Here is a 72089-nt window from a genome sequence, read left to right on the forward strand (position 1 = left end):
CATTGGCTTGAAACTCGGAAGTTGGCACTCTCTGATCCTTCTTACTGCGGACCGCACTAAATCGAGTGCGGCCGCATTGATCCTAGTGCGGACCATACAAAACCTAGTACGGCCGCATTGCCCTTTTTGCCTGAATGCCACCTCTTTGAATCCCCTTGTGCGGACCGTACAGAATGATGTGCGGCCGCATTGGGCCTATTTTGCCTAAGCTTTATCTTGTCTTGGTACTTGTGCAAATTTCACTCCTTTTGAGCTGATCTTTGACAATCTTGTCACTTTGTTGATCAAACCTGCAATCAAGCACAACTTGTGAGCCTTTTGGGACTATTTTGTACAAATTTCTAATCAAAACATAATCAAGAAGGAGTATAAAATGCATCAAAATCCCTAGTTATCATTTCCGTTATTGTATTCTTATTATCCTGTGCATATTCTTACTGTAGATTTTTAATTGTACTACTTATATTATCCTGTCGTTTTTATATTTATTTAATCTCAGTAGGGCCCTGACCTTCCTCGTCACTACCCAACCGAGGTTAGGCTTGACACTTACTGAGTACCGCTGTGGTGTACTCATGCCTCTTCTGCGCATGTTTTTCATGTGCAGATCCAAGTACTTCTACTCAGGCCTACCACCCTTGAGGGAGGCGACTACTTAGAGACTTCGAGGTACATCTTCTGCATCCGTAGACTAAGGAGTCCCTTTCTATTCCTGCCTTTTAGTATTTTGCCTTTCTGTACTTTCTGTTCTTATTAGACAAATTCCGGAGTTAGAGCTGTGTAGTATTTTCTTTTCTTAACTTGTGATTCATGGGTTTTCGGGTCTTGGATTTGGATATTGGTTTTGAGATTTATATATGGTGTATGCCGAGCGGCACATTTAAACACTGTTATTACCTTATTTCTGTTTTTAAATTATTTACTTCCGCAAGTTTTGGTTATCTTCCGCAATTTAGGCTTACCTAGTCGTAGAGACTAGGTGCCGTCATGATGGTTCACGGAGGGCGAACCGGGGTCGTGACATATACCATTATGGTTATGGTCAAAATTATATGCAAGATCTGTTTCTTGTATTATCGTTGTCTTTTAATAATCACAATGCCAAAATATTTTGGTGACAATAAATACGTGACCAATGACCATTTATTCCATAATAATGACATTATTTTCTTATTTTCCCTCAAACCTCATTGTAGAGGTGAGTGTGGTATATTCACTACCACATTCATATTCTTCCAAGAATGAATATGTATTCATAAATCACATGTTGTCACATTCACATCATGAATGAACCATAATCATCTATATGTGATTTACAAAATTTTATGTCAAATCGATGATAAACATTACTTTCATAGAGTGAAGGATTATTTTGAGAATTCTTATTATTCTCATTACTGCAATGACGATGATTATAATTTCGTCTATTGCCATGTCCACATACATTGATACATTCATAGTAATAATTTTGTCTTCTTTCGGACTTATCACATACTGCTATCACATTCTCTTAAGGGAATGAGAATGAAGCAAATTCAATGGGACGAGTTTTTAATTCTTTGCCCATAATCATACATGAATTTGATCATGGAAAGGCATATAAATTTTACCACTTTGGGTGGTTATAATTTCTTTCAAACTCCATTAGAGTTCAAAATTTATCGTCTTTGGTTGTATTTAAAATCAAATTATAGAATGTCAAGAATTTAAAAGAGAAAAATAAAGTAAAGTACTTACCTTAAATCCAGAATTTAATCATGAAGGAAGTTCATGGAACAATTGACAATCCTTATGCTCAATCCCAAAGCTTCTACTCAGTTGGTTAGAGTCTCGTGCTAATAACGTGTTATAAAATTATAAAAGAAGAAGAAAAGAATTACAGAGAAAAGTAGAGAGAGAATTCTTATTGATTTGGGATGATTTAAATGGAATATGACCCCTCTATTTATAGGGAGAGAATGACTTAACCACCAAGTAAAATCCCTACAATCTCTCTAAAATATAGACATTCACCTTAAATAAAACTCTATTTATAACAAAATACAAATTTTGTGTGTTATAATTGAGTTTGTTGAGGAGTCTATTATGTTAATTGATTCACTTTCCGTTTAAAAAAAGCTGAATAGAGCATGAATTGCGCTATTTACGTTACTGTATTCACAAATACATATCGTGAATACAGTCGAATACAATAATCTGTCTAGCTGTAATCCCCTGTTTCATGCCGTGAATATAGTTGAATACAAAAATATGTCTAGCTGTAATCCCCTATTTCACGCCTAGAAATGCTACAATATTCATAAATACAGTAGCTTAAATACATCGAATACACTCTAAAAAACCTGAAAACATAGCTATAGGAAGTAATATAATAAATGGTAGCTACAACTAGCTAATAACCACTAAAACATAGTGGTTTCTGAAAGTTTCTCTAAATTGAAACGAAGGGAGTAACATTTTTGGTGTTTGGTTTAACTGTATCATATAATATTATAACAAATAAGTTCACTAAAATACCCACAACTATTTTAAATAAAATTTATCAAGAATTATACATAAAAATAATTTAAGAAAACCTCTTTCTACTAATTTATCATTAGTTAAGTAGCTTGGAAACAAGAGCAAAAACCTAAACAAAAGGTTATCTAATATTAGCAACAAAAAAAAATTAGAACGATGAAAAGAGACAAAGAATCAAACGGAGACTTGAATAATAAAGAACGGGGCAAATCAACTCTAGAAAAAATGGAAGAAGACAAAGTAGGTCAATATGTTAGAAATTTGGAGTTAAAATAAAAAAATTAAATGATAAAATAGAATTATGGAGTAAGTAAGGGCATAATTAAAAAAAGAAAATAGGAAACGATCACACCACACCAAATCGGTTGTTTCATAAAATGAGGTTTTTGGTTGTTCCAGAACAATAAATTTAACAATACGATATATTCAATTTTAAACAAATAATCAAAACAAACATTATTTTGGGATAAGAATACAATACGACACAATGAGTAACAACCATCCAAACAAGCCGTAAGAGTAGGATATTCTGAATCTCTACTCAGCTTACGAGGAGAATAGGAAAAAAGATACTCCTTTCGTCTCAAATTATTATTTGATTCGGCACAGAGTTTATGAAAGACTTTTAGCATTTAGACATAAATTTGGTTAAATCTTAAAAAAGAGTTTTTGAAATTGTGTTAAAAAATAATTTTTAAAAGTTGAAGTTATATTTGAATATGAATTTTTTTTGAAGTTTTGTGAGTGGAACAAAAAATTTTACCAAAAAACTGTACTAAACCAGTTTTGGGAACTTAAAATTTTCAAAAACTGATCATATTCTATGAACAAACAATATTTTTCAAAATTTTTGTTGAAAAAAAAAACAGCCAAAATCTATGGCTAAATGAGAGCATAAAGCTGGTGGTCTAAAATAAATCATAAAAATTTATGTGACCATAAATTATCGATAAAGTAGAAAGTTTAATGGTGAATTATTTCTATGACATTCTTTTTGAGACAACTAAAAAAGAAAACATAAGACATAAACTGGGATGGAAGGGCAAAATGGTAAATATTTAGGCGGTTCCAACCCCATGTTAGATATTTGCACCAGAGACAGATTAATTTAGATTTGCATCGAAGTGTCTGACTCTTAGATTTGCATGGAAGAGTCCCCCTCTTAAGATAAAATGTTTCATACAAAAGGCAACTCCAAATGCAAAGCAATACATTAGGGTGGTTTAATCGAGTGTATTGGCATTAGGGGTGGCAAATGGGCGGGTTAGGCTGAATTTCGGCGGGTCAAAATGGGTTAGATCAATAAATGGATCATTGCCCAACCCAACCCAAAGTGTACTTGGGCTAAGATGAGCTGGGTAAAGATGGGTTAAACAATGGGTCATAACCCAACCCGTCCAACTTGACCCATGTTTTAGAACCATGCTCATCTTGCATAAAAAAAAAACTTTTTACCTTAAAATGTGTAAGTTGAAAAATATTTTGCGGGTGGGAATTGGGGTGGGTGGGTGGTGCAGAAAAACAAAAAAAAACAGAAAATTGAAAATACAAAAAAAAAAAAAAATTTTGAGGGGGTTTGAGGGGGGGGGGGGGAGGGTATTGCAGAAAAATAAAAAAAATAGAAAATTGAAAATATAAAAAAATAAGTAATTTTTTTAGGGGGTTTGAGCCCCCCCGGGGGGGGGGGGTGTGGTGGTGGATGGTGCAGGAAAACAAAAAAAAATAGAAAATTGAAAATACAAAAAAAAAACTAATTTTTTCTGAGGGGGTTTTGTGCGCGGGGTTAGGGGGTGGTGCAGAAAAACAAAAAAAAACTGAAAATTGAAAATGCAAAAAAAATAAATTGCGGGGGGTAGGGGGTAGGGTGAGTGGGTGGTGTAGAAAAATAAAAGAACAGAAACTTGAAAATATAAATAAAAAAAAGTAAAATTGGAGCAACTAAGTAAATTTCTAGATAAGTTGGGTTGAGATCCCTTTGTTTTGGGTGAATTTTATAGGTTGTATTTGGGCTGCTTAATGGATCAGAATGGGTTATAAAAAATAATGGGTTAACTTGGGAGGTGGGGGTAGGGGGTAGGGTAGTTAGGTGGTGCAGAAAAACAAAAAAACTGAAAATTGAAAATACAAAAAAAAAATTGCGGGGGTAGGGGGTAGGGTGAGTGGGTGGTGCAGAAAAACAAAAGAACAGAAAATTGAAAATATAAATTAAAAAAAAAAGTAAAATTGGAGCAACTAAGTAAATTTCTAGATAAGTTGGGTTGAGATGCCTTTGTTTTGGGTGAATTTTATAGGTTGTATTTGGGCTGCTTAATGGATCAGAATGGGTTATAAAAAGTAATGGGTTAACTTGGGGGTGGGGGTGGAGGGTAGGGTAGTTGGGTGGTGCAGAAAAACAAAAAAACTGAAAATTGAAAATACAAAAAAAAATTTGCGGGGGTAGGGGGTAGGGTGAGTGGGTGGTGCAGAAAAACAAAAGAACAGAAAATTGAAAATATAAATAAAAAAAAGTAAAATTGGAGCAACTAAGTAAATTTCTAGATAAGTTGGGTTGAGATCCCTTTGTTTTGGGTGAATTTTATAGATTGTATTTGGGCTGCTTAACGGATCAGAATGGATTATAAAAAATAATGGGTTAACTTGGGCTCAGCCCAAATTGACCCATGAGCTAAAATATTTATAGCCCAACCCATTAATTTCTGGGCGGATAAGGTAGGTTGGATGGATTTGAGCTCAAATTGCCACCTCTAATTGGCATAAAACATAAACTTTAGCATAAAATAATATATTAGTGTATTGGCCATATAAGAAAAAATACTGCATAGATAATGTAATATTTGAGTTATTCGCATAACTGTCGCATTTTCCTCATTAAATAATACTACTACCATCATTAAAAGCGGGTGAAATCGTGTTATTCTGGCATTTTCAGTGCTGAAATTGGGCTATAATATTTACGTATGTACTCTCTTCTCCATCACAGCTAAGAACTGGTTAAAAAAGATTGACATCCAATATTTTTATTAATGCAGATGTAACAGTATTAGTGCACCTGTTGCTCAAGAAGAAATGAAACGAATTTTCTCAAGCAACAGGAGAGTACTTTTCATACAACAACAACAAACCCAATAGAATAGAGTAGTCTGTACGTAGACCTTACCTATATCTTATGAAGGTAGAGAGACTGTTTTCGATAGACCCAGACCTTACCTCTATCTTATGAAGGTAGAGAGACTATTTTCGATAGACCCTCGACTCATGAACAATGAAAATACAAGAAGTTCCAGACTTTTGTACCAGTTGGAACACACTTTAACCGAAAACCAAATTTCCAACCAAGAATTAGCACTTTTCCACTATTTCCAACTATACTCGAGAAGATAACTAGAAGCAATCACAAAAGAGAGGCTTCTTAGACCAATATTTTCTGGCACGTTATTCAAAGGAAAATGTTTTCAGTATATTGACCAAAGTTTGCCATTTCCAATCACGTAAAAAAGAAACTATCACAACACAATGGAGTACACTACTATGGAATTTTGCACAGCACACTTTCAGCCAGCATAAGCTAGACATCCGGTAAGAGAGGCAACTCTACTTCACTTTTGCTAATAAAGGATGGCATGTCAAGATGGACATCTGAGATTGAAGAGATTTTCTGCTACAAAGAAGCAGCTCCGGTTGAAATAGGATACTAATATTATTACTTCAAAGCTAGTTAGATCCTCGTTTAGCACATTCTTCAGCTCGTGTTAGTGCATCATTTATAACATCTATCGTCCAATCCTTGACATCTTCCTGCATATAAGCGATCAAACAAACAGCATAGTCATTCAAAATTTTGTCATGCAACTGAATCAGCATGAATATTGGGGAAATAATTAAAGGTATCAGAAGAGATAACAAAAAGATCGGAAAATGAGTACAATCATGTCGAAGTCACCATCGCATAATTATTTAAACAGATGGTCCTGTGCGATCTTGCGACCAAGTTTCCAAATAAGACATACCAAAAGAATTGCGCTAATCCTAACCCAACAGAATCTTGACGCCTAACCAAACTAGAGAAGTTCAGTTGGAAAATGAAGGTCTCATTGGTTATTTAATATATATTTCCAGACTTCCGGTTTTTGTTTAACTTTTATTTTCCAAACTACATTTGTAATGTTTTACCAGGCATTTAAACTTCCAAGTTTAAAATATATAGCTGAGAGTTCTCCAATTGACCCCCCATAAAGGCCTTAATAGCTGTCTGCCTTTAGATGTTCACTACTTCCAAATATAGATATATATATTATCATTTTCAATATTTTTGGCCAAAATTTAAGAAGAGCTAGACATTTAACATTCCAATCAAATTGTATTCGAGGATTGCGGATATTAAGAATGTCAACATTAGGAAATTGTGATTACGATAAAAGGAAGATCTGATCAGTGAGGACTGAGGATAAAGCAGTTAGAAAGGAAAGAAACAAGGCTAGCTCAGCAACAGAAATATTTGGACTAGTATGGGTATACAGAAAGAAAAGGGAATTAGGAAAGAAAGTCGAAGGCAATAGAAAGTGAGAAGAGAAGATGAAGCTACGGACTTGGTCGACCTTGATACACTGGCAGTTGGAAGGTCACTGGAAAGCGACCCACGCGCCGGCACGTGAAATTCTGGTGAAAGTGATGGATGGCAAGTGAGATACATGCATGTGGCTTCTAGCGCTGGGCTGTTGAGGTTGGGGTCACTAGCGACTGGGTAGCCTTTCTAGGAGGGAGTTGAGACTCAATACTTGTCTGATTGAGATTTCCTTTCTTTCTCTTTTCTTTTTTCCTTTCTGGAAACAGAAAATGGGAGAAGAATTTTTCAAGAGTGAACTCAAATCCTTGGCTCCAATACCATGTAAAGAATAGGAGAATGAAGTGCTTGATTATTTCACTCAAGCATGTTGAGCTTTAAATAACATTTACAAGTGATATAAAAAAGGGGAAACATATTCCTAATTAGACAATTACAGGCAGTCCAAGCTTTTCCCATATTTACGAGGTACCAATTCTTGTCATATTTATAATTTTTTTATATTGACATTCTTAACTGGAGAAAGAAAAAGAGAAGAAATATTAGCATCCAAATGAACAAGGAAAGTCCAATTTGAAAAGCAAACTCAGAACAAAGTTAATCCTGTTGGTCCATGAGAATGAAAACACCAAAATCCACAATGAAAGCAGTTTCTCTTATTCCGTTTTCTAAGGACATGGGGATGTTGAACACCTAGAACTCCCCTTTATTTTCATTCCCAAGCTTATCAAAACCTCTACTGATGACTACATTCTCTGTCCATAAAAAGATGAAAAGTGAACCTAATCAGGCACAAGGTAGACATGCATAGTTCTAGGCCAACAGGCAACCGATGTGACCATAATGATAGATCTCTAAATACTATGACGCCATTAATAGTCATTGTGACTATGATATTCTGCTAGAAACTGCATTCCCACTTATCGAATGAAAGTCTCACAACTGTAGGAAGCTTTCTGACCCACTTAGTTTGTTCCCTAGAATGTTAGCAGGAAAAGTACCCACCACCAGATGAATGAAAGACTAAAGAGGTAATGCACTTACCATCTTCAAAGCTTCCCCTGTCCTTAGCCTTGCATTTGGACGAGCCAGTTTAGATTCAAATGGAGTTCTTGGTCGCACGTCTTGAACTGATTCCCATTCTTCACGTGTAAGCATCCTAACTGACCCTTGACCATCAGGCGCATTCTTTATTTTTCGCTCTATCATTTCTTGAGACTTCGAGTCATCATACTGCATGCAAACACAACTGTAGCTTATAAGCTGCCTGCTACCCAGCTGATATAGATTGTAAAAATGTACAAGCAAGTTTATTATGCCAAGGAATTGAAAAATCTAAGTGTTTAGTGCAAGTCCCCCGTGTTCCTACCTTTAGAGTAAAATTACAAAAGCACCATTTGAGGTTTGTGGATTCAGTCAGCTCAATTCCATCAAACTCCTCAATCAATATCAACAAGATTCCGTTTAAGCTCACTTTACATTCCAACAAATGTAATAAAAATAAACAGCATCTATTCAAACCAACCCCAACGTTATAACCGACCCCAACTTGTTTAGGACTGTGGTGTAGTTGTTGTTGTATTCAAAGCCAAAGATATTTTACAGTATTAAAGTAGTTCTACTATTAAGTTCGGTTTCTTTGGTAAGGTACAGTACTAAAGTAGTTCTCCTGTTAAGAATATGATCATCAACGAAACAACGTCAATTTATTTACATCACTCCAAGTATGAAGCAACATTGAACTATTTCAACTATCACTATCCCCAAGCTTCCCTTCTACTCACTATTGCATTCACCAGAATCATAACCAACAAATGAATAAGTTAATGCTTCGTCCATTTTCAAGGTCATTCATATTTCAGCCAAATACTAAAAGGCTATAAGTTATACACTGACAACGTAAAGAATATTTAAACTATCAGTTCAATTTAACTGGTTATAATAGGTTCTTACTTCTAATTTTATTTTCTAGGTTACTATATCAGCTTTTCTATAAAGAGTACCTATTAATGCAGGTCAAACTAACATGATCGTGTATAAAATCTATACACTATCAGTGCACGAACCATTTTTATGATGGTGGTGTCCATACCAGCTGACACGCACCTCGACTATTCCAACGTACCTGCTACCTCCCACCAACACAGGTATCGAATAACTCTGCCCATCAAAGCTTGGAGATGAGAATAAATCACCTAGTGTTTTTTGCCTCCGGTAGGTTACTATATCAGGCTTGCTATGAAGTGTTACCTATCATAGTGGGTCAAATTAACCCGATCGTGTAAAAATATTATACACCGTCAGTGCGCAAAAATGAAATTCATACTAAAATAGGATCTAAACTGCAATAGAACCATCCCATTTTCGACTTGAGACAGTACAGTAACAAAGTGCAACACACCCTAAATATAATACATACCATCATGAGGAGTTTAGCAAAAAGTGCGGTACCAACGACAGTGAGTATCATTGGCATAGTAGCAGTGTCAAGCCATGCTCTTGATTCTGGAACTTGAACGAATAATTGGTTCTTACGAGGATCTTTTTGTTTCTTCTTCTCCTTCAATCTAGCAAGATTCATCTTTAAGGTTTCACTAGGGCGATCACGAGATAACGTGTGAACTTGTCTACTAAATTGGCACAATTTTCTACGAACACCCAGCATAATCGGACGAAATGAGGGGTTTAGGGTTTTTGATGAGTAGAGTGTCGATCAAAGCTGTTAATTCAACTTACCAAATGACTTTTGGTAAACTTTCTTCTACAGTAATGCAATCGGAATGGCTGATTTTTCCGTAGGATTTTCTAGGTGAAGCTCCTCTGTTTACTTTCTCTTTCTCTCACCCAATTCTCTCCCACTTCTGTTACCCAAAAAAAAATAAAAAATGAGGGGAAAGTGTGTTTGAATTACCAAAGGCAAAAGCCAAAATGGCTAAATATAACTTTACTTTCAAATATTGTTTATCTGTTATACGCTATCTATACCCCTACTGTGTCATTATTGCCCCTACCGTCATACTTTATAGCATTATTGCCCTTAATTTGGACGAAGTGGCACGTGGCAGCTCCGAAATAAAACTTCCCATCTTATTTTATACCTGATCCGCTACCCACTTAAACCCCTAACCCGACCCAATTAAAACCCAACCCACCTTAAATTATACGGAAGAAACACACACGAAATACACCTTCTAATTACCCTTCTCCCCTCGTTAAAACAGATCCCCAAATCCTAAAACTAGGGTTCCTCAATGTCATCTGCTTCATAGTTCTGCTGTACAACCAAGGTACAAATTTTCTTTGATTAAATATTTGTTTAAGTTTATTTAGAAGGTAAATATGTTTCTAAATTATTTAAGATTTTTTTAGGGTTTACAACTAAGTCATCTATGAATTTCAGAAACTTTTTTTTAGTCTAGGGTTTTAAGTGTTGGTTCAAATTGACAATATACATGTATATATTTATGGTGTTATTGTTTAGGTTTAATGTTAAATTTTATTTGCATGTGTGCTTCTAAGTGGTGGTCCTTTTGGATTTTTTTGGGTTCTGGATAATTTTGGGGTTTAGAAATTTGGTGATGTTGAATTTCAGAGATGTATGGTTTAGTTTAATAGGGCATCGTGTATTTTATTCTTCATCTGTCGTTTTGTGTTTTTCGTCTATAACAGTGCTGTCCCTTTTCTGTTTTTAATTATTTAACAGTGTTTTTAATTATTTTAGTCCTCATGTATGCTCTCATTTTTTATTTTTTAAGTAGGACAATGTGGTCCCTTTTCATGTTTTATATTCTGTTGTCCCTTTTAAGTAGGACCGACTAGTTGTATTTTTTATTCTTTACTGCAACTTGAAAATTATTTTGATAAGTGGTCCCCTCAAATGTTTGCAGGGTATAAAATAGTTAAAGTTGATTTACTCTTCAATCATGGTGGTGATTGGATAAGAGAACCACATCTACTATACTCTAAGAAATTGGTTCACACTTGGCCGGGGTATGATTCTGATCTTTTATCTTTTATTGACATAGTAAATGAGTACACTACAGAGTTAGGATTTGTAGGTATTCAGCAGCTTATTGTAGCTGCTCCTTCTGGAAAATATTATGAAATAGAGGGGGATGATGGGATTAGGAAGTTATTGTCCCTTGTTTATGAAGAGTATCGTATCAACACTCATAATTGCTATATATAAATCTCAGATCCTAGCCATATACCAATTCGGAAAAACTCATAATTGCTATATATAAATCTTGAATCCATTAGAACTTTCTCGAGAGTCACCCATTCTGCCTAAATCTCAATTGCACTGCCCAAATGGGCCAAATGACCTATGCCTCATTAGCACAACAACACCTGAAGAAGTAACCCACACCTCTAAATAACCGAGTGAACCCCTACTCTATGCACACTACATTTGTCATGAATAGCAAAGTCAAATCATTCCACGATTTCCATATACCTATAAAGTGTAATACATCACACATCCCAAAATTCCTTACTTAAGCCATCCTCAAAATCGACCTCTACAAGTCATATCTAATTCATAAGTATGCCTCGAACCAAAACCAGTACAACACATAATCATGCAATACAATTATCGATAATAGTCTCCCCCACTTAGATCAAAGACATAGCTAAAGACAGTCGATAACTTAGTATACCCATTCTCTATTCCTGCCATAATACTGTAGTGATATTCAACTAAGTCCTTCATAAGCTCGTGCAACGCCAACCATTTAATACTTTAAATTATCTACAAATATCGCATTCATCCTTGTCACAGTCAAGCCAACTTCCTCAAGCGATCCAAACTCAAATTGCAACACATATAATCCACTGGTAAGAGAGAACTCTCCACAAAAACAACATAAGGAATCACACAACTTTTGGACACCCCGTAAGAGATAACCCACCCGCTCAACCCCAAACTGGCAGCCCTTACGTCCTACCATGACCATAACCACTAAGCATTCAGTACATCTTCCCGAGTCTAATCTCGTCAACCGAACATATGAATCTGCTTCAACCCACGAAAGAACAACGTGAAAAAACTTTCAACACACTCATAACTCGAGACTATACGTCACATCAAGACAACAATCAAATACCCAATAGTCCTTTTTACATCTCAAGCAACCTATTCTTGTCACAATCAAACCATGTGAACACATCTCGCAGTCACATCATACTCATCATAGAGCCATCCAACCACTCATCGAGAAATATAAGTCCAAAAGCACGTGCTCGCATAATCGAAATCCCTGTGCTCCAGCTACTGTCAAAACCCGGCCTTAAGTCCTCCAGACTGGCCCATCATCAGCACACAAAAATCACATCTCGCACCCCATCCATGGAATCACTAGCCGTTGATACACAGTTGATATCGAGCGCTCACAATTGCGTGGAAGAGATTTCAAAGAGTTATACTTCAGGCTAAATCATTGTCGCATGATAAAGAAAGAATGATGGGAAATTTATCCTAAATGCCATGTAGCCTCTCAAAGATAGGTATGGACGTCATCATTCCGATCCTTAAGTCTCCACTAGACACTTGCTCATGACTCGTAGAACTTATAAACCTAGGGCACTGATACCAACTTTTCACGATCCAATATCCAACTAGTCGTGATGGCATCTATCCAACCCGCTCGGTAAGAAATAACCAACTATCCAATTTAATAAGATTTATTAAGAGAAGAAAAGGTAATACAACCGCTTTTATACAAAGAATTTCTCAAGGACTGGTAGTACAAATCATGAGCTTCTAAGATTTTTGAATTTTTCAAAGCAGGTATAAAATAAAGTACATCATCTGTTTGAAATATACATGAACAGATGAAAATTCTGAAGCTACCAAGATCAAGAGGTAGCTATGACCGAAACACAGATACATCTTCAAATCCAACTCCCTACGTGTGCAACAACATCAACATCCAACATCTACACGCAAGGTGCATGAGTGTAGTATGAGTACAATTGACTACATGTACTCAACAAGTAACAAACCTAACCGTAGTTTGAAAGTTGTGATGAGCCGGTACAAGGGTCAAAGTCCAACTCCACTAACCAGCCACAATTCATAGTAATATTATAAAAGTGGTACAGGAAATAACTCATAGATAAGATGCTCAACTTGCTCACACTTACGGAAAAATAGGCATGCCTTTCAAGTATAGCAGTCAATTCCAAATCTTTCACCGATAACACGAAAAATGTATGAGTAAGTTTGAAAAGTGTGATTTTTCCCAAAAATCATACAACAATAAACAAGATGTTTCATTTTCGGGTAGCAAAAGGAATATACATCTCTATGCTTATGTGTCAATATACAAGTGAAATCATGAATGTCACCAAAATCAAGTAGCAGAAGGAAATGCATCTCTATGCATGTATCTCAAGTACGCATGTCAAATGCATTGTATCTTAGTGATGAACTTATGTACTCACACTCTCAGAGTACTCAATTTCACTGTCTCACACTTTCTACTCATTATGCTCAATCACTCGACACACTCAATTACTCATTATTGTACATGGAAAATCCAGTCCAAACATATAACTGCTAGCAACTGCGCTTACTCGGGTGTACAGACTCCGTAGGGGCTCCTTCAGCTCAAGCGCTATAATCTGCACGAACAACTCACGTGATATAGTGTCAATATCTGGATCCGCACAGATAACTCACGTGCTGCACGAACAACTCACATGCTATAGCATCAATATTTGGATCTGCACGGACAACTCATATGCTGCACAGACAACTCACGTGCTATAGTATCGATATCCTCAAAATCAGGCCCTCAACCTCACTCAGACATCAATCTCTCCAGTCTCTCGAGCTCACCACACTCATGCTAAGCAGCCAAATCAATTATATGAGATGTGAAAATATACAATAACAAAGACTAAGATATGATATGTAATGATGAATGCGACTGAATACATAACTGTAATTAAGCAAATAACTCAATATCAAAGTGTTACATCCCGTACTTTAATATTAGGATGAGTCGTAGTAATCTATATGAGCTTGAAGGGATTAAGACCATTCATAAGGTTATAAAGAATTTGTGATTATGTTATTGTAAGACCCCGTAAGTTTAACAACCTTGATACCGTTATATACATTTGATATGATATTTTGAGTGGAACATTTTTGTAAAAAAAGTTTGAAAAATATGATTTTATATAGTTATTAATATTACTAATTTTGAATATGCTTTAAATTATACACATAATATGAGAAAGTTTATGATATTTTCTTTATTGTAAAGATAGAAATTATTTCCTCACAAAAAAAAGAAGGTTATATTTTTACCATTTTAAGAATTAAGCATACAAAAATCTGTACTCTTTATATGAGATTAGGAAAATTAGAAGTTGAGAAAATATATGTATTTTTACATGTATTGATTTTAATATAATAATAGTATATGTATTAATTTTATATGATACCATGATTTATTAATACTTTAATAGTAGTATTTTAGGTTGAGGACAAGACTGTTTTCGAGGTTATAAGTACGCCATTTTAAATAAGTTATAAGTAAATTCGTGAAGGTGAGAGGGTAAGTGAATCGAAGAAAATGAGTTTCGTCGAAGTTTGACAATTTGGGATAAAATACGGTCCAAGCTATAATACCCAGTATTTATAATATAGTGCCATACAAGGTACCACATAACTATGATATTAAGGTGTATAATGTAGGTTAAAAGTGAGTAGTATTTTAAGTAATTTGAGATAATTATTAATTATGTGAATAATTAATTAAATATGGGGATAATTATGGTATTAAACAGGATTAAGTGGATAAAGATTTTGTTATGGGCTTCCACATGGCATTAATCTAGGCCAAGATGGCACCAATGTGCATGATGAGTCATAACACATAAGATACCTTGTTTACACGTGAAAGTATTTGGATAATTACCTGTGTTTCGGTTTCTTTATTAGTGATATAAGTTGGAGAATTGGAAGACATGACAAGAAGAAGGCTGAAAGAATTGTTTGATGATGTAGAGTATGGAGTGAATATTAGTTGGATAAGAAATAACGTGCTATGATATCAAGAATATCAAGTACGAATTTTTCCCTACTTTGACCTGGCGTTACGTGTTTTTTGCAAAGACATGTGTTAAAGGGATTGTTAAGAGAATCGGATCAAGTATGTTAAGGCTATCCCTTCTTCCTTTTGGCATGATCAAAGTAATGATACATAAACGTAATGCTATTCCATAAGTAGTTCTACTCTTAGCAGTTAAGGATGTCTATGCTATTCATTCCTGTAAAGTGATATTCAAGCATGTCTAAGTGATAGAATATATGAGTCCACCAAACTATATAGAGACCAGGTCCTACATAGGTTTCCACAGAGAATGCTAAGGTGACAGTAAGTAAATAGAACATGGAACTTTTACATGAAAAAATTCCTACTCAAGGGGATGAAAAAACCACGACCTACACTGGTAGGATTTGAACTTCACTATGAGCAAACTTCAGATTACAATCTATGCAATCTAGGAATTAAACTCTTAATCCCTCACTAACTTGTAATACACCTATTACAAGCCACTTTGCAATACACCTATTACAAAGACTTCAACTCATGACTAGCTCTAGTCACGACACAAACACTGAAGGTTTAGGGTTTACAAGAGGTTCCTAATTAAAACTTCTAGATAAGTGATCGGCTCCAACCCTATACCACTATAGAATGGCAAGAGTGGTTGATGCAGCTTTTACCCAAAAAGTCGGGATCGAATCCACAGAGAGCTAATATTGGTTTGGAATTGGGTTTCTATCTAATCTAGCTATGTGCGATGTTCTTAATTACACTTCTAATCATGCTTTATTTTGGTTACTATTCTACTTTTAATCACTAATGAAGAATGAAAATAAGCTAAGTATGATATATTTGTAAAGTTTTCTCAATTGGTATAAAGGCACTAGGGAACTGACATACACCTAGGTAGGTATCTAACAAAGTCTAAAACTTAGGGCAAACTTGTTGTGATTGAGATCATGATATAATCATTGCACATAGTTCTCACTCTATATCTCTCGGTAGTTTGAGTGACTTTTCCCTAATTGGCTTTCTCAAGCCCAATTGGGTGTTTAAAAAATGCAAGCAAAATTGACTGAAGTTGGGTATTATTATCTCTAGGATTAACCCTTTAATTGGGGCTATCAATCTCTTGAATGCAGCACTCCAATTCCTTGTTAGCCTGAATTTCCTAGACTTAACCTCTCTTTATCAAGAAGAGCCTAAGTAAAAAAGGCACAAATAAGTGTTTGCAACCACTAATTCAACAATTAAAGCATAAATCAAGCTAAATATCATTAACCCATAAATATTTAAGCCCTAAAATTGAAGACTCATTAAATACCCACACTGGGGTTGGATCACAACCCTAGCTAACGGGTTTAGCTACTCATAATCAAAGAAGAAATCAAATATGAAGATAAAATATAAGCCATAAAAAGTAATTACAAGATTAAAATCTAAGATTAATTGCTAAAGATGTTCTAAAATTACTCAAAAAGGCTAAAAATGGCTGTTCACGTGGTCTCTAAAACAACATATGACCTTAAAATTTGCAAAAGAACTATTTATACACAGCTAAATTTTTTGGACAAAATTGCCCCTACGGAGATTCCGCTGACAGCGGAAAATGGGCTGCCTCAGCGCTTGGACTACCGCGGCCGCGCAAAAGCAAGTGCGGACCCGCAGTTCTTCTCTTGTTGGCTGGTTCTGAACTTGAGTCCGCTGGGAGTAGAAAAACTACCGCCTCAGCACTTCTCCAACTGCGGCCGTGAAATATGAGCGTGGACCGCGGTCTTCAATTTGAGCTCCAGACTTAGTTCTTTGATTCTCACTTCCCATGAGGGCGAGAACTTGACCGCGGCCGTGTTAAAGACACCAATGCCGCGCAATTTCACCGCGGGCAGTGGTAACTTGTTAAGCCTAAAATACAACTCTCTGAACCTTGCCACCATTGTGAGCGTAATCAAGACCGCCTCAGTGGTGGACCCTCCACGTCCACGTCTGTTGCTTTGCTGTCAGTGCCCTTTTGACTCAGCTTTGAACTTGTGCAGGTTTCACTCCTTTATGAGCTGGTTTTGACTTTCTTATCTCTTTTTGACCAAATACTGCAATCAAGCACAATAAGTTAGCTTTCAGTTATACTTGTACACACTTTTAATCTAAAACCTAAGCAAAAATGAGCATAAAATAGGCTAGAATCCCTAGTTATCAACTCCCCCAAACTTAAGCTTTTGCTTTTCCTCAAGCAAACATAGTAATTCCCACCTCCTCAAGATAAAAGAAAGAAAAATTTCAGCTGTCCTAAAGTGACCTCATCTAGCATCAATTGGGACTAATAATTATCCTCAACTCAAATGCATTATTAACAATACACAACCTTTTTAGCACCATGACTTTAGTGCGGCACAAAAGCATCAAGAGTTGACTCAACTCATCAAGAAAACACTTTCTGCTACTTTGGTCATTGTGGGACCCAAACTCATACTCCTCGACTCTCCATATGAAAACCTCACTTTTAGATTGTAGCACTCAGCACGAGATTGGAGGAAAACACACTCATCTCTCTCAAAGGAAGGTTACAAGTCCGGCTCTAAGTACCATAAGCTTGCCCTTTATGTGAGTCACCACTAATGTAAGCTCACTCAACTCAAGATCATATAGGGCTTTTGCGGGAATGTAATGAAGGCTTTTTGTCATGGGGTAGGATATATTGGTCTATGAAGGTTTCATCTTTCCTTAAGCACTTCATTTGCTTCATTTTGGCTCGCATTTTCTTGACTCTTTGAGTCATTAACTTCTTCCTTAGGGGATAGAGAGACACACTGCCACTCTTTCTTATTCATTTAAATCCTTTTTCTCCTTTCTAATCTTTTCAAGCCTTTTATCTTTTGCTTTTGTTGAATACCTTCTTTTCTTCTACATTGTTAATTTTCTTTTTGACTTTTTGGCTTTTCTTTCTTTTTCTTTTTACCTTTCCTTTTCTTCATTTTGTACCTTTTATCACTTTTGCATTCCTCATCTCTCCCCCTAAACTTATGTTTTTGCCTTGTGCTAAGGAAAGATCGGGTGCCAAGAGAGGATCATTTTAGAACGGATAAAGGCTTGTATCACGGTTTTTGAAAGAATAAGGGCTATGGCTAAACGGTGTTGACTAGGGATATCATCATTGGTGGGCTATGGATATTTTCAAGTCTCAATTAGGATCAATGAGAGCCTATAATCACTTCTCAAGCCGAGCTACACATTTCGCCTAGACAAACATTCCAGGCAAGTTCTAGATTTTTGGCACGGGACTTGGACTTGCAAATCAATACCTCACCACACAAGCTATAGGATTGCTAAACAGACAGAGTCGAGGGCCCACAACAACCTTGGCTAAGATTTGAGCAACACAAATGGTTCCGAGAAATCACTCGATGATTGTTTAGTCAACACAAGAGTCTCAAGGTCACAACTTTCACCATCCTATACATATCAATTTGTTTTTAACTATAAGGTCAAAGGTAAATGTGTTAGGTCTAAGTGAAGCTTTGGCTGAGGCACTATTGTTCACTAGCTACTATTTACACTATTAGTAACTTAGCGTCCACCAGACTGTATAGAGAACCGGGTTCTCTATGAGTTTCCTCTAAAAATACTAATGAACCAAACTGTATAGCAATCTGGTCCTATATCAGTTTGGTAGAGTGCTAACTACTGAACAAGTATATAAATGATACACATGATAAGTTCCCACTGTTTAGAGAACCAGATTCTCTATAAGTTCCCACTGTAAGCAACAGACTGTAAAACCAGCCAGTATAGAGAATCAGGTTCTCTAATTGTTCCCATAGTAGCTCGGTAGAAAGTAAAGAACATAGAGGATTTTTACGTGGAAAATCCCAAATTAATGGGACAAAAACCACGACCTACACTTATAGGCTTTCAACTTCACTTACTTGTAAACCCCAATTACAAGCCACTTTGTAATAACTCTATTACAAAGGATTCAACTCAAATAACTTGTGGTACTCTCACCATAAGCCACTTTGTGACTCTCTAGTTACAAAGACTTTGACTAACTTGTGATACTCTCACCACAAGCTACTTTTTCACTCTCTAGTGACAAAGACTTTAATCACTCTAACTTGTAATAATACTATTACAAGCCACTTTGTAACTCTCTAGTTAAATTTTTTTTACAACTCGACTAACTCTAGCCAAGACACAAACTTAGAGGTGGGTTTCCTAAAAACAGCTTCTAAGAAAGCAAGATAGGAGTTACAATAAAGAACAATTAACAAAGACTCAACAAACCTAAGGACTTAAGATATATTCAATCTTGTATCCAGTCCTTGAGGTTGAAACAACTTTGTTCTTGAGAGAGGTTGTTCTTGCACTTGAGGGAGGATTTTCGTTTCTGATTTTGCAAGCCTTGAATCTGAATATTGTGCCTTGCGTAAGGTTTATACTACAAAAGGCATCACCTTAGTAATGTCAAATCTTGGTTAGTACATGCCTCTTCCCAATGGGAGGTGACTGCTGCACTGTCTGTTGCACTATTGCAGGGAGTCACTTTCTGCAGTTGCTTTCCAGATGTACTATTGACTTATACTTCTATCAGGGGAACACCAAGGTATCAGGTCCCTAATCTGGTTCTTGTGAGTCTAAAGGCACACTGCCCAAATTATTTTGAGTCGATTAACTTGAATGATTGTACCAGGCATGCTTCAGGTCCTTTATCTGGTTCTCTCATGAAGTAAGTTATTTTACCTTCCTTGATTGTATTTATACTTGTGTGACATTACTTACAACGATGTAAGCAAGGTAGGTAAAAGCCTTCCATAGAAAAGTTGACTGCTGCACTATTCCTGTGTAGTAGCGTGTGCAGGCAGCAACTTTCCTGCTGGAGAGTTGACTTCATACAGTCTCCTCGGGAACTGGTAGGGACCTGTTTCCTCAGCTGTTCCTTCCTCTCTAAAGAGTTGAGTTATATCCCACGCTGGATCCCAACCTGGAACTTTGTGATCTCAAGGTCTTGTAGATGTGTAATAGGTTCCGTATCTGGTTCTGGATGGTAAGTTTGTTAGATCATCAAAACATAAAGTAAAGTACTTATGCCCAAGGTACTTGTAACCTATCAATTTCCCCTTTTAGATGACGACAAACTTAGAATTGATATCCCCCCTGAGAACCAGATCTCCACATTGTTCCCCTATACGAAACAACAATATTCCCCATGAGAACCGAACCTAAGGAGCTGATCACAATTGGTTCCTCAAGACTATTTGGCAAATCATCAAAACTCAAAGTACCATAACTTATAAGTTTCCCCCCTTTTGATGAATGACAAACCCAGAATCTCCCTGAGAATCAGGTTCCTTATCTACACTGATCACATCTGGTCCGTACCTAGTATGTTGAGAACATTTGTCATTATCAAAACATGACATAGAGTAACTTAGATCAATTTCCCCCTTTTGATGATGATAAACCCAAAATTATTGTTCCTCTTGAGAACCAGATTCCTCACATGTTTCCCTGCGGATCAGACCTATCATCAGCACATTTCCCCTATGAAGCAGAGCCATCAGCAACATTCCCCCTACGAAGCAGATCCATCTTTCATGCACAACACAACATATTAATTCGATTCTATTCCTCCCCCATATTGACACTTCTGTTCCTCCCCCATGTTGACACCTATATAACTTCCCCCTTTTAGCATCATCGAAAAGAATAATAGAAGAAGTACCACCAAAAAGAAGTTCAACAACATTACCTCAGGCCACTTGGGCAACACAACATAAACAATAACAAAAACAACAAGTGAATGTCAGTGCACAAAATAGAGTGATTGCCCATAGTGAAGTGATTATGATAAAATTACAGTAGTTTCAACAATACATAATATGACAATTTAAGCAACTGAAGTACCAATGTCATCAAATATAGGGATAAAAAGAAGATAAGAATTCAATGGAATTTGGATGGAGTGAAAGACATGGATCATTGGGAAGGAGAAAAAGTAAGGGGCTAAGGCCTTGATGAGCTTGTCCATTTGTTCATTTACTCTCCTTTGATCAATGGTCATCTGCTCGCTCAGTTCCTCCACCTGTTTCCTCAATCTTTTATTCTCATCCTTTAACTTAGCATTCTATTCTGCTGAGGGTCTATGAGAACCTGGTGCTCAACCTATCTGAGTAGGTTGAACCATCAATCAGATCACCAAGAATCTCCCAAGCTTCTTCTCAGCAAGAACAAACTCAGTCCCATACACATATAGCATTAGAGTGTCACATAAAACATAGAACTTTTTACTTGTTCTTCATAAATGTTGGGTCTTGGAGGAACAAAGAGGTGATTCTATTTTTCGAACTCAACAATGTCAAGAAGTTCCTCCATTTTTCAGCAATATTAGAGTCAACACTCTGCCTAACAACACTTTTTGAGACTTCAGAGTCTTCTACCTCTCCAAACCTGATAACTCAACATTTGCTTCTTTAAGGAACCAGGTTCCTCAATTACACTATCCTTTCTATCCCTGAGTTGCCATTTCTCCCTCTTTCTCTTCTCAATCCGTTCACCCTTATCAATTGTTGCATCTTTCTCAGCCAACTTTCTTTTCTCCATTTATTTATTTATTTATTTTTTTATCTTTTATTTTTCACAAATGGAGATTCTTCCACTTTATCCTCTCTTCCACAATCACCACATCAACAAGTTACACCACTTCATCATCAATCAGCCTATTTTTCTCAATCCTTTTTACTAGATCAGAGGTTCATTTAAGCACAAAACCCAAGAGAAAAAGATCATCATTAGAATTAACATCCTAAGAAGGATTTTAGGGACCAGGTCCCTTATTCAGTTCCCCTCTTTTTCAGCACATTCACCAATTCCTCCATCCTTCAAGGCTTCTACAAACCCATCAATAATTTTAGCCTCACGATTTAGAATATTAGATCTACCCTGTTCCTTTTCAGTTGAGCATCCATCAAAATCTACCAAAGAATTCTTAGGGTTTTGATTCTGATGGAGTTAGGTTTTTTGAAAAGTGAGAGATTTAGGTTCACTTCTGGCATATTTGGGAAGAAGGATTATTTCGAGACAAGTTTGATTTTGGTTTTGAAGAAAAGAATTAGTTTTATTTGGGTGTAAGATAGAGAGGTGCCTTTTTGGGGCAACGAGTCAGTTCAGAAAAGGTTTTAACATTTTGGACTTCAAGAGTTAGGAGGAGAGGCAGGAGAAAGGTAGAAAAAAATTAATGACATGACACTTCAGCAGCTTAAAAAGGCATATAAGTATTTAAGAGACTACTAACCTGAGTCATAGGAACCAGATTCCGTGACGGTTTTTGAAAATTTTGAGCAAAGACTCCTAGAAGTGCAATGTCACTCTTACTTGTTTTTATCCTGAAACTGCCATATGTTTATACTTGTAACAGTATAGATTTGAGTTAGATGTCACCGAAAAATACCTTTTAGCATTGTACCTTTCCTTCTTAACATAGCCAATCATCGAGGGACCAGGTCCTTAGTTGAGCTTGATCAACCCCAACTCTAGACCATTTCTTTCAAAATGTTCCCTGCTCAGTGACTTGGTGAAGATGTTTGCTACCCAATCCTTCGTCTTTTATAACTTCACACAAATCAGAACCTTTTCAACATTATCCCTCAAAAGTGATGTACACGTCACTGCACTTTGTCCTCTTGTGTTGTACCGGGTTCAAGCTATAAATTCACCAAAGTTTTCAAGATGATGCTTGATCTGTAACAGTTGAGCACAACACGGAGCAACAACCACATATTCAGCTTCAGCAATAAAAAGAGTCACATTGTTTGTTTCTTTGTACCCCATGAGATCAAGCATGAACCCAGAAAGTGTGCCGTTCCAGAAACGCTCTTTCTTAGAACTAGGTTGGATACCAGAGTCTAAGAATGTGATTACATTTTGAAGGGATGTGAACTCTTTTGCTTCTAGTTGGATACTTGAACTTCAGAATTTGAAGGACTAGGTTCCTCTGTGCCTTTTGGAGATTCTACTGCATCTCCTTCATCCTTCTACTTGACTTGACTCATCAAATCATTCTTTCCATTTGCAATATCTATAGCTTCACCAGGAGCATTTCTGAATTCTCCATATTTATCTTCTTTGTTTTGTGCCCCTTTTGCCACCATTGTTGATAGCAACACATTTTCCATTTAAAGGCTCTCGGGTAAGTCAACTTGGCTTTTCTCCCATTAAGCAGATCATAGAGAGACTTCTTGAGAAGGGACCTGATCATGCACATGTTAATCAAGTAGCAAGCAGTGTTGACTGCTTCAACCCATGAACCAGGTCCTCCATAACCAATTTGTTCAACAAGTAGAACTCACATGCCCAGTCATCTCCACCATAACTCAGCATCATCGTCAACGACACTTAGGCATGTTAGATCACCACCGTGCAGAGACTTAAAATCAGCAATGTAAGCATTCTTTTATCTTTTGATACCAATTCCACTTTATTTCCCTTGTCACATATATGAAAAACACTCAAGAGACTGTACTTCAGGCCATTGACATAGTACACATTCTCAATTGAGTGAGTGACTTCCCAATCCTTCTTACTCCTAGAGTGTACCCCTTATAGCTATTTCCAAAGGGTACACTCTCTCCTTGCAAGGCCTTAAGTGAAAGGAAACTCATTTGTACTTCCAGTCATATACTTTGAGCAGCCGCTATCCATGTACCATTGTAGGCTACTCCCTTTCACTTTTCCATGCACAAGAAAATTAGGAGTTAGACTTAGGAATCCAAACGAGTTTGGGTCCCTTGTAATGATAGAACGGGTGGATCAAACTTCCTTTTGCCCATGCAGGCATCGCATATTTTCTTTTCTGGGAACCAGGTTCCTCATCAATATGCCTCTTTTTAACAAAAACTTTATTGTTCTGCAACGACTGAATTTTAACTTTACAGGAGTCCTTGCAATGAGAAAAGGGGTGAATGAGGGCTCTTTTGGTCCAAGCAAGCATTATACGTTTTTTATGTGAAGGACCAGGTTCCGTAGCAGTAATTATCTTTTCAGCAAAAATTTTATTTTTCTGTTGAGACTAAATTCTGACCTTACAATTTTCTTTAAAGTGCCTCGTGTTGCCACAGTGAGTGCAAAACCACTTGTCAGGTACATTAACATACTTGTTATAAGGGTTGTAGGGAGTCTTTTCCCTTTGGAACCCGATTCCCTCCCTATTTCCCCTATTGTTAGTGTACAAGGCAGTGATAGCATTAGAGGATGAGGTCCATCAAGTGATTTTTCAAGATCACTTTTTACTCTTCCTAGTTCTTCCTGAAGTTGTTTGTTTCTCTCAAGCTCAGCACACAAACTAGACTTCACTGAATTTAACTCACTTTCAAGCTTAATATGTGCCTCACTTGCAACTTCCTTTCCCTTTTGAGAATTCTCAGGCCTACTTTTCATTTTAAGTTCCCCAATTGTTTCCTTTAAGTTTACAACTACCACCAATAGGTCATCTCTCTCATGCTCAATGTTAGCATTACTCTCAGTTAAAACCTCTTTTTCTTTCTTCATACTCTCAATGGTTTCCTCTAAGTCTACAATGGAAACTTCCATATAATCCTTCTCTTGTTCAATGCCACCAATTTATTCTATTGAAGAATTCTTCTCATTAATGAGCATGTGATAGGCATCAATCAACACATTTGCTAAAGACATCAATTTTTTCTTAGAGTAAGTTTTCAAATTTCTTTGAACATCAAGAAAACTTACCTTATCTTCCTCCTTGTCCTCATCATCATCAGATTTGGCCATGAGTGCAAAGATTGACTCATATTCTGAAGATCCATTGTCAGCAACCATCATATTTTCACCTTCAAATTCACTAGAGGAATTTTCGCAATCAACCAAGGCTTGCTTCAACATGATTGTTAGCAGCATCTCTTCTTTTGAACTTTCTGTCAGGGACCTGGTTCCTTTTAGTGACCTTTTCAGTGTTGGTTTTGTAATGATCCTGCATATGAAGATGACAATCTTTAATGAAGTGTCCAAACTGTCCACACTTATGACAGCAATCATTTTCTTCGAAACTCCTGCTGGAACTCCTTTACTTTGGAATCCCAGGATTTTTTCGAATCATCTTTTAGAATCTTCGAGTGAGATACTTCATGTCGGATTCATCACTACTTGAGTCTCTGTTGGCAGCCTTGAGAACCAGGTTCTTCTCCTTCTTGGGCTATCTTCTTTCAAGATCTTTCTTTCTCTTCATCTCATAAGTTTTGAGATTTCCAATGAGTTCATCAATGGTCAGCTTCTGCAAATCCTTAGCTTTAGTGATAACATTTACTTTACTTTCCCAAGAACTGGGTAAAACACTGAGTATTTTCTGTACTAGCTTGTTTCTTGGGATGACTTCACCAAGGGAGTGAAGCTCATTGATAATGGAGGTGAAACGTGTGTGCATATCTTTAATATACTCATCCTCTTTCATCTCAAAAAGCTCATACTTAGTAGTAAGAATATCAATTTTGGATTGCTTAACCTAAGTAGTTCCCTCATGGGCAGTTTGAAGAGCTTCCCAAATCTCCTTAGCAGACTGACAAGTTGCGATGTTTTTGTACTCATGTGGTCCGATGCCACAAACAAGAATCTTATTTGCCCTAAAATTCTTCTCAATAGCCTTTCTATCAGCATTGTTGTACTATTTTCTTGTTTTTGGGACTGTAACTGTTCCCTCACCACCAGTTTTATGGGAACAAAAGGTCCATCATAGATTACATCCCACAGCTCTGAGTCCTCAGCCATAATGAAGTCATGCATTCTTGTTTTCCACCAACCATAGTATTGGCCGTTGAATCTTGGTGGTCTGTACATTGATTGTCCTTCCTCGAAATATGATGGAGCAGCCATGTAGATCCTTTCTAGGTGTTAAATTTTTAGAAAAAACCTGTTCTGATACCAATTGTTAGAAACTTAGCTTTCACCAGATTATATAGAGAACCTAGTTCTCTATGAGTTTCCTTTGAAAATACTAATGGACCAAACTGTATAGCAATCTAGTCCTATATCAGTTTGGTACAGTGCTAACTACTAAACAAGTATGTAAATGATACACATGATAAGTTCCCACTGTATAGAGAACCATATTCTCTATAAGTTTCAACTGTAAGCAACAGACTGTAAAACCAGTCAGTATAGGGAATTAAGTTCTCTAATTGTTCCCACAATAGCTCGGCAGAGTCAACCTAGGGTTTCAAATTTTTCATGTATTTAGCAATATCATCTACATGTTAACCCCAACTAGCTATTAATTAATAAACCCTAACTATTTGAGCCTAATTTAATTAACACTAAGGAACCCTAAGTTAAAATTAAAAGAAAAAGTGGGAGAAGAGATAAAAACTAATAGATAAAAGAATAATAAGTACAAATCAAAGAACAATTAGGAAATGAGATTACCAGATGTGTAATGAGTGATGATAATAAACTTTAATCTTGTGTTTGTGCAGATTAGGGCTCAGATGAACGACGAAAATTTTTGCTTTGAGAGAGAAAAGATCGAAAAGGGTAAAAAGCTTCATGATCTTATATTTATAGAAAACACCCTGGGCCCTATGAAACTCACCTGGCGCGGCCGCGAAAAATCACCATGGTCTATGCTGTCGACAAACAGAAGGGCTACATGTTTAAAACCTCCGCTGAGAGTGGAAAATGGCATGCGTCCACGGACAGGCACCGCTGACCGCGAAAAATGCATCGCGGATGCGGATGAAACTTCAGATAAGTCTCTTTTCAAATTTTTCAATCCCGCATCTACCATCAAATCACGCCTCCGCAATACGGCCACCGCTGACCGCAGAAAATGGAGCATTGTCAGCGGTCCAACTTCAGACTATTGCAAAAATTTTCCAGCTTAGTCATGCACTGCATCAAACATTACTTCACACATCTCACAACCAGTTAGTTCAAAACAAATCCTACACTAAGAAGAAAATCAATAAAAAGAAAAACACATGGGTTGCCTCCCAAACACATGGGTTGCCTCCCAAGAAGCGTCTGATTTAACATCGCGGCACGACGCAGGTTACCATCAATTATTTGAGATGGTTTATTGCCATCACGTGGGTGTCATCAAACTTTCCAAGATAGTGCTTCACTCTGTGCCCATTAACTCTAAAGATTTCACTATTTTTGTTTTTCAAATCAAGAGCACCAAACAGAGTTGCAAGCACCACCTCAAAAGGTCCACTCCATTTTGACTTGAGCTTTCTCGGGAACAGTAGTAACCGGGAGTTGAATAAGAGAACCAAGTTACCTTCCTTGAATTCCTTGCTACGAGCATAATTGTCATGTAAGTACTTCATCTTGTCCTTATATAAGGACGAGCTGGAATAGGCATGAAACCGGAACTCATCAAGCTCATTGAGTTGCTCTACCCGGAGATCTGCTGCAATATCCCATTCAAGATTTAACTTTCTAAAAGCCCACATGGCTTTGTGCTCTAACTCAACTGGGAGATGGCATGCTTTCCCAAATACCAAGCGGTACGGAGACATACAATCAGAGTCTTGTAAGCAGTCCTGTAAGCCCACAAAACATCATCCAATTTCTTTGACCAATCAGTCCTATTTGCATTGACAATCTTTGACAATATGCTCTTAATCTCCGTGTTGGAAACCTCAACTTGCCCACTAGCCTGAGGATGGTAAGGGGTTGAAACCTTGTGATTGACACCATACTTTGTAAGCAAAGTGTCAAATGCCTTATTGCAGAAATAAGAACCCCCATCACTGATGGTTGCTCTAGGATTCCAAATCGAGTAAAAATATTCTTCTTGAGAAAACCCACCACACTACGGGCCTCGTTGTTGGGTAAAGTCACGACCTCAACCCATTTGGAAATATAATCAACAACCACCAGAATGTATGTGTTGCCACGTGAAATCACAAAAGGTCCCATGAAGTCAATGCCCCACACATCAAATATGTCAACCTCAAGAATAGTGGTGAGAGGCATTTCATCCTTCTTTGAAATTCCACCTGCTCCCTAACACTCATCACAAGCTCACCCGCATCTCTGTACAATGTAGGACAATAAAAACCACAGCTAAGCACCTTTGAAGCTATCCTCGCCCCACCATGATGACCACCGTAGGGAGAGGAATGACAAGCATCCAGAATACTCATTTGCTCCTCTTCCAGAACACATCTCCGAATCACACCATCATTACAGATTTTGAACAAGTAAGGCTCATCCCAGTAGTAGTCCAAGCTATCATGTTTAAGCTTATTCCTTTGGTTAGAAGAGAGCTCACGCGGAACAATACCAGTCATAAGAAAGTTGGAAACATCCGTGAACCATGGCATGCTATTCACAGATACAGAGAGGAGTTGCTTATCAGGGAATGATTCATTAATTTCGAGGCCATACGGGGCCTCCCCTCCTCCTCCAAGTGGGACAAGTGGTCCGCCACTTGGTTTTTCACTCCATTTTCTATCAACAATCTGAAGGTCAAACTCTTGAAGCAACATAACCCATCTCATCAACCGAGCCTTAGAATCCTTCTTTGTCATCAAGTAGCAGAGTGTTGCATGCTCAGTATGAACTATCACCTTGACACCCATGAGATAAGGCCTAAACTTCTCCATTGCAAACACAATTGCTAGCAACTCTTTTTCCGTCACCATGTAATTAACCTGAGCATCATTCATTGTTTTGCTTGCATAACACACCGGATGAAACATCTTGTTTACTCTTTGACCCAGGATCGCTCCTACCACAACATCACTTGTATCACACATGAGCTCAAAAGGTAAGCTACAATTGGGTGCGGTATTAATGGGACTGTTGTCAATTTGTACTTGAGAAGTTCAAACGCTTTCATGCATTACTCATTAAACATGAACTTGGCATCCTTTTCCAATAATTTGCACAAAGGATTCACTACTTTAGAAAAGTCTTTGATGTTTCTTCGGTAGAATCCCGCATGCCCAAGAAAACTCCTTACCTCCTTGATTGAAGTAGGAGGAGGAAGCTTTGAAATCACTTCAATTTTCACCTTATCCACCTCTATTCCGTTCTTTGAGATCTTATGGTCGAGGAGAATGCCCTCCTCGACCATAAAGTGACATTTTTTCCAGTTAAGCACAAGATTTGTCTCTTCACACTAGGCTAGCACTTTGTCAAGATTCTTAAAACACTCATCAAAGGAGTCACCTACAACATTGAAATCATCCATGAACACTTCCAAGAAGTCCTCCACCATGTCAGTAAATATAGCCATCATACACCTCTGGAAGGTAGCCGATGCGTTACATAAACCAAATGGCATCCTAGGAAATGCAAATGTGCCATATGAACACGTGAATGTGGTTTTCTTCTAATCTTCCGGAGCAATGAAAATCTAGTTGTAACCTGAGTACCCATCCAGAAAATAGTAGAAGGCATGCCCATCAAGTCTATCTAGCATCTGGTCAAGAAAGGGCAATGGAAAATGATCTTTGCGGGTCACTTTATTTAGCTTGCGGTAGTCCATGCACACCCTCCATCCGGTGACAGTCCTAGTAGGAATCAACTTATTTTGCTCATTGGTGACCACAGTCATACCACCCTTCTTCGACACACATTGCACTGGAGAAGTCCAAGAACTATCCGAGATGGGGTATACAAACCCTACATTTAACCACTTGATCATCTCTTTTTTGACAACCTCTTACATAGCCTCGTTCAACCTCCTTTGATGTTCCACGGAGGGCTTGGCATCATCTTCAAGTATAATCTTGTGCATGCAAAAGGCGGGGCTTATTCCCCGAATATCAGCTAGAGAGACCATCCAATTGCTTTCTTTCTTCTTTAGAGCACCTCCAGTGTTACATCTACCTGCACATTAGTAAGACAAGACAAAAGAATAATAGGTATAGTTAAACTAGGGCCTAAGAATTCATACCTGAGGTGTAAGGGCAAAGGCTTCAATTCCAAAACGGGAGGTTTCTCAATTAAGGGCTTTGTTGGGGGAGTCTTTTTGTTCTCAAAGTCCAAAGAGAGCTTACGAGGCTCATAAGAGTTAGAGCTTCCATGCAAAGCATTGACACATTCCACCCGACCTTCATCTTCATTTACATCAAGGTTCAAAAATACTATTTCTAAAGGATCCTCCACATTTTCCATGGCACTAGTATTATCAACTATCACCTCCGTGACAAGATCCAACAAAAGAGCAAACTTCAGTACTATTCGGCTGCCTCATTGATTTGCACACATGAAATATAACTTTTTCGTCACCTACCCGGAAGGTGAGCTCCCCTGCTTCCATGTCAACCAATGCCTTCCCTATTGCTAGGAAAGGTCTTCCCAATATTATCAGCACCTCATAGTCTACTTCGCAGTCCAAAATCACAAAGTCAACATGCAAAATAAACTTGTCCACCGGACAAGAACATCATCAATAATACCAAGCAGCCTCTTTATTGTTCTATCCACCATTTGCAATCTCATTGAAGTAGCTCTAGGTTGACCAATACCTAAAGTTCTGAACACGGAGTAAGGCATTAAATTGATATTTGATCCCAAATTACGCAATGCCTTTGCAAAATCCACACTCCCAATGGTACATGGAATGGTGAAAGCACCGGGATCTTCAACCTTTGGAGCCATCGAGTGCAGAATTGCACTTACTTGATGAGTCATTTTGATGGTCTCACAATCCATAGATCTTTTTTTAGTCACCAAGTCTCTCATAAACTTAGCGTAACCCGACATTTGCTCAAGAGCTTTCACCAAAGGAACATTGATTGACATGCTTTTCATCATCTCAATAAACTTTTTAAATTGGTTTTCATTATTTTGCTTTGCAAGTCTTTGAGGGTAAGGTGGAGGAATCCTTGGTAAGGGAGCCTTATCCTTGGGCACTATTGTTTCCGGTTTGTCTATTACGTGTTCCCTAGACGGGTTCACATCATCTTGAGTCTCCACCTTATTATCATGAATATCAATTCTCACTTCCGCATTCAAATTCTCTTCACTCACTTGCTCATCAACTATAGGAACATCATCATCATTCACTTCAACCTCATCACTCACAACTTCCTTTTGCTTGGAGGTATTCACATCACCACCTCGACCGTTTCTAGTGATCACCACCATTGCATGACCGGTGTTGTTCCCACTCTTTGGGTTTAGTACCGTATCACTAGGTAGAGCCCCCTTAAGGCGAGTGTTCAAAGATTGCAAAATTTGGCCAAATTGAACCTCCAAGTTTCGTATTAAAGTATTATGGGATGCCAACTGGGCATAAGAGTCGACATTCTTTTTCATCATTTGTTCAAACATCATCTCGATCCTTCCCATCTCATTATTTGACGAGCTAGGACCTTGCGATGGAAATAGAGGCGGGTTGTTTGGTTGTTGATACATAGGAGGTCTTTGAAAGTCTTGCCCCTGATTTCCTTGAGTTCTATTATTCCACCCCCGCTGGTTGTTGTTTCCTCCCCAATTGTTGTTGTTGCCACTCCAGTTGCCCTGGTTATTCTGATTACCCCAATTCTAATTGTTGTTCCCCTAGTTGCTATTTCCCTGTTGGTTTTGATTCCCCTAGTTTCCTTGGGATCTCCACTGTTGTTGTTGGTTAGGAGCATTTCCCCTTTGTCCTTGGTAATTGTTCACGTACTGGACTTCTTCACTTTGCTCAGCATACCCCTCATCTTGGTTGAAACCACTGTTACCCTACTCATATTGATCCGGACTACCTTGACCTTATTGAACTCTTTGTCGCCACTTGTTGACCAACATGTTGACACCTTCCATAGCATTTACTTGTCTCGGCGCTTGAACTTGTTGCAATTGAGCTTTTGCCAATTGGTTCATTGTTGTAGTTAACTCTGCTATTGCCTAGCCATGGTCGTGGAGCTCTTTATGCAGGTGAATGACAGTGGGATCACCCTGTGGCACATTAGCTCAACTTTGCCAAGTTGAGGAAGTATCTGCCATCTCATCCAAGATCTCACACGCCTCAGCATGAGGTGTGTTCATAAAATTTCCCCCTGCTAGCTGGTTCACTACACACTGATTGGTCGTGTTAATGCCATGGTAGAATGTCCGCTGGATTATTGCTTCGGTCATGTCATTGTTTGGACATTCTTTCACTATTGTCCGCTATCTCTCCTAGATCTCATGAAGTGGTTCATTAGGTTCCTGTTTGAAGGCCAAAAGCTCATCTCTCAATGTCGCCATATGTCCCGACAAAACAAACTTAGCTATAAACTTGTCTGCCAACTCATCCCACATAGTGATGGAATGATTGGGAAGCCTTTTGAGCCAGTCCAAAGCTTTCCCTTTAAGTGAGAAAGGGAACAATCTCAATCTCAATGCATCCTCCGACACATTGGTCTGTTTGCTTCCCCAGCAGGTATCCACAAAGCCTTTAAGATGTATTTATGCATTCTGATGGGGAGCGCCTGTAAAGTACCCTCACTACTCTAATACAGTCAACATCACATTTGTAATTTGGAAATTGCCCGGCCGGATCCGGGGTGGGACAATTGCACTTGCATATCCTTCATTTGGAAGCATCCGAGGAGCGACTCTTGGAGGAGCTGGGGGAGGGTCTGGAATGTTTTCATTGACCTAGAGGCCTCTTCTTTGTCCTTGAGGTACTAGAGGCACCTCATCTTCACCGTTATCATCTACCTCCTCCCCCGGGAGAACATTTCCAAGAGTATCATTGTTTGCCATTTTGTACCTGAAGCAATTGACGCACAAAATTTGTAAAACACAAGGAAAGAATAACAAGACACAAAACTATCAGTTAGATAGCCAAACCGCTTACCTCCCCGACAACGGAGCCAAAAAGTGATCGGCTCCAACCCTATACCACTATAGAATGGCAAGCATGGTCGATGCAGCTTTTACCCAAAAAGTCAGGATCGAATCACAAAGAGCTAATATTGATTTCGAATTGGGTTCCTATCTAATCTAGCTATGTGCGATGTTCTTAATTACACTTCTAATCATGCTTTGTTTTGGTTACTATTCTACTTTTAATCACTAATGAAGAATGAAAATAAGCTAAGCATGATATTTTTGTAAAATTTTCTCAATTGTTATAAAGGCACTAGGGAAGTTACTTACACCTAGGTGGATATCTAACGGGGTCTAAAACTTAGGGAAAAATTATTGTGAGTGGAATCATGATATAACCATTGCACATAGTTGATCACTCTATACCTCTCGATAGTTTGAGTGACTTTGCCCTAATTGGCTTTCTCAAGCCCAATTGGGTGTTTAAACAATGCAAGCAAAATTGGCTCAAGTCAGATATTACTATCTCTAGGTTTAACCCTTTAATTGGGGCTATCAATCTCTTGAATTCTCACCAATTCCTTGTTAGCCTGAATTTCCTAGACTTAACCTCTCTTTCTCAAGAAGAGCCTAAGTCAAAAAGGCACAAATCAGTGTTTGCAACAACCAATTCAACAATTAAAGTATAAATCAAGTTAAATATCATTAACCCATAAATATTTAATCCCTAAAATTGAAGACCCATTAAATACCCACACTAGGGTTGGGGCACAACCCTAGCTAATAGGTTTAGCTACTCATAATCAAAGAAGAAATCAAAGATGGAGATGAAATATAAGCCATGAAAAGTAATTACAAGATTAAAATCTAAGATTAATTGCTAAAGATGTTCTAAAATTACTCAAAAAGGCTAAAAACGGCTTTTCACATGCTCTCTAAAACAGCAGATGACCTAAAAATCTGTAAAAAAAATATATTTATACACAGCTAAATTTTTTGGACAAAATTGCCCCTACGGAGATTTCACTGACAGCTGAAAATGGGCCGCCTCAGCACTTGGACTACCACGGCCACACAAAAGCATGCCCGGACCGCAGTTCTTCTCTTGTTGGCTGGTTCTAAACTTGAGTCCGCTAGGAGCAGAAAAACTATTGCCTTATCATTCCTCCAACCGTGGCTGCGAAATATGAGCGCGGACCGCGGTCTTCAATTTGAGCTCCAGACTTAGTTCTCCGATTCTCACTTCCGCTGAAGGTGAGAACTTGACCGCGGCCGCGTCAGAGACACTGCTGCCATGCAATTTCACCGTGGGTAGCGGTAACTTGTTAAGCCCAAAATACAACTCTCGTAACCTTGTCACCGCTGAGAGCGTAATCAAGACCGCCTCAGCGGTGGACCCTCCACGTCCGCATCTATTTCTGCACTGTCAACTCCCTTTTGACTAAGCTTTGAACTTGTGCAGGTTTTACTCCTTTATGAGCTAGTTTTGACTTTCTTGTCTCTTTTTGACCAAACACTGCAAACAAGCACAATAAGTTAGCTTTCAGGAATACTTGTACACACTTTTAATCCAAAACCTATGAAAAAAGGAGCATAAAATAGGTTAGAATCCCTAGTTATCAATAAGCAAAGTAGGAATTACAATAAAGAACAATTACAAAGTTACAACTCAACTAAGGACATACAAGAGACTAGCTTTAGGAACTGGTCTATAACAGCATTGTACTTTGTTCTTGATGCACTTGAGAATTGAATGCTTGATCGAGTTACGGTTGAAGAGCTTGAACGAATTCTCAAATGTTCAAGTGATGTTTTGTTGTAATAAACTTGTTAATACAACTTGGATGACATCACTTAAATGATGTAATCACTTGGTTAGTCAAAGGGGAGTGTTTGCAGTATTGTGCTGCACTGTTTGCATGTACAGTGCAGGCAGTCACTTTCCAGCTGTAGACAGTTGACTTCGTACTGCTGTCAGGGAAATACAAGGGGATCAAGTCGCTATGTTAATTCTTTATCTTCTAAAGTCATAGCAACTCATATTAGCTCGAGTCCGTTGATTGAGTTGTGTACCAAGTGTGTCAGGTCCCTTATCTGGTTCTTTGACAGTAAATTTGTTAGATCATCAAAATATAAAGCTAAGGTACTGTAAACCCATCAATTTTTTCCTTGTTGATGATGACAAACTTAGAAATTGATAACCCATTTTCAGAGAAAAATAAACCAGATGAAGCAATAGGAACTTCATAAGTTCCCCCTGACTTTATACTTCCCCCTTAATCAGATCCCTGTTTCAACCCTGTTTCAATTATACTTCTCCCTTTTGGCATCATTAAAAATACACAAGCAAGCAATCAGCATAAAGAAGTCCAGCGTAGCTAACGCATGCCACCTATGTGCACACCACATGATAGAGAAGAAAAGTAGAGAAACATAAGCGGTTATAGCAAAAGAGGAGAGTTTTCATTAATATTTATAAAACATAAGCCTTGCCATTAAAGCAATGGAAAATTTGGACTGTTAACAGCGGGAGAAGTGCAGGTGGATTCCATCCATACCAAAAAAAAAAAAGAAAACAAAAACAACTACCACAAGTCATCACATCAAAAGAGGTTAACTAAATGGGTCACTGAAGGATTTGCCTAGGGGACACTAGAGGAAGAGGGCTTAGAAGCTGTAGCAAGAGTGTTGAGAACGAGATCAATTCGAGCATTGGCCGACATTTGCTTTGCGAGCAGTTTCTCCTTCAGGTTCTCAACCTGTTGCCTGAGATCAACATTTTCTTTGGTCAGACGAGCAATCTCTGCATTTGACCCTGGTGCCTCTTGAGCCTGCTGATTCTCCAAAATGGCATTCCTTGCCTTCAACTTTCTGATCTCCTCAGTAGCACTATTCTAGGTATTGATAAGCTGAGAGATTGTTGAAGTGCTTCCTACCCCTCCACCTTTTTCAACACATTCACATTCCTCCAAAGTGGTTTGAGAGAAGGTCTGCTTCTTGGTCCCTATCTTGGGCTATCCCAAAGACACATCAAAAAACTTGAAGACATGCGTAAGAAGAAATCCATAAGGAAGACCATGGTTTCCATCTTTGAAAGTTTCCACCTTTTGCATGTGGTTAATCATTATGGCTGGCAGACTAACAGATCGGAACCCATCCAGTACTTCCATCAAATACAGATCAGACTTGGAAGTGATAGACCTCCTCTCAGCACGAGGTAGAAGGACCTTGTTTACCAACTCAAACAAGAGCTGATAAATAGGAAGCAGAGCTTTCTTATGCACCCATTCCCCATGCTGAACTGCTCCCTCCTATACAATAGCATGTCTAAAATTTGAGCCACACACATCCTTTACAGAGGACATACCATAAGCAAGAACTTTAAGTATGTCTCCAAGCAAAGCAGCATCCAAAACAATATCAACTCCATTGACCAGAGCATAGATATGGTTAGATTCAACAGTAAAGAGGTCTGCATAGAAATTTTGGACCTCATCCTTATAGACCTTGGGTACATCTACTTTGAACAGATGTCCCCACTGTTGAAATTTGACCATATCTACTATTTGCCTCATACCAGCCATCTCAGATATTTCTGGGTTAAAAGTGCGACCCCACAAAACCTTTTGGTACCTCAACCTTTCTTTACCAGACATACTTTCACGTTTCACTCTCTTTGCAGATTTGGGTTCCCTTGCAGTTTCCACCTTTCTTTTACCAGACTTCACACTCGACTTACCTTTTCCACTTGATTTCACTAGGATATCCTCATCAGACAGTGACTCTTCAGCCACTACTTCTTTTAACTTGTCACTACTTTTCACTGACTTTGAACTTGGAATTGCAACACCTTATTTTGAAGCATTTTTAGCAGATCACTTTTTTATGAGATCTCTTGACTAAGGAACTTGGTTCCTCTGCAGCTTCCTCATCTATTTCCACAACAGGGATGTTCTTGTCACACACAACCTCTCCATTTTTCACCAGCCTCTTTTTCTTCTTCTTGCTACTCCTTTTATGTTTTTGCAGGGCAGATTCAAGAGCCTCATTTGCCTGCAACCTAGTAGTAGGTCACTTAGAAGAGGGTTCAGGAGTGGCTACTGACCTCCTTCTGGCAATGAGCGCATCTAGAGCAACATTATCTTTATCTTCTTCATCACTAGACCTCATAGCAGGAGCCAAAATTTCCAAAGGCTCAACATCAAAGTGAGAATAAGGAGCAGGGTCAGAACTGACCTGGAAAGAGGATCCTTGACATGTTTCCTCAGGAGAAGGGTCAAGTCCTTCAAGAAGGGTCCCAGTAGTTTCTTCTGGTGCAGGATTTTCAAAGAGCACCACAGTTTCTTCTCCCACCAATGACTGAGTCTCTTCCTCCTAAGTCTCAGACATGGCATAGATGACTCCATACATTATTCCTTCAGCAGATATAGTCAATATGTTTTCTATGGCCTCTTTCTCTAGAGATTCCAGGGGTGAAGAAAACTCCGAGACATGAGTACTTGAAGATTGATCAATACCAACCTTAGAGGACTTTTCTACCTGTGGAGTCTCACTCTGTTCTTCATCTTTGTTTTGTGTTGTGAGAGTTGATAATTATGGATTCTAGCCTATCTTATGCTCTCTTTTGCTTAGGTTTTGGATAAAAAATATGTAAAAGTATTCCCGAAAACTGACTTATTGTGCTTGTTTGCAGGATTTGGTCAAAATAAAGCAAGAAAGTCATAACCAGCTCGTAGAGGAATGAAATATGCACAAGCTCAAAGCTGAGAGAAAAAGCGCCGACAACAATGAAAGAGTGCGGCCACGGAAGGACAACCACAGGGGCGGCCACAATTATTCTCCCAGTGGAAATGAGGTTTAGAGAGAGAGTTTTGAAGGCATCAGAGACCACTGACCATGGCGAAATAGCACGGCAGCAGACTTACTTGACGCATCCGCGATCCAAATTTCTCCCTCAGTGGAATTGAGAAATAGGCGACTTGAGATTGGAGCTCAACTGGAAAAAAGCGTGGTCCGCGAACATATTTCGCGACCACGGTTGAAGATAATGCTGAGGCAGTTGCTTTTCTACTCCTAGCGGAATCAAGTCCAGACCAAGCTCAAAATAGAAGAACTGTGGTCCGCACTTGCTTTTGCGCGGTCACGGAAGTCCAAGCATTGAGGCGACCAGTTTTTTGCTGTCAGCAGAACCTCCATAGGGGCATTTTTGTCCAGTAATTTTAGTTGTGTATAAATAGATCTTTTTCAGATTTTTAGGGTATCTTTTGTATTGTGGAGCTTGTGAGCAGCCATATTTTACTACTTAGAATAATTTTAGAACATCTTTAGTCATTAATCTTAGATTTTCTTCTTGTAAGTGACTTTTATGGCTTATATTTCATCTTCATCTTTGATTTCTACCTTTATTATGAGTAGCTAAACCCATTAGCTAGGGTTGTGACCCAACCCTAGTGTGGGTATTTAATGGGCCTTCTATTTTAGGGCTTAATTATTTATGGGTTAGTGATATTTAGCTTGTTTCATGTTTTAATTGTAGAATTGATGGTTGCAAACACTAATTCATGCCTCTATGACCTAGACTCTTCTTGAAAAAGAGGGATTAAGTCTAGGAAATTCAGGCTAACAAGGAATTGAAGTGCACTCAGAGAATGATAGCCCCAATTAAATGGTTAAACCTAGAGATAGTAATACCCGACTTGAGCCAATTTTACTTGTATTGTTTGAACACCCAGTTGGGCTTGAGAAAGCCAATTAGGGCAAAGTCGCTCAATCTACCGAGAGGTATAGAGTGAGTAATTATGTGTAATGGTTATATCACGACCCCAAATATAACAAGCTTGTCCTAAATTTTAGATTCCATTAGATACTCGCCTAGGTGTAAGTCACTTCCCTAGTGCCTTTTATCACTTGAGAAAACCCTTACAAAAAAATATTGTACTTAGATTCTTTTCAGAATTCATTAGCATTAAATTAGAATAATAACAAATCCAAACATGTTTAGAAGTGCAATTAAGAACAACACACATAGCTAGATTGGATAGAAACCCGATTCCAAACCAATATTTACTCTCTGTGGATTCGATCCCGACCTTTCGGTTAAAAGCTTTATCGACCACTCCTCCCCCATTATATTGTGGTGTAAAGTTGGAGATGATCACTTTTGGCGCAGTTGCTGTGGAGTTAAATGGTTTTTGGCTATCTATCTGACTAGTTGTGTGTTTTGTTTTTCTTTCCTTCTGTTTTACTAACTTATGTGAGTTGATCGATTCAGGTACAAAATGGCAAACAATGATCCTATCGAAAATGTTATCCCGGGGGAGGAGGTAGATGATAATGGTGACGATGAGGTGCCTCTAGTACCTCAAGGTCAAAGAAGAGGTCGTCAGGCCAATGAAAACATTCTCGACCCTCCTCCACGAGTGGCTCCTCGAGTGCTTCCAAATGAAGGGTACGCAAGTGCAATTGTCCCACCTTGGATCAGGGCTAGCAATTTCTAGATTACAAATGTCATGCTGACCTTATTGGAGCAAAGAGGGTACTTCACAAGTGCTCCCCATCAGAATGCATATAAACATCTAAAGGGATTTGTGGATACATGCTGGGGTAGCAAGCAAACAAATGTGTCGAATGATGCATTAAGATTGAGATTGTTCCCTTTCTCACTTAGAGGGAAAGCTTTGGACTGGCTCGAAAGACTCCCCAATTATTCTATCACTATGTGGGATGAGTTGGCTGACAAGTTTATAGCCAAGTTTTTCTCACCGGGACATATGGCTAAATTAAGAGATGAGATCTTAACATTTAAACAGGAACCAAATGAACGCCTTCATAAAATCTGGGATAGATATAGAACTATAGTCAAGGAATGCCCCAACAACGATATGATATGACCGAAGTAATAATCCAACCGACGTTTTATCGGGGTATAAACATGACCAATCAATGTGTGGTAAGCAAATTAGCAAGGGGTAATTTCATGAAGCCCTCTTATGCTGAGGCCTGCGAGATTCTTTATGAGATGGTTGTCACTTCATCAGCCTAGCAGAGTCGGGCGAATGTTCCTCAGGGGGATCCTTATGTCATAAATCTTCACAAGGAACTTCAGGACCACGGACAAGCCATAGCTAAGTTGACAACAACCATGAACCAGTTAGCCAAAGCACAACTTCAACAGATTCAGGGACCAAAGCAAGTAAACATAATAGAAAGAGTTAATCTATTGGTGAACAAGAGGAGACAATCTGGTCAACAAGTGCAAAGCAATCAAGATCAGTTTGATCAAGGTGATAGTGGTTACAACCAGGATGATGGGTACTATGAGCAAAGGGAAGAGGCTTTGTATGCCAATAACTATCAAGGACAATATGGCAATGCTCCAAATCAACAATGGAGATTGTAAGGGAATAATCAGAATTGTGGTAACCAAGGACAAGAAAATTGGAACAATAACAACAACAATTTCATCAATTGGGGGAACAACAATCAGAACTGGGGCAACAACAACAATTGGGGTGGCAACAACAACTAATGAGGTTGGAATAATGGTAATCAAGGTAATCGGGGGCCGGATTGTCAAAGGCCTCCAATGTTTCAATAGCTAAATAATCCACCTCCATTTCCATCCCAAGGACCTAGCTCGTCAAAAAATGAGATGGGAAGGATTGAGTCGATGTTTGAGCAAATGATGAAAAAGAGTGTCGACTCTGATGCCCAATTTCCGCCCCATAATACTTCTATTCACAATCTAGAGGTTCAACTTGGCTAGATTCTACAATCTTTGAACCCTCGCCCTAAGGAAGCACTACCTAGTGACACGGTAGTAAACCCGAAGGGTGGGAAAATACCAACCATGCAATGGCGTGACCACTAGGAGCGGTAGATATGGTAAAACAAGTACCTCTAAGCAAAAGGGAGTTGTGTGTGATGAGGTTGAAGTGCAAAATGATGATGATCCTATAGTTGTTGAACAAGTGAGTGAAGAGAAGTTGGATGGTGAGGTAAGAATTGATATTCAGGATATTGAGGGAGAGCCTCAAAATGATGTGAACCCGTCTAGGGAACACGTGATAGACATGCCGGAAACGGTGATGCCTAAAGCCAAGGCTCCTTTGCCAAGGCCTATTCCACCTTACCCTCAAAGACTTGCAAAGCAAAAAAGTGAAAACCAGTTCAAGAAGTTTATTGAGATGATGAAAAGTTTGTCAATCAATGTGCCCTTGGTGGAAGCTCTCGAGCAAATACCGATATACGCCAAGTTTATGAAAGACTTGGTAACTAAAAAGAGATCTATGGATTGTGAGATCATCAAAATGACTCATCAAGTGAGTGCTATTGTGCACTTGGTGGATCCAAAGCTTGAAGATCCCCGCGCATTTACCATTCTATGTACCATTGGGAGTGCAGATTTTGCAAAGGCATTGTGTGATTTGGGAGCTAGTATAAATTTGATGCCTTATTCCATATTCAAAACTTTGGGTATTGGTCAACCGAGAGCTACTTCAATGAGATTGCAAATGGCCAATAGAACAAAGAAGAGGCCACTTGGTATTATTGATGATGTTCTTGTTCGGGTGGACAAGTTTATTTGCCTGCTGATTTTGTGATTCTGGACTGCGAAGTCGACTATGAGGTGCCGATAATATTGGGAAGACCTTTCCTTGCAACAGGGAAGGCACTGGTTGATGTGGAAGCAGGGGAGCTCACCTTCCGGGTGGGTGACGAAAAAGTTGTCTTCCACGTGTGCAAATCAATGCGGCAGCCAAATAGTACTGAGGTTTGTTCTTTTATGGATCTGGTGATGGAGGTGATTGTTGATGACACAAGTGCCATGTGGAGGATCCTTTGGAAGCAGTATTGTTGAACCATGATGTGACCGAGGATGAAGGCTTGATAGATTGTGTCAATGACTTGCACAGAATGAGTTCTTACTCCTATGAGCCCCATTAACTCTCCTTGGATCTTGAGAACAGAAAAACTTCACCAACAAAGCCCTTAATTGAGGAACCTCCCATATTGGAGTTGAAGCATTTACCTTCACACCTCAGGTATGAATTATTGAGACCTTGTTCAACTTTACATGTTATTCTTTCTTCTTGCCTTACTAATGTGCAGGTAGATGCCACCCTTGAGGTGCTTCAAAGAAGGAAGAGGGAAATTGGATGGACTCTACCTGATATTCGGGGATAATCCCCACCTTTTGCATGCACAAGATTATACTTGAGGAAGATGCCAAACCCTCCGTGGAATATCAAAGGAGGTTGAACGAGGCTATGCAAGAGGTTGTCAAGAAGGAAGTTATCAAGTGGCTAAATGCAAGGGTCGTGTATCCCATCTCGGATAGTTAATGGACTTCACTGGTCCAATGTGTGCCGAAAAGGGGGGCATGATTGTGGTCACAAATGAGCAAAATGAGTTGATCCTCACTAAGACTGTCACCGGATGGAGGGTATGCATGGACTACCAGAAACTGAACAAAGTGACCCACAAAATTCATTTTCCATTGCCTTTTCTTGACCCAATGCTGGATAGACTTGCTGGGCGTTCCTATGATTGCTTTCTAGATGGGTACTCAGGTTACAACTAGATTATGATTGCACTAGAGGACCAGGAGAAAACCATTTTCACATGTCCGTATGGTACCTTTACATTTTCCAGGATGCCATTTGGTTTGTGTAATGCATGGGGCTACCTTTCAGCGGTGTATGATGGCTATATTTACTAACATGGTGGAGGACTTCTTGGAAGTGTTCATGGATGATTTCAGTGTTGTGGGTGACTTTTTTGAAGAATATTTGGGTAATCTTGACAAAGTATTGGCCTAATGTGAGGAGACAAATCTAGTGCTTCATAGGGAAAAGTGCCACTTTATGGTCGAGGAGGGCATTGTCCTCGGCCATAAGATCTCAAAGAATGGTATCGAAATGGACAAAGCGAAGATTGAAGTGATTTCAAAACTCCCTCCTCCTAATTCCGTAAAAGGAGTGAGGAGCTTTCTTGGGCATGCAAGTGTTGCGCCCCCTTTTTTCCTCCACGGAGAAAGTCCGGGTTCTAACATTCATGGGGGGTAATAACTCATTTTCATTTTGGGAATTTGGGTTTTAAAGAGTCGCCACCTAACGGATTATGGTGTGTTAGGACACCTAGATTGATTAACTCTTAGATTGGTTTGTATTACCAGAGATTTAGGATAAGGGCTCAAAATAACCTTGAGGGGAAGGTGTTAGGCACCCCTCTCGGTCCACAATGGTGGGTCCCAGCTGAATTTATACTTATGAACTAGTCCTTTAACAAATAAATAGTTTAAACACATAATTACAAATAAGAGCAGGTTTTGGACATTACATGACTCAAATAATGAGAAAAAGGAAAGACTTGAACAAACTGTGTACATATAGAAAAGTAAAGTTTAAGCAAAGGAAATTTTGGAGAAGGAGGGGTCCTAGGTTGGTTAGCTTACTGGATCACCCCACGCAATGCCTGGTAAACACTCCTCAATGAGGGGCTACACGTGACATTAGCACGTAGTCATCATATCCCTTTTCTACCAATTACTCCACCCCTTAGTGGTTATCAAGCGAGTTTTTATTTAATGAACTCTATGCATGCTGCTACCATCCCTTCCTTGTGGTCCTAGGGGAGTTTAGGACCTCTAAGTCTGGGCAGTTCTAGACAACCCCTAAGGTATTTTAAAAGGAGAAAATTCTAGGTGACAGGAAAGAACACATAGGACTTAACAGATAAATGCAGAAAGAAGCAGTCAAGAGGCCCAAGTTTACCTCCACAACTAATGCACATAAGCAACATGTCTCAAACATAAACAAGAGCATTTTTTATTAGAGAAAAGACCTAAACAGGATATCTAAATGGATGTCAATGCACAAAAATATGCAACTTTGTTTTTTATAAACTCGACAGTAAGGTCCTAATCAGTTTGCCTACTGATTTTAAACCCGTAAGTCGTTAAGCACTAAACACAAACGAAAACAGTTCTCTAGTTTTACACAGATTGATTACCTAAGGCTTGCCTAGGTGTGGGATCATGCATAATAGTTACAGAATCATTAACAGTTCAAAAGTTGTTTCTTACCTAAAGCATGCTGAGAATACATGGATTGTTACAAGTTTTATTTGAAACAAGGCGAACATATGTGAGACTATTTTTACATCCTTTCATAATCAGTAGTTTAACTAGGCGTGGCTTAAAAAATGTAAACAGAGTACCTAGTATATGATTTCTCAATGCACAGAAATGACAGTTTTTATGACAATGATCTTTAAATTAACAGAATTCCTAAAGCATGATCTCTAAATGCACAAAACGAGTTAGAGAATTGTCAAGACATGATTTCAGGATGTGCAGGAGTAACAACTTTTATGTTAATGCTGTTTATTAACCTAGAAGCAGGATTTCTAAGTGATAAACATGTATTAGTGTCACATGAGATGCTGAAGCAGTATACGTGAAACCTAAGAGCATAATATCTAGTGCATGACATAATTTGAATGTATTGGTCCTAAAGCAGAGATTCTATGGCAAGCATAAATAAGGTAAAGCCTATAACATGCTTTCTACCCCAATGATATTGATAGAAATATATAACTACCCTCCCCATTTCACTAGTCATCCCCAATATTCGTTTACAAATAATTATTACAGACCAGTTGAATAAATTACATAAATAGATAAAGAGAAAGAAGAAGTTACACTATAGGGAGCCTGAAGCAGGCCCAAATATACCAAACTATACGTAGCCTCATATGCCAAAGTTTCATAGCCTTTCATATGTACGGGTGTGTCAGAGCTCCCTAAGGACCCAAAGGATCCCGGGCAGTGCTCATACCCAGACTTCATAACTATAATTGAGTAAGTGCAGTGTGGAAGAGCCAGCTCCAGTGCATCATAGTTTAGAGGGATCTCACAGGGATCCCAAGGCAGTCACACACCGGAGGGGCAGAACTTAAGGACCTAAGAGTAGAGTGAGAGTGCTTGACATAGTTTTGAAAAGGTTTTAATAGGAAAGTAGTATTTGAAAAAGACTCAGTTGAAGTAGTTTTATAAAATAGGAGAATTGTTCAGTAAAACAGTTTTTGACAAGAGTTGTGTAATCACACAAACATCAGATCAAACATAGAGCCAAAATAGGTTTAGCAACACTCAAATAACAACCCTTCACACAGGGGTAATTGGGGCTGGGAACACATAATAGACGTAAACAAAAGTCTTTGCAATTAAGGGGGTAGCTAATAGTGCAAATAGTAAGACACGGATTCAGGGGTGCTAAATATAGTTATAGAATCAGAGGTGATTTAGGGGGTTCATCGGATGGGGGATAACTAATGATACAATATAGTAAGAATTTCAGAACCAACATAGAATCGGATAACTTAGAGTAACAAAAATTGCTTTGCAAAGAAAGGTTCATATTAGAGACTAAATAGCAAGTAAACAAACATTCAAAAACAGGGTAGAGTCAATTTTAGACAGACTACAAGTTCATAAGCCATGCTGATCTTAGAAAGGGGTAGGACATAACTAACAAGCTAAGTGGAGCAATAGGTCAATTACATGTTGAACAACAAAACAATAGATAGAAACAGATTAGGAATATGATAAACTAAAGCAGTAGGAAACATATTGGTTTGAGAGCTTGAATTTAAAATCATAACATACCAGTAAAGAGAGTAAACACAAGGTGAAAAATATGAGAGTGTAATAATTAGCCTTGGCTTGCAGCAGGCTAATTTAGTAACAATAGTAAGTAACAAAAGAAAGCAGAAAAGCTTTTGAGTGTATGAGAGATGTGAACTAATGTGAGTTCATATGTCTGTAAGACTGTAGAAGAGAGCAATATATATAGTAGTTTGAAAGCTAGGTAAATAAGTTAAGAATCAAAATTGTTCAGTAATTATAGAACTCAGAGTAAAATTAGTCCAAGTCTTCCCTTAATTAAGGGAATTAGTTCAAACGGTAAAGAGCAGGTGACTAGTAAGGAAAGAAATCATACATAGCTGGAGTATAATAAATAAGGAAAGACTTCAAACAATGCAAATATAGAATATGTAATGAGGGCTAGATTCAGAAAGTCCTAATTAAGGAAACAATATTACGAATCTGTAAATAATGTAGTCAACCACATAATAAGGCAAGAAGATAATGTTGAAGTCAGAAATCAACACAGAATATCATCACATGAAATCAGTAAAGGGTATCAATCACAAGAAATCACGGATTCAAATAAAAGTGGTACTGATTAAGGGAAATTAATATAAATTTCGTGAATAAACAAAAATAGACATAATATAGGCAAGAAGAATCAAGTCAGAAAACCTAATAAGCACAATAGGGTAAAATTACGGAGACTCGAAACATATTCATGAGAAACAAATATTCAGATGAATCGAATGAACAAATCAGCAAACACAGACTCAGGATTATAACATAGTGTTAAAACTAGGATTTTAACATAATAAAATATGATTAAAAAGCAATTTTAATAGAAAGTCGTTTAAACATATGAGAATTAGAGAACAGATCTAAGAGGTACATGAGAAGGGATTAGGGTTTTCCTAGAAATAGAGAGACCGGCTTAGAAACCCAGAGGTTTAGCTGGAAAATAAAAAGATCTTACTCAATCGGGCCATGGTGGCCTGAGAATAGTGAGGACAAGCTCGGGGGTGAGTGAACGACCACTGGTCCCTTGAGGACCTCAGGATAGCAAGAGTTCCGCTCATGGGGAGGGGGCCATTAGGGCTAGGAGTGGTGGTGAACCACCATAATCAATGGCGAGCAAGCAATGGCAGGTGGAAGCCCTGGTTAGGGTAGAGGGAGTTTGAGAGAGAATGACAAGAGTGACAGCGGGTGAGGATGAGAGAATGATGGTTTGGGGGGTAGGTCGTTTAGGTTAAATTAGGTAAGAATGATTCTGGGTCATTGATCAAAATTGATCAACAACCAAAATTTAATCAGATTGGGTCAAGTAGATTTAGGAATTGGGCTTGGGGTATTGGGCTGAGTATGATTAGGTGTTTGGGCTGGTCTAATTGGGCTAAAACTGAAATAAAATAGGCTATTTGTTAAATGTTAAATTCAAATTAGTTAAAATAATTTATAAAATTGCTAATAATTATAAAAATGAATTTCATTCATAGAAAATGGTTTAAAATGATTATTTAGTATTTAAAAATACAAATGACTAATTTTTGGTGAAAAATAGCATAAAATTATATGCATGGGCTATAATTGCAACACTATTGCAATTATAACCAAAAGGTGTCACATTGGCTATTTATGGAATTATTTGGCCTTAGTAGGACCATAATTAAATCTAGAAATGCTTTTTGAAATCATTTGTGATGCAATTTTATAATTATTTATTGGAAACAAAATGCTGGACAAATTAATAAAAATGTAGGAAAATTATGGAAAAATAACAATTGCTATTAATGCATGATTTTGAAGGTATATATGCAATTTAAAATATTTTTGGGAAAAAATGGATATCAACAGCTGCCCCTCTTCACTCGGAAAGGATGAAAGAGTTGTCGGGTAAAGATATGATGGCTAATTTTTGACCGAGCGAGATGGTTTAGGAGATTTAGGCCGTCCTATGGCTTCTGAGCTGCCTATATATCCCTGGTTTTACAGGAATCAGGTCGTATGTAGTTCCAGATTCATCGACGAAGTACACCGGTGAAATCATCACAAAAACGGATGCAACATCTAGGGATGGGCGGATGAATGGTTTATGGGGGAGATTAGGTTTGATACAGTTGAGGAAACTGGAGTGGGATTGTTCCCGCTGGGATAGTCGTTGCTTGCTGGGTTACCTGCAAATAAGAATACTACAAACATATATTGTGCATAAATTTAAACATGATGCAGGTTCCCATTGGACTATGAAAGTTGTCCTCAGACGGTTAAAGATGAAGTCCTTGGACCATGACGTCCTGGGCCATGAATTGTTTAGTGAGGGATTCGTAGGACATGAAATGATGTTCTCGGGCCATGACAATGGTGCCTCCGAACCATGACGCCTTTGAATAATGATATGCAAACTTGAGGGATTCTCAGGCCATGGAATGGTGTCCTTCGGCTATGAGGATGATGCCTTTTAGACTATGATTCCTTTGGATATATTGGCGATATTTTAGCCCATGATATGCAGTAATATGATGTTAACAAGACAAGGCTTAGTATTGTAAAATAAAAGGCAGAGCTTAGCCCGATTGAAAAACGAATAGATAGTACTCGAAATAGAGCAATATTTGTGAAAAGAGGGACAATGCTTAGTCCCATACATATGGGAGGCAAGGACCAGCCTCATGCAGATGGAGGCAGAGATTAGCCTCATGCAAATACGGAGGTAAGGATTAGTCTTATGCAAGTATGGAGACAGGGATTAGCCTCATGCAGATATGGAGGCAAAGATTAGCCTCATGCAAATATGGAGGCAAGGATTAGACTCATGCAAATATGGAGGCAAGGATTAGCCTTATGCAAATATGGAGGCAAGGATTAGCCTCATGCAAATATGGAAGCAGGGATTAGCCTCATGCAAATACGGATGCAGGGATTAGCCTCATGCAAATACGGAGGCAGGGATTAGCCTTATGTAGATAGGGAGGCAAGGATTAGCCTCATGCAAATATGGAGGCAAGGATTAGCCTCATGCAAATATAGAGGCAATGATTAGCCTCATGCAAATATGAAGGCATGGATTAGCCTCATGCAGATATGGGGGCAAGGATTAGCCTCATGCAAATATAGAGGCAACGATTAGCCCCATGCAAATATGGAGGCAGGGATTAGCCTCATGCAGATAGGGAGACAAGGATTAGCCTCATGCAAATATGGAGGTAGGGATTAGCCTCATGCAAGTATGGAGGCAAGGATTAGCCTCATGCGGATAGGGAGGCAAAGATTAGCCTCATGCAAATATGGAGGCAATGATTAGCCTTATACAAATATGGAGGCAAGGATTAGCCTCATGCAGATATAGAGGCAGGGATTAGCCTCATACAGATATGGAGGCAAGGATTAGCCTCATGCAAATATGGAGGCAAGGATTAACCTCTTGAAAATATGGAGGTAGGGATTAGCCTCATGCAAATCTGGAGGCAAGGATTAGCCTCATGCAAATATAGAGGCAAGGATTAGCCTCATGCAAATATGGAGGCGCGGATTAGCTTCATGCTGAGAACAAGTAGCAAATAAGAGTAGTATATGTCTTAGATGGAGATATATTTAGTGTCTAATGGCCTGATTGATAGCAAATTTGTTACATGTATATATTTGTGGATGTTATTGCTACGTCAGATGTTCCTGCGTTCAAAGAAAAAATTGTATGTTTTGTGTGGGGGGAAGGTTGGTTCGTGCTTCTGTCGGCTGGATTTGCTTTGCTCCGTTCTGAAAGATTTTTTGAGTTCCCCTGGGTAACACCTGACTATTATGGAAATAGAGTTTTCGAAAATATGCAATTATTGATAGAAATAGAGTTGTTTCAGAAACGTATTGATATGTCAAGTAATTTTGATTAACTAGTGACTGTAACACATCTCAAAAACACTGCAGCTCTCTTAGATTGGAATTCTGAGGGTCCTCCTCAAAATTCTGCCCCAGGTTGATAGATGATCTTTTGACCGTTTGCGGATAATAGGCCTTGCTGAACCTTCTTCGGAATTTTGAGAATCCTTCTCAAAATTCTGCCATAGGGCAAAACCAATTTCTGACTTTCTGGCATGCAATGGTGTCGGCTGGACTTGCTCCGAAATTTTGAGGGTCCTCCTCAAAATTCTTCCCCAGTTTCTGATCTTGGGGAAATGGAAATTTTATTATAATATGATCGAACTCATAAGGCTGCCTACGTATCCCTTCTTAAATGAGAATCAGGTCAAGCGTAGTTCAATTACATCATGTGAATGCAAAACATCTAAGCATAGTATCTTTTGAATGCGTCTAAATTGATTGGTTTTGGCCAGACTTCTCCATCCATTTCTGCAAGTCTGAGTGCTCCTCCTATCAGCACCATGTGAACCATGTACAGACCTTTCCAGTTGGGAGAGAATTTCCCTTTCGCTTCATCTTGATGTGGCTTATCTTCTTCAGCACCAGCTGTCCTGGTACAAATTGCCTTGGTTTGACCCTTTTGTTGAAAGCTCTAGACATTCTGTTCTGATAAAGTTGGTCGTGACACACTGCGTTCATCCTCTTTCCATTGATAAGGGCCAAATTTTCATAACGGCTCCTTATCCACTCTGCATCGATGAGTTCAACTTCCTGTATGAATCTTAAAGAAGGAATCTCTACCTTGGTTGGAATGACGGTCTCGGTACCATAAACCAACATGTAAGGAGTTGCCCCAGTTGATGTGCGAACTTTAGTGCGGTATCCCAATAAAGTAAAAGGTAGCTTCTCGTGTCATTGTTTGTGGTTCTCTACCATCTTCCTTAGTATATTCTTGATGTTTTTATTGGCGGGTTCTACGACTCCATTCATCTGAGGTCTGTAGGTTGTGAATTTTTTGTGCTTGATTTTGAAAGTTTCACACATGACTTTCATCAGATCACTATTGAGGTTGGCGGCATTATCAGTAACAATGGACTCGGGAACTCTGAATTGACAAACAATTTGATCCTTGACAAAATCTGTGACGACTTTCTTGGTTATGTCTTTGTAAGATGCCATTTCTACCCATTTCATGAAGCAATCAATGGCTACCAGAATAAACCTGTGACCGTTTGAAGTAGTGGGCTCAATCGGACCAATAACATCCATTCCCCAAGAGGCAAATGGCCAAGGGGAGCTTGTTGCATTGAGCTCGTTTGGCGGTACTTTTATCATATCGGCATGCACCTGGCATTGAAAGAATTTGCGGACATACTGGATGCAATCCATTTCCATGGTCATCCAAAGGTAACCGGCCCTAAGTATCTTCTTAGCCAAGACAAAACCATTTATGTGCGGGCCACATGTTCCGACATGTACATCCTCAAGTAGCTTAGAAACTTCCTTAGCGTCGACACATCTTAGCAAACCCAAATCAAGAGTTCTCCTGTACAAGTTTCCTCCGCTGTGGAAGAAGTGATTGGACAATCTCCGGAATGTGCGCTTCTAAGTGTGATTTGCATGCTCCGGATATTCTCCTTTTGACAAACACTCCTTGATGTCATGGAAATAAGGCTTTCCATCTGTTTCTTATTCAACATGAGCACAATAGGCCAGTTGATTATGGATCTTCACTCGAATGGGATCAATATAATTCTTATCCGAATGTTGTATCATAGATGACAAGGTCGCCAATGCATCGGCAAATTCATTCTGAATTCTGGGCACATGTCAAAATTCTATCTTCGTGAACCTCTTTCTTAATTCCTACACATGGTGCAGATATGGCAGTATCTTGGAATTCTTGGTGGTCCACTCTCCTTGTACCTGGTGCACAAGAAAATCTTAATCACCGATTACCAGTAACTCCTGAATTTTCATGTCAACTGCCATGTTGAGCCGTAATATATAAGCTTCATACTCTACCATGTTGTTGGTGTAGGAAAATCTGAGTTTACCATATATCAGATAATATTGAACCGTTTCTGATACCAAAACTGCTCCAATGCCCACTCCTCTAAAATTTGTAGCTCCATAAAAGAACATCCTCCAACCGTCGTATGCTTCGGTAATGTCTTCTCCTACAAGTGATACTTCTTCATCAAGAAAATACGTCTTCAAAGGTTCGTATGCTCCTCCCACAGGATTTTCAGCAAGGTGATCTGCCAATGCTTGCCCTTTGACCACCTTTTGAGTTACGCAGACGATATCAAACTCACTTAACAGTATCTGCCATTCGGCCAACTTTCCAGTCGGCATGGGTTTCTGGAATATGTACTTTAGAGGGTCCATCCTGGATATGAGGTATGTAGTGTAGGCACAGAAGTAATGCCTCAATTTATGAGCTATCCAGGTCAAAGCACAGCAAGTGCGTTCAAGTAGAGAGTATCGTGCTTCATAAGGTGTGAACTTCTTACTCAAGTAATATATGGCTTGCTCCTTCCTTCCTATCTCGTCATGTTGTCCCAAAACACATCCAAAGGCTCCATCTAATACAGATAGATAGAGTAGCAAAGGTTGTCCTGGTTCTGGTGAGACCAGAACTGGTGGTGTGGACAAGTACTCCTTGATCCTGTCAAAAGCTTTCTGACAATCCTCTGTCCAGCTTTTTTCGGCATCTTTTCTTAGCATCTTGAAGATGGGCTCACATATGACTGTGGATTGTGCTATGAATCCACTGATGTAGTTGAGACGTCCTAGGAAGCTCATTACGTCCTTTTTGCTCTTAGGTGGTGGTAATTCCTAAATAGCTTTGACTTTGGACGGATCTAGTTCGATCCCCCAACGACTGACAATGATCCCAGTAACTTTCCCGCGGGAACCCTAAATGCACATTTTGCGGGGTTCAGCTTCAAGTTGTACCTTCGTAGCCTGTCAAAGAACTTTCTCAAGTCCGTTATATGATATGCGACCCTCTTGGATTTGATAATGGCATCGTCCACATACACCTCTATCTCTTTCTGTATCATGTCATTGAAGATGGTTGTCATGGTTCTTATGTAAGTAGCCCCAACATTCTTCAGACCAAATGGCATTATCTTGTAACAATATACGCCCCAAGGTGTAATAAAAGTTGTTTTCTCTGTATCTTCTTCATCCATTCAGATCTGGTGATAACCCACGAAGCAATCTATAAAGGATTGGAGTTCATGCTTGGCGCAGTTGTCTATCAAAATGTGTATGTTTGGTAGTGGGAAGTTTTCCTTGGGACTTGACCTATTTAAATCCCGATAGTCAACACATACTCTAACCTTCCCATCCTTCTTCGGAACTGGCACAATGTTAGCTAACCAATTTGGGTACTCAACCACCTGGAGGACTTTGGCTTTGATCTGCTTGGTAACTTTCTCCTTGATTTTCAGGCTCATATCTGGTTTGAACTTTCGGAGTTTCTGCTTGACTAGCGGACATATGGGATTAGTAGGAAACTTGTGAGCCACTATAGACGTGCTCAAGACGGTCATGTCATCATATAACCATGCGAAAATGTCTTCATATTTATTTAGAAAATGGATGTATTCTTCCTTCTCTATTGGCGACAAGTAAATGCTGATGCGGATCTCCTTGATGGTCTCGGCGTCCCCCAAATTTACTGCTTCGGTTTCGTCTAGGTTGGACTTAGGCTTATTCTCAAAATTTTCAACCTCTCTGACAACTTCCTCGGGTATCTCATCTTCTTCATTTGAATCACTATCCTCGTGTTGCATTGCCTCATTACATGTCACAATCACTGGTTCATTAGGAAAAGTAATATTAACGTTGTAGAAAGAAAAAGTGTAGAAATAGTAATGAATAATAAAGAGCAAATGCTTTTGATTAAAACCGAAAAATCATTTAGACAAGTACGGCTCGGTGAATCGAGAATTTACTTTGAAACAAGTAAATCTTAAAACAAAATTACTGGAAATCTTAAATGCCTAGAATGGCAATAGAAGTAAAGTCTGCCAAGCTACACATGGACTCGGCCGACTCGGGATGGTGTGGTCTTCCAGTTCCTAAGAATGACTCCCTTTTTTACGGTTTTAATAGTGAGGCCTTCTTCCTCCTCCTCCTCGATTATGGCATTGTAGTCCATGTCCTTATCATCCAAGAACAAATTCTTCAACCCACATAGTGCTTCCTCTTCTACAGTCCCCCATATCGTATTAACTTGGTGAAAAGCTTGTTCCAAGTGCGGCACTAGTTGCTCAAGATGGTAGTACAGTCCACGCCATGGAGGTGACCAATTTCTATATTCTTGCCAAGTGTACTGGTATCCGAGCCCAAAGGTTGTACCATGATTTTTCAGTTGTATCGGTTTAGTGATACCTTGGAGGTTTAGGGTGAGTGACAAGTTTGCCAAGTTGCGGACCTGCTCAAGTTCTCCTTGCAAGTCCAATATCTTTTGTTCCAGTATCAAGACTAGATTATTTAGGGCCGGAGTACTCCATCCATCTAAGTCTCTGCATTCTCAACATTCTCCTTTTGGATACCACTTAAGTCGTCCATTTTTTGCTTTTCCTCTGCCTTTTATGTTGCTTGGAGGAGGAGGAGGTGGAGAGCCTCTAGATCTGGTATGATACGCTAATGAGGCCAGTATGAGTGAACCAACCTAAGAGGATGGGAATAATCAAAATAAGGAAAAACAAAAAAGGTAACAAGTTAGTAAGGATTTTAAAATGTTTGCAGTATTTAAACACATATTGCGGAAATGTAACTTCGTGTCTTAATTTGGGAGCCTCGTTGTGCCCGAGGTAGGCCTAACAATAAATAGATTTGGAGAATTTTAAATTCCAATAAATGCTTCATTTCATAATATAAAAATAGACGAATCCCAAAATGACACTAAGATAATAAGTCACTATTGGCACTTGGCCTTATTACATTTTAGGAAAGCAAATAAATCTAGCCTATTTGGTCCCAGAAGGACCTTCCCCAGATTCGATCTTCCTGACTCCATTATATAGGTCCCCCAGCTCGCGCAGACCTAACAACAAGTAGGCTCTGGCCAAATGTCCTCATTCAGCTCCTTCAACATTCTGGCAATCCTCGATCCTCTTTATGACTTTACTTTCCAACTCCACTATTCCTCACTCCAGATATTCCAGTTTCTTATTGGAAGTGACTGCTATCTCTTTCCATTCTTCAATCAACCTCACATTCCTCTCATGTATTTCCCTGTGCTCATTCTCAGAGTCGTGGACCCTCTAGCGCAACCTGTTGTATTTGATTTGAGCTTCAGCTTCTTCGTCTATTATCCTATTCCCTCGACCGGCTCCTGGCAATACCATTCCTTTTAGATTATCCTCCAACCATGCTGGGTAGAGAGGCTCATACCCTGTATGATACCTGTCTGGCTCAATGATGTTCTTTTCCACAATGATTTTGCAGTGCCACATTTGCTGAGCTTGGCACTTGTAAGGGACGTCGTCGTCTTCAAAGTCTGTCCAGAAATGACTCATCTTGGCAACCCTTGGTACAACCTGTTTCCTGCTTGCCTTATAACTCAGATAGGGACATAAGGGTATATCCCTCTCAACCCAATCAACACCAAGTGTGGAGCGTCTCTGGATCTGTTGATGAATTCGTCTATTTTGAACCATTCAAACATCCATTGCACCTGTTCATTGGTCAGATTGTCGAAGAACCCTACCCATTCTTTGGCGTTTTTCGGCTGAGCAAATCTGTCTAAATGTAAGTCATCCGCTTGGGGTGATGGAAGGCAATATGGTCGTTCCAAGCCCTTTGCGGAAATTATTGGCGGTAGTGACCCTTTTGAAAATGTTCTAACAAGCACAACTGCAGCAACAAGTTACAACCCTCGAAATGTTTGATCCCTCTTTGGCAGCGCTCCAGAGCCATGTAGATGTCGGCTATGATTATGGGGACTATAGTGTACGTCTGTCTATTGTTCCCTTCCATCAAAGTCTTGGCGACCACAGCCAACCTAGTGTGAATTCTTTCCCTTTTAATTGGGAATACTATCAGGACCAAGAAGCATACAATGAACACGAACACTCTGCGGTGGATGTGGCCCAGAGAAGTGAGAAAGATCTCATCATGGTAGGTACAGTAGGACTTGCTATGACCATACCTCTCATACAAGTATTCAAAGTGTATGTAAGATTCTTTCAAGCATACCAAGTCATCATTCTTCTTCAACCCTGATAGGTTATAAGTACCTTGGGCATAAGTACTTTACTTTATGTTTTGATGATCTAACAAACTTACCATCCAGAACCAGATACAGAACCTGTTACACATCTACAATCAGCCATATTCCCCATGAGAACTGAACCTAAGAAGCTGATCACAACTGGTTCCTCAAGACTGTTTGGCAAATCATCAAAACTCAAAGTACCATAACTTATCAAACCCCATCATCTTTAAGAACCCTTTACCGGTACAGTTCTCCGATACCAATAACCCGGGACTATCCCAAGTCAACCCCGCAAGCCCTCCAATTTCTTCTAGAAGTGGTGTCACTTCTATGTCGCCGAAACGGAACACAGACCTCTCACTGTCCCAGAACAAAGTGGCAGCCTCGATCAACTTGTTGTTTGGCTCAATGTCTAGCAGGGAAGGCAAGTTACCCTGGTACTTCCTTACATATTTCTTATCACTTGAGGAAAGGTCCTCCCACAAATCTAGCAGCAGTGGTGAAATGTTGCTAACTATACCGAATCTGGGGACCTCGTGCCTCATTTTCTGCAAAACAAAAGGGTTAGGTCTTCCCCCCCACCAGACTCGACTATTTATACATTCATGATTAGAATATTGCATTTAGTTCTCCAATTTAATGCACAGAACGTGGTTGTGTCCGCTGGTATTATGGAAACCCCGGTGGGCTTTGGATAAGGCTCATCTTAAAGGATCATTATGTAGACAACATAATTGATTCGACTAGGTTTGACCATGATGCATGCACAATTTCGATCAGAGTAAGGTTAGTATGAGGTTTTAGACTGGTACCCTCTAGCGAACAACTTGACGGGGAAATGCACGGAACCGTCGACTGCACCGCTGATCGACTGATTTTACCGTAAATAAGCCTTTCCAAATTTAAGGGTAATAAATAGGAAGAGCGCAACCACTTATCAAGCGTTGCTATAGGATTTGATACGCACGAGTAGAATATGATGTGGAGCATGATTTATGCAAAAATTAATAGCATGTAGTCAAGTATTTGCACGTAGGAAAAATAAATACAGTATTTAAATAATTAAAAAGTCAGTTACAGAAAAAGGAAATAAAGAAACAAGTCAGTTTCAGGAATAAAGAATCATAAAAGCTTAAAAGAAAATAGGCAGTAAAATTCAAATAAGGGAAAAAGGTATGGGATAAAGCATGCTTGGACTAATTCATCAAAGATAAGTTCGTTATGGTAAGATCCTAAGATAGTCCCCAGCAAAGTCATCATGCTGTCGCGCCCCCCTTTTTTTTCTTCGCGGAGGAAAAGTCCGGGTTCCAACATTCATGAGGGGTAATAACTCATTTCCTTTTTGGGAATTTGGATTTTAAGAGTCGTCACCTAACGGATTATGGTGTGTTAGGGAACCTAGATTGATTAGCTCTTAAATTGGTTTGCCTTACCATAGATTTAGGGTAAGATCTCAAAATAACCTTGAGGGGAAGGTGTTAGGCACCCCTCTCGATCCACAACGGTGGGTCCCGACCGAACTTATATTTATGAACTAGTCCTTCAATAAATAAATAGTTTAAACACATAATTACAAATAAGGGCAGGTTTTGACATTACATGACTCAAATAATGAGACAAAGGAAAGACTTGAACAAATTGTGTACATATAGAAAAGTAAAGTTTAAGCAAAGGGAATTTTGGGGAAGGAGGGGTCCTAGGTTGGTTAGCTTACAGGATCATCCCACGCAATACCCGGTGAACACTCCTCAATGAGGGGATACACATGACATTAGCGCGTAGTCATCATATCCCTTTTCTACCCATTACCCCACCCTTAGTGGTTATCAAGCGAGTTTTTATTTAACGAACTCTAAGTGTGCTGCTACCCGTACCTTCCTTGTGGTCCCGGAGGAATTTAGGACCTCTAATCTGGGCAGTTCTAGACAACCCCTAAGGTGTTTTAAGAGGAGAAAATTCTAGGCGACAGGAAAGAACACATAGGACTTAATAGATAAATGCAGAAAAAAACAGTTAAGAGGCACATGTTTACCTCTACAAGTAATGTACATAAGCAGCACGTTTCAAACAGAAACAAAAGCAGTTTTTATTAGAGAAAAGACCTAAACAGGATATCTAAGTGGATGTCAATACACAGAAATATGCAACTTTGTTTTTTATAAACTCGACAGTAAGGTCCTAATCAGTTTGCCTACTGATTTTTAAACCTGTAAATCGTTAAGTAGTAAACACAAATGAAAATAGTTCTCCAGTTTTACATAGATTGATTACCTAAGGCCTGCCTAGGCGTGGGATCATGCATAATATTTATAGAATCATTAACAGTTCAAGAGTTGTTTCTTGCCTAAAGCATGTTGAGAATACAGGGATTATTACAAGTTTTATTTGAAACAAGAAGATCATATGTGAGACTATTTTTACATCCTTTCATAATCAGTAGTTTAACTAGGCGTGGCTAAACAAATGCAAATAGAATGCCTAATACATGATTTCTAAATGCACAGAAACGACAGTTTTTATGACAATAATATTTAAATTAACAGAATTCCTAAAGCATGATCTCTAAATGCACAAAAAGAGTTAGAGAATTGTCAAGACATGATTTCAGGATGTGCATGAGTAACAGCTTTTATGTTAATGCTGTTTATTAACCTAGGAGCAGGATTTCTAAGTGATAAACATGTATTAGTGTCAAATGAGATGCTGAAGCAGTATACGTGAAACCTAAGAGCATAATATCTAGTACATGACACAATTTCAATGTATTGGTCCTAAAGCAAGGATTCTAATTCAAGCATAAATAAGGTAAAACCTATAACATGCTTTCTACCCCAATGATATTGATAGAAATATATAACTACCCTCCCCATTTTACTAGTCATCCCCAATATTCGTTTATAAATAATTATTACAGACCAGCTGAATAAATTACATAAATAGATAAAGGAAAAGAAGAAGTTACACTATAGGGAGCCTGAAGCAGGCCCAAATATACCAAACTGTCCATAGCCTCATATGCCAAAGTTTCATAGCCTTTATTATGTACGGGTGTGTTAGAGCTCCCTAAGGACCCAAAGGACCCCGGGCAGTGCTCACACCCAGACTTCATAACTAGAATTGAGTAAGTACAGTGTGGAAGAGCCAACTCTAGTGCATCATAGTTCAGAGGGATCTCACAGGGATCCCAAGGTAGTCACACACTGGAGGGGCAGAACTTAAGGACCTAAGAGTAGAGTGAGAGTGCTTGACATAGTTTTGAAAAGGTTTTAATAGGAAAGTAGTATTTGAAAAAGACTTAGTTGAAGTAGTTTTATAAAATAGGAGAATTGTTCAGTAAAATAGTTTTTGACAAGAGTTGTGTAATCACACAAACATCAGATCAAACATAGAGCCAAAACAGGTTCAACAACACACAAATAACAACCCTTCACACAGGGGTAATCGGGGCTGGGAACACATAATACATGTAAACAGAAGTCTTTGCAATTAAGGGGGCAGCTAATAGTGCAAACAGTAAGACACAGATTCAGGGGTGCTAATTAGAACATAGTTATAGAATCAGAGGTGCTTTAGGGGGTTTATGGGATGGGGGACAACTAATGATACAACATAGTAAGAATTTCAGAACCAACATAGAATCGGACAACTTAGGGTAACAAAAATTGCTTTGCAAAGAAAGGTTCATACTAGAGACTAAATAGCAAGTAAACCAACATTCAAAAATAGGGTAGAGTCAATTTTAGATAGACTACAAGTTCATAAGAGATGTTGATCTTAGAAAGGGGTAGGACATAACTAACAAGCTAGGTGGAGCAATAGGTCAATCACATGTTGAACAACAAAACAATAGATAGAAACAGATTAGGAATATGAGAAACTGAATCAGTAGGAAACACATTGGTTTGAGAGCTTGAATTTAAAATCAGAACATACCAGTAAAGAGAGTAAACACAAAGTGAAGAATAGGAGAGTGTAATAATTAGCCTTCGCTTGCAGTCGGCTAATTTAGTAACAATAGTAAGTAACAAAAGAAAGCATAAGAGCTTTTGATTGTATGAGAGATGTGAACTAATGTGAGTTTGTGTGTCTGTAAGACTGTAGAAGAGAGAAATATATATAGTACTTTGAAAGCTAGGTAAATAAGGTAAGAATAATTATAGAACTCAGAGTAAAATCTGTCCAAGTCTTCCCTTAATTAAGGGAATTAGTTCAAACGGTAAAGAGCAGGTGACTAGTAAGGAAAGAAATCATACATAGCTGGAGTATAATAAATAAGGAAAGACTTCAAACAATGCAAATATAGAATATGTAATGAGGGCTAGATTCAGAAAGTCCTAATTAAGGAAACAATATTACGAATCTGTAAATAATGTAGTCAACCACATAATAAGGCAAGAAGATAATGTTAAAGTTAGAAATCAACACAGAATATCATCACATGAAATCAGTAAACGGTATCAATCACAAGAAATCACGGATTCAAATAAAAGTGGTACTGATTAAGGGAAATTAATATAAATTTCTGTGAATAAACAAAAATAGACATACTATAGGCAAGAAGAATCAAGTCAGAAACTCTAATAAGCACAATAGGGTAAAATTACGGAGACTTGAAACATATTCATGAGAAACAGATATTCAGACGAATCGAATGAACAAATCAGCAAAGACAGACTCAGGAGTATAACATAGTGTTAAAACTAGGGTTTTAACATAACAAAATGTGATTAAAAAGCAATTTTAATAGAAAGTCGTTTAAACATATGAGAATCAGAGAACAACATTAAAAGACTAGAGATATGTTTTGAAGAAAAGTTTCAGAAACCCTAATGGGAAATAAAGAGACGCTTTAAGAAATTGAAAGGTTTATCATAAAACAAATGAAAATAGTTCAGAAAAACCTCAGATCTGTTACAGATCTAAGAGGTACAGGACAAAAAGATTAGGGTTTTCCCAGAAATAGAGAGATCGGCCTAGAAACCCATAGGTTTAGTCAGAATAAAAAGATCTTACTCAATCGGACCATGGTGGCCTGAGAATGGTGAGGTCAAGCCCAGGGGTGAGTGAACGGCCACTGGTCCCTTGAGGACCTCAAGATAGCAAGAGTTCCGGTCATGAGGAGGGGGCCATTAGGGTTAGGAGTGGTGGTGAACCACCATAATCAATGGTGAGAAAGCAATAGCGGGTGAAAGCCCTGGTTAGGGCAGATGGAGCTTGAGAGAGAATGAGAGGAGTGACAACGGGTGAGGATGAGAGAATGAGGGTTTAAGGGTAGATTGTTTAGGTTAAATTTGGTAAGAACGAATCTGGGCCATTTATCAAAATTGATCAACGACTAAGATTTAATCAGATTGGGTCGGGTAGATTTAGGAATTGGGCTTGTGGTATTGGGCTGAGTATGATTAGGTGTTTGGGCTGGTCTAATTGGGCTAAAATTGAAATAAAAGAGGCTATTTGTTAAATGCCCAATTCAATTTAAATAAAATAATTTATAAAATAGCTAATAATTGTAAAAATGGATTTCATGCATAGAAAATGGTTTTAAATGATTATTTAGTATTGAAAAATACAAATGACTAATTTCTGGTGAAAAATAGCATAAAATTATATGCATGGGCTATAATTGCAATGTTATTGCAATTATAACCAAAAGGTGCTAAATTGGCTATTTATGGAATAGTTTGGCCTTAGTAGGACCATAATTGAATCAAGAAATGCTTTTTAAAATTATTTGTGATGCAATTTTATAATTATTTATTGGAAACAAAATACTAGACAAATTAATAAAAATGTAGGAAAATTATGGAAAAATACCAATCGCTATTAATGCATGATTTTGAAGGTATATATGCAATTTAAAATATTTTTGGAAAAAATTGGGTATCAACAGCGGGGTTATACCAAAGGTTCATCAAGGACTTCTCCAAGGTAGTAAATCCTTTGTGCAAATTGTTGGAGAAGGATGCAAAGTTTATGTTTAATGATGAGTGCATGAAAGCTTTTGAGCTTCTCAAGTATGGATTGACGACCACTCCCATCATCACCGCACCCAATTGGAGTTTGCCATTTGAGCTCATGTGTAATGCTAGTGATATTGTGGTTGGAGCGGTCTTGGGGCAAAGGGTGAACAAGATGTTGGTGTAGTATGCAAGCAAAACTATGAATAATGCCCAGGTTAATTATACAGTGACAGAGAAAGAGTTGCTAGCAATTGTGTTTGCAATGGAGAAGTTTAGGCCTTATATCATGGGTGCCAAAGTGATTGTTCATACTGATCATGTGACACTTCGTTATTTGATGACTAAAAAGGACTCTAATGCGCGATTGATGAGATGGGTTTTGTTGCTTCAAGAATTTGACCTAGATATTGTTGATCGGAAAGGTTGCGAAAACCAAGTGGCGGACCACTTATCCTACTTGGAGGAGGAGTGGAGACCCAAAGATGGTCTCGAGATCAATGATGCATTCTTGGATGAACAACTCCTCTCAGTTTCTATGAATAGTACCTTGGTTCGCCGATATAGCCAATTTTCTTGTGACCGACATTGTTCCGAGTGAGCTCTCTAACCAAAGGAAGAAGCTTAAACGAAACAACTTGGATTATTACTGGGACGAACCTTATCTTTTTAAGATTTGTAATGATGGTGTGATCCAGAGATGTGTTCCGGAAGAGGAGCAAATGAGTATTCTTGAGCTTTCCATTCCTCGCCCTACAGTGGTCATCATGGTGGGGCGAGAACTGCTTCAAAGGTTCTTAGTTGTGGTTTTTATTGGCCTACTCTATATAAAGATGCTGGTGAGCTTGTCAAGAGATGTGATGAATGTCATAGAGCAGGTGAAATGCCTCACAGCACTATTCGTGAGGTTGACATTTTTGACGTGTGGGGCATAGACTTCATGGGGCCTTTTATGAGTTTGTGTGGCAACACTTACATTCTGGTGGCCGTTAGTTATGCTTCCAAGTAGATTGAGGTCGTGGCTTTTCCCAACAACGAAGCCCGGAGTGTGTTGGCGTTTCTCAAGAAAAATATCTTCACACGGTTTGGCACTTCTCGGGCAATCATTAGTGATGAGAGTTCTCATTTCTGCAATAAGGCATTTGACACTTTGTTTGCAAAGTATAGTGTCAATCACAAGGTATCAACCCCTTATCATCCTCGGGCTAGTGGACAAGTTGAGGTCTCCAACAGGGAGATAAAGAGCATATTATCAAAAACTATCAATGCAAATAGAACTGACTGGTCAAGGAAACTGGATGATGCTTTGTGGGCTTACGGGACTACTTATAAGACTCCAATTGGTATGTCCCCGTATCGGTTAGTATTTGGGAAGGTGTGCCAACTTCTGGTTGAGTTAGAGCACAAGGCCATGTGGGAGCTGAAGAGGTTAAATCTTGAGTGGGATATTGCAACAAATCTCCGAGTAGAGAAACTCAATGAGCTTGATGAGTTCCAGTTTCATGCCTATTCCATCTCGTCCTTGTATAAGAACAAGATAAAGTACTTACATGACAAATATTCAAGGATCAAAGAATTCAAGGAGGGTGACTTGGTTCTCTTATTCAACTCTCGGTTACGACTGTTTTTGAGAAAACTCAAGTCAGAATGGAGTGGCCCTTTCGAAGTGCTACGTGTGACTCCATTTGGTGCTCTTGATTTGAAGAATAAAAATGGTGAAGTTTTCAGAGTTAATGGCTACCAATTCAAACGCTACCTGGGAAAATTTGATGACAACCACGTGATGGCAATGATCCATCTCAAATGTTTGATGGTAACCTGTGTCGTGTCGCGACGTTAAATCATGCGCTTCTTGGGAGGCAACCCATGTGTTTTTCATTTTATTCTTAGTGTAGGATTTGTTTTGGACTAACTTGTTGTGAGATGTGTGTAGGAATGTTTGATGCAGTGCAGGACAATACTAGGATAATTTGGCTAAGTCTGTAACTGGACCGTTGACTTGAAAATTCCAAAATGAGACTTCTCTGAAGTTTATCCGCGTCCACGGTGGCTTTTTCACGATCAGCAGACCTGTTCCGCGGCTGCGCCTATTTTTTTCGCTCTCAACGGTGGTGTTGCACAGACAACTCTTCAGCCCAGGTAAAACCACGTACCGCGGTGAAATTCCGCGGCCGCGCTAGGTAAGACTTGTGGGGCCCTGTGCCATTTTGGTATAAATAGAAGGTCCTAAGACCTTTTACCCTTTTCGCTCCTTGAAATCTCACAAGAATTTTCTACTGTTCACCTTATCTAAATCTGAGCCCATTTGCATTACTCTAATTAGAAGTTAATTTCCAACACCAATTCAAACTACTAATATGTTCAAATCATAGCATTTCTTCTATAATTTTAGTTTCCTTTTCTTTTAGTTTAACTTTTTCCTATTTTATTTTCGTTTCAATTAGGGTTATGTAGTTTGTAATTAGTTATTGCAAAAATCCATGAAATTACTTATTGTTCATGCCTAAGAGGGGTGAGTGATGTTCATATTACCTGTTAAATTACTAGAAAACATGAAACCCTAGGATTGCCCGTTTTTGAATTCCGCGGCTGCGGATGCAATTCTGCGGTCAGCGTTCTTGTGAAATCATATGTTACAATTGGTTTAAATTGAGCTCTCAGCGGTGGAAAGTCCGCTATCAGCGGACTTGTTTAAGCGACCGCGCTTCCTTTTTCGCGGTCAGCGGAATCAAAGTTCAGAGAAGTGTCAAATTGGGTCCGCAACCGCATTTGTTTTTTCGTGGATAGCGGTTCAACTTCCACAGCCGCGCCCAAAACTCCGCTCTCAGCAGTTGATCAACATCAGAGGCTGGGTAGTCTAATTCCCAGTCTTCTGCGTCCGTGCTTCTTTTTTCGCTGTCAGCGGATCTGAGATTTTAAAACACTAACAATTTTTCATCACTGCTTCCTTTAGCACCAATAATAATGATCTTTCACTGATTGTGTATGCAGATAGTGGTCAAATCTAGAGGTGGAAGTGAGAAACAAAAAAGGAAAGCAGAGTCCTCCCGGGGTAGGGGACGAGGACAAATCAAGTTACCTCTAGCAGTACGACAATTCATTAGGAAAATGCGGAAGGATATTAAAGCTACAAACAGAGTCACATCCCATTCAGAGGGTAGTGAGTATGTCCCTTCCCAAGAAGCCTCAGAGGGTTATTATGTGCCAACTCATGTACCGAACTTCCTAGGGAGATATCAGCTGAGAGACGTGCCTATACCCCTAGCTTCCCCTACTTCTTCTGAGTCATCTGATGGCTCATAAGAGAGTAGTGAGTCCTCAGCATCAACCTCTCCTATAGCTTCTCCACCTAGACAGGAGCCAATTGATGTGGACGTTGACATACCGGATAACGGGAGAGGGGGTGATACCAAGACTGGAGGGTTGGAGAGAACACAAAACCCGGTGGTGTGGCAAGAAAGATTCGTCAGTGAGAAAGCCTACCACAAATTCTAGGAATGGTGGCCTCAGAGGTCATTCACACATGAGCGACAATTCATAGAAAAGGATTTTCTACCCCACAACCCCAATGTGAATAGGCAATTTGATGAAAGAGTGGGGTGGAAGTTCTTCACAAGCAAGCTCCCGGAGGACAATGAGCATTTGGTGAAAGAGTTTTATGCCAATGTCGCCCACATAAAAAGGGCACATTTGTGACCAAGGTGTGAAACCTGAAGATCAAATTTGATGAGAAGACTCTGAACGACTATGCCGAATTCAATGATGAGACGAGTCTTTGTACTTGGAGAAGGTGTCCATGGATGAGTTGGCCCGCCCATGACTGGCATCAATAATTTCTCTCCTGGGGACTACTCCAGCCTGGTTGACACCGGGGATCCCAATCTACCAAAACACATTAAGCTTTGAGGCAAAGGGTTGGGAGGCATTCGTGCGCAGCCGGTTATACCCACTACTCATGATAGTGACATACCGGTCTCCCAGGAGATTATAGTGGGGTCCATCATGGCGGGGTACCCGAACAATGTCAGGAATATCATGTCTAGGGTGATGACCAGAGTGGTCAACCAAAATGAGATCTCCTACCCGTTCCCGAACTTCCTCACTATGTACTTGGAGGATCAGGAAGTCGAGGGAAAGGATTTTTATACAAAGGTAAAACCCAAGAGGCCCTTCTCATGGTACAGTCTTCAGGGTCCAGGCAACCGCAAGTCCAAGGGAAAAGCCTCCACTTCCACTAGCTAGTCTGAAGAGCCAGGGGTGGTGGCTACTGGTTCTAAGCCTCCTACTGCCATACCACAGCCTCATGTCGGACCATCTACCTCCATGCCTACTATGGTGTCGTCTTCATCATCTTACCCTCTCATTGCACTAAGGGTTAACCAAACACTGTCCAACATCAACAACTGGATGTAGGCAGCTACATCAAAGCTATCTGTTATATCCAGAACCATGGCAGCTCAGGCAGTTCCAGCTCATCCTTAGGTGCCAGTTTCCATGGAGGAATCACTGAAGGAGCTTCTGGACAACCAGAAGAAGCTCCTGGACAACCTGATTATAGATTCTTTGGAGGTATAAGGAAAAGCTATCACAGACCTGAGCAAGCAAACAAAGAAGATGAAGAGGACTTAGGCTTCAAAGGAGTCGGTGAAGCTGCTGAGAAAGGAAGTGGACAAGATCAGATCCGCTGGGGACATTCCATTGGAGCTATTACTAGAGGACCGAGTTCCAGCAGCTCAGGTGTCGCACCTCCATTTTCTGCGCCCGCGGGGCGCGTAGGGAGTTTTCTCCAATTGAAGGACAGTCGAAACGAGATTTATTTAATTGTTTCAGAGTCGCCACCTGGGATTTTTAAGGCATCCCAAGTCACCGGTTTTAATCCCTGAATCGAGGAGAATATGACTCTGTTTGTTATTCTGCGAACCAGAAATCCTGAGTAAGGAATTCTGTTAATCCGGAAGAAGGTATTAGGCATTTCCGAATTCCGTGGTTCTAGCACGGTCGCTCAACTGTTTTTATTATTGGCTTAATTATCTTGATTTTACTAAATACGTTTTTATTGCATGATTTTACTACCGCTTTTACTTATTGTTTACAATTATATAAACGAATTACGCGTACGTATATTCGTATTATATACCTTTCATAATTACAGGGGATCATGCCACGCATACGTGTACACAATATAATTGACCATATTATATTCTTTATTACAAATTCATATGTTCGTGATTTAAAATAAAATTAAGAACGTCATCACCCTTATATTTAAACAGTGAACTGCACATCCCGGGTTATATGAAATTATTTTACATCCTCGAAGAAATCCCTTTTATTAAAATGTTCACTCGAAGTTGCGCGAACGCATAATTCGAATTGCTTTTAGCAATATAATCAGGTTACGCGAACGTATCCCTAATTACGCCAAATATTCTTAATGGTATTATGGGTTTTCCACGAATTGTTTATTATATCTACACATTTTATATGAAAATCCTGAGAAGTTCACATTTAAGGGATGCCTTTAAATTCTTTTAAAAGAATTCACAATTTATTAAATGTTGCCCGTCGATTATAATTTCTGCGTATAAATTATATTCATCCAGACTATTCAAATTCAAAGAAAATAATAAAATATGATTAATACTATTTTAGCAAATACAACATATATATATATACTATTTTTAGCAAATACAACATATATATATATATATATACCAAAGAATGAATTGCATATGAAACTAAAAAAAATGATTTATGAAGGGAAGAAATATTTTTGAAGAATTTTCATTATTTTTATTTAGTGCAAATTCTATGTCTACTTACCATCGATATAAAGTGTTGCAATTTGTGCTTGTACATCTCATCTCATTCTCGTATACTTGTTTTTAATCTAATAGGCCTAATTATTTTGTTACTTCTGCTTATGGTTGAATGTAAGATATATATATAATCAAACCGATTTGATTCTCAACTTATGTGAATCATTGTTAAACACTAACTTTCGCATTGTAAAATTCCTAAGCCATTTGTTATTAAGAAAGAGAATAAATCTACATAATTGACTTAATAAAATGATATTGCATATAACATTATTCGCCATATTTTGACATTTGCAAACATAGCGGAAGATACTAATGCAACTTTCGACTATTGATTATAATCATAATCACTATTACGCCATATATGGACAAAATGCAACCAATATCATCTAGCCTTAATCCACAACCAAACAATCGAAATACGCTAACCATGCATTTTCTTGATATTCCCAGAATACTCTATACCTGACTAACAATGTCATAACACTTAATTAATAACCAACTTCATGCCATGTTCCCTATCTTGACAATTCAATCATAACTATACTTTAATGAAATTCTGGACTAGATAATACTATTACAACACTTATATGAATTTCGAAAGAGAATGATCAACTGATAATTATCATGTCAAGCATACTACTATATTAACCAACATGAAACAAAACTGAAATTTATAATAATGAACCTAGATAAATGGAAAAATAGAATTGCAATTCAAACTTCATTGATTTGTCATACTGAATCTCTTTCCAACATAGAATTTTAAAGATATGTACCTGGAAATGATGGTAGAAGGAATAAATTTCAGCAGTTGTAGCAGTAACAAAATCAGCAGAATATACCAATAACACAGCAAGTCTAAACAAGACCCGTTAACCCAGATGAATAGTGACAGAAACTTGAGAAAAATTTCAGATTTGAACTGAACAATATTCACAAGCAAAACAACGGACAGATTCTAGAAGATAACATTTCAGATTTCAGTTTCTTTCCTCTGTCTGTTTCGGATTCCTATTTCTGATTTTCTGTTTCTGTTTTCTTTTCTTAACTTCTATCCAAATTTTTCTCTCTATGTATATGTATTTCTGTGTGTATTAGAATCTCAATCTCTCCCTTAAAAAATTCTGCTCCCAAATCTCTCTCAAAAATCTGATCTCTAAATCAGTCCCAATCCCCCCTCTCTTATACAGGTCTGCCCCTCTTTTTAGCCTACTGTCCGGACCCCTTTCTTCTTTTAAAAAATCAGAAAGTCCCATTAAAATCTGCTTTTAAATACTTTAAGTGATCTTATCCTGATTTTAAGCAGCCCCATTACCCTTTGTTTCCCATTATCCCATTAATTTAAAGCCATTAACATTCCACTTTCAGCCCACTATTATTATCAGATTACCTTCACTGTTTTATCCCAGAAATGCCCCTGAAATCTTGATGTTATTACTGTCTTTATGAAAAAAAATCAGAACAGATTCTACAATCTGTTCTCATAACTATAACCAATCCTATGATTTGAGACAGTATATCACATTTCTAATAACTGATTGACAAAAATTGAATTTAAACAGGGGATTCTCAACTGAACACTAAACCTGAATAAAACACACTAACATTACACAGAACATGCAGGATTATTTCAACTGAAATTCAAAACTGAACTAAAAGCAAACAAATACAGGAGCATTGTCAATATACTGACAATGCCCTGGAACCAACTGGTTTAGAAATCAACATACACGCAACATTCATTTGACAGACTCATTGAAATATAATCAAGGATGATTTAACTGACGAGTATTAATCAAACTGATTATCTATAACAATTGTCCGCAATAATAGGTAAACAGATTGTTTCAATTAGCATTGTCACAAATGGGAATTCATAATGTAACTAATCGACGAATTTAATCGAGTCGATTACACATGTTGTGAACAAACATAACCAACAGAAACAATTCATTTATTTGATCAAACATACGGGTATGAGACAGAATGACAGAATTAATCAAACAAAAATATGAAAAATTAACAGGTTATTTAAACAAATAATTATTCATGTAGGAAATAAAAAGAAATAAGAAAAATACCTCTAAATCTTTAAATTTAACCGGACTCAAACTCAACTTGGATTCGGACTTTTTTTAAAATTAAACAGACCTTAGTCGAAGTATTTTCAACTGAAAATACTTCGACTAAGGTCGATTAAACCTCAATCCTTCGTTTGAATTGAAAAAATTCCAAGATTGGAAAATTTTTAGGGTTTCAGAATTTGGATCTTAAATCCGAACACTTCTGGGTAGATTCGAATCAAACCAACGGTATTCTAGGCACGAGGGAGGTCAGGGGGGTAACTGGTGTGATTTTGAGGTAAGTTGGGATAGGGTCAGGTTTTACTCGAATCTTCAAATGAAGATTCGAGTAGTTCCAGTAGGATTCGAGCCATGCAACTAACAGATCCGTGGTGAGGGTATTTAGGGGAAGCTGTGGTGTTATTTTGGAGATCATCGGAGAAAGTTGGTTTTTCAGGCCAACATTCAATCGAAGATTCGAGACATTGGGGCCTGATTCGAAGCATATGGGTTATGGAATTGGAACGGGGAGGTTGAGAGGAGTCGAGGGTGTTAAGGTGGGGTGGTTTGGACTACCGGAACCGCCGTGAGGCGATTTCCGGTAGGCGGTGTATGGTGGTGAAGGGAGGAGTTCACCAGATCTCTTTGAAAGAGATGATGAACAGGACCGGGGGTGGGGTGTTTGGTTTGGGGGCTGGGTTGTGGATTGGAGTTATATACGAGTGGGGTGGATTGATCTCATCCGTTGGATCAATTAAGATGCACGGTTGAGATCAATTCACTTAACCAAACGACATCGTTTAGTTTAATTTGGGGGAAAGGGTCAGCCCGGGGTGATATGGATCGGGATTTGGGTGAATTCCTGAGGCCGTTGGATCAAGATAGAGGAACGGTTCAGATTTGATAACTTAAAACGTCGTCGTTTCATTTAAGCAATGGCTAAACTGGACCGTTTGATTGAAACGAATCAATGGCCAGATTTGAGGTACCTCATACGGCGTCGTTTAGGTTTGTTCGAATTGGACCGGACATGGGGATGTTGGATTGGGCTGTGGGATTCATTTTGTTTGGGCCTGGATTTAAGTCCAGGTCCGATTTTTCTTTTTTACAACTTTATTTTTTATTTTCTAATTTTATTCTTAATCATTAAAAAATTAATTAAAATTATAAAAAACAAAAATTACCCTTCCAAAGATATTAATTACCTTTTAACAATTATTTAACACATAGACAAAATATTAATCACACAGTGAAATATTTAAAATAGAACAAATGCATATTTTTGTGATTTTATTTTAAATTAACTCAATTATTAAATGCGTAATTAAATCCTAGATACGCATGAAACATGTATTTTTATTTTAATTTTGTTTAATTATAACAAAGCAAACATTTACGGATAAAACACAAACAATTAATAAACGCAAAACAATTTCTAAAATTGCACACTAAAAGAAATTAATTTTATTTTTGATTTATTTTGGAGTAGTTTTCGTGAGGCAAAAATCACGTGCTCACAGCTGAAACTCGAAGAGTTTTCGTGCAAAGATAAAGTGAGCGGATACGAGCGATTTTTGCCCGTTCAAATACTCCGTGGGAAGCATTTTTTGAAAGATTTGACCGAACCTCTGCTTCAAAGGTTTCCTACATATCCTTGGCTATAAAGGAATCAGGTCAATGTAGTTCGGGAAGTTTTGGGTAGCTGGGACTACCATGGGACTGTGATGTTACTGCTGCTTCGTGCTGTTTTTACTGCTTGCTGACCTCCTTATTATACCTTGCTTCAAAGTTAATACAAAAAGCTAAACTAGACTATGGTACATGAATTATAAAATCTTATCTAGATCATGCCCTTGCGTTTCTTGTTATCTTGATATCTTGGTGACTCTTGGGCATTTGGCTTATTCCGCATTCCCTTTCACTGTGTCCCGTATTTTCTTTCTCTGTTTGGGACTCTTGTCGTTTCCTGCCGGGGACTTTGTTGGATTCCTCTTGCTTTATTGACTCTAAGTGTGCTCCTTTCTCATATGAGGGGGCTTTTGATTTCAATACTTCAATTATATTCTCTTGTTCTCCAGGTGGGCGCCTGACTTCTGTTGCCTCAATTCTTCATCCTCATTCTCCAGGTGGACGCCTGATTTCTTCTTAATTCTGGATCCTCATTCTCCAGGTGGACGCCTGATTTCTTCTTAATTCTGGATCCTCATTCTCCAGGTGGACGCCTGATTTCTTCTTTATCTCTTTATCCTCATTCTCCAGGTGGACGCCTGACTTCTTCTTAACTTCTTTATCCTCATTCTCCAGGTGGACGCCTGATTTCTTTTTAATTCTTCATCCTCATTTTCCAGGTGGACGCCTGATTTCTTCTTTTCATCCTCATTCTCCAGGTGGACGCCTGACTTCTTCTTAACTTCTTTATCCTCATTCTCCAGGTGGACGCCTGATTTCTTCTTTTCATCCTCATTCTCCAGGTGGACGCCTGACTTCTTCTTAACTTCTTTATCCTTATTCTCCAGGTGGACGCTTGATTTCTTCAATTCTTCATCCTCATTCTCCAGGTGGACGCCTGATTTCTTCAATTCTTCATCCTCATTCTCCAGGTGGACG

General features: G+C 38.6%; 4 protein-coding genes across 5 annotated transcripts; 1 reads left to right on the forward strand and 3 right to left on the reverse strand.

The window, feature by feature from the left end:
* Positions 1 to 5926: 5926 nt before the first annotated feature.
* On the reverse strand, positions 5927 to 10033 carry LOC104244755 (uncharacterized). 2 transcript variants are annotated; one of them, XM_009800230.2, is made up of 4 exons: positions 9501 to 9985; positions 9207 to 9331; positions 8126 to 8330; positions 5927 to 6315 (listed from the first exon to the last, which is right to left on the reverse strand). In XM_009800230.2, the coding sequence occupies exons 1-4, from the start codon at positions 9744 to 9746 to the stop codon at positions 6232 to 6234; spliced, it is 660 nt and encodes a 219-aa protein (XP_009798532.1). In that variant the 5' UTR covers positions 9747 to 9985; the 3' UTR covers positions 5927 to 6231. The 2 variants fall into 2 exon arrangements, with proteins under 2 accessions (XP_009798532.1, XP_009798533.1); XM_009800231.2 differs by lacking the exon at positions 9207 to 9331 and having other exon boundaries at positions 8126 to 8314; positions 9501 to 10033.
* An 18013-nt stretch (positions 10034 to 28046) lies between these two features.
* Positions 28047 to 28814, reverse strand: LOC138872771 (uncharacterized). The gene has a single exon (XM_070151187.1). It carries the CDS (start codon positions 28812 to 28814, stop codon positions 28047 to 28049), a length of 768 nt encoding a protein of 255 aa, XP_070007288.1.
* Positions 28815 to 29269: 455 nt separating this feature from the next.
* Positions 29270 to 31449, reverse strand: LOC138872772 (uncharacterized). The gene is made up of 6 exons (XM_070151188.1): positions 31165 to 31449; positions 30522 to 31074; positions 30389 to 30477; positions 30050 to 30294; positions 29820 to 29978; positions 29270 to 29435 (listed from the first exon to the last, which is right to left on the reverse strand). The coding sequence occupies exons 1-6, from the start codon at positions 31447 to 31449 to the stop codon at positions 29270 to 29272; spliced, it is 1497 nt and encodes a 498-aa protein (XP_070007289.1).
* An 8590-nt stretch (positions 31450 to 40039) lies between these two features.
* Positions 40040 to 42084, forward strand: LOC138872773 (uncharacterized). Its single transcript, XM_070151189.1, has 4 exons — positions 40040 to 40293; positions 40769 to 41442; positions 41517 to 41671; positions 42010 to 42084. Exons 1-4 carry the CDS (start codon positions 40040 to 40042, stop codon positions 42082 to 42084), a joined length of 1158 nt encoding a protein of 385 aa, XP_070007290.1.
* The last annotated feature ends 30005 nt before the right edge of the window (positions 42085 to 72089 follow it).

This window comes from Nicotiana sylvestris, chromosome 7, assembly GCF_000393655.2.
Source record: "Nicotiana sylvestris chromosome 7, ASM39365v2, whole genome shotgun sequence".
Classification (NCBI taxonomy): Eukaryota; Viridiplantae; Streptophyta; class Magnoliopsida; order Solanales; family Solanaceae; genus Nicotiana; species Nicotiana sylvestris.

Excerpts from the sequence above, each read along its gene's own strand:
- LOC138872772 (XM_070151188.1), bottom strand. The coding sequence starts at position 31,449 with ATGGGAAGGATCGAGATGATGTTTGAACAAATGATGAAAAAGAATGTC. Across the intron at positions 30,478-30,521 it reads TGTTCTTGTCCGGTGGACAA|ACTATGAGGTGCTGATAATA; the intron begins GTTTATTTTGCA and ends ACTGCGAAGTAG. Across the intron at positions 29,979-30,049 it reads CCTTTGCCCTTACACCTCAG|ATGTAACACTGGAGGTGCTC; the intron begins GTATGAATTCTT and ends ATGTGCAGGTAG.
- LOC138872773 (XM_070151189.1), top strand. The coding sequence starts at position 40,040 with ATGAACCAGTTAGCCAAAGCACAACTTCAACAGATTCAGGGACCAAAG. Across the intron at positions 40,294-40,768 it reads CCAAATCAACAATGGAGATT|GAGCGGTAGATATGGTAAAA; the intron begins GTAAGGGAATAA and ends CGTGACCACTAG. Across the intron at positions 41,672-42,009 it reads GGCAGCCAAATAGTACTGAG|GTAGATGCCACCCTTGAGGT; the intron begins GTTTGTTCTTTT and ends ACTAATGTGCAG.
- LOC138872771 (XM_070151187.1), bottom strand. The coding sequence starts at position 28,814 with ATGAATGATGCTCAGGTTAATTACATGGTGACGGAAAAAGAGTTGCTA.
- LOC104244755 (XM_009800230.2), bottom strand. The coding sequence starts at position 9,746 with ATGCTGGGTGTTCGTAGAAAATTGTGCCAATTTAGTAGACAAGTTCAC. Across the intron at positions 9,332-9,500 it reads TTGCTAAACTCCTCATGATG|GTAACACTTCATAGCAAGCC; the intron begins GTATGTATTATA and ends CCACTATGATAG. Across the intron at positions 8,331-9,206 it reads GTGTTGGTGGGAGGTAGCAG|TTGTGTTTGCATGCAGTATG; the intron begins GTACGTTGGAAT and ends TATAAGCTACAG.